Source organism: Bufo gargarizans, chromosome 6 (assembly GCF_014858855.1).
Source record: "Bufo gargarizans isolate SCDJY-AF-19 chromosome 6, ASM1485885v1, whole genome shotgun sequence".
NCBI lineage: Eukaryota > Metazoa > Chordata > Amphibia > Anura > Bufonidae > Bufo > Bufo gargarizans.
In genome coordinates, this window is record NC_058085.1 from 307,281,220 (window position 1) to 307,353,308 (window position 72,089).

Here is a 72,089-nt window from a genome sequence, read left to right on the forward strand (position 1 = left end):
CCAAGGTACACATGTGTGCGAGCATCTAAGGTACACAAGCGATATGTGTCCTAGGTGTGCGAGTGTCCAAGGTGCACGAGCGATATGTGTCCAAGGTGTGCGAGCGTCTAAGGTGCACAAGCGATATGTGTCCTAGGTGTGCGAGTGATATGTGTCCAAGGTGTGTGAGTGTCCCAGGTGCACGAGCAATGTGTCCTAGGTGTGCGAGCGTCCAAGGTGCATGTGCGATATGTGTCCTAGGCGTGCGATTGTCCAAGGTGTGCGAGCGTCCAAGGTGCACAGGCGATATGTGTCCTAGGTGTTCAAGTGTCCAAGGTGCACAAGCGATATGTGTCCAAGGTGTGCAAGTGTCAAAGGTGCATGAGCGATATGTGTCCAAGGTGTGCAAGTGTCCAAGGTGCATGAGCGATATGTGTCCAAGGTGTGCGAGTGTCCAAGGTGCATGAGCGATATGTGTCCAAGGTGTGCGAGTGTCCAAGGTGCATGAGCGATATGTGTCCAAGGTATGCGAGCGTCCAAGGTGCATGAGCGATATGCGTCCTAGGTGTGCGATTGTCCAAGGTGTGCGAGCGTCCAAGGTGCATGAGCGATATGTGTCCAAGGTGTGCGAGTGTCCAAGGTGCATGAGCGATATGTGTCCAAGGTGCACAAGCGATATGTGTCCAAGGTGTGCGAGCGTCCAAGGTGCATGAGCGATATGTGTCCAAGGTGCACAAGCAATATGTGTCCAAGGTGTGCGAGTGTCCAAGGTGCATGAGCGATATGTGTCCAAGGTGTGCGAGCGTCCAAGGTGCATGAGCGATATGTGTCCTAGGTGTGCGATTGTCCAAGGTGCATGAGCGATATGTGTCCAAGGTGCACGAGCGATGTGTCCAAGGTGCACGAGCGATATGTGTCCAAGGTGTGCGAGTGTCCAAGGTGCACGAGCGATATGTGTCCAAGGTGTGCGAGTGTCCAAGGTGCACGAGCGATATGTGTCCAAGGTGTGCGAGTGTCCAAGGTGCATGAGCGATATGTGTCCAAGGTGCACAAGCGATATGTGTCCAAGGTGTGCGAGCGTCCAAGGTGCATGAGCGATATGTGTCCAAGGTGCACAAGCAATATGTGTCCAAGGTGTGCGAGTGTCCAAGGTGCATGAGCGATATGTGTCCAAGGTGTGCGAGCGTCCAAGGTGCATGAGCGACATGTGTCCTAGGTGTGCGATTGTCCAAGGTGCATGAGCGATATGTGTCCAAGGTGCATGAGCGATATGTGTCCAAGGTGCACGAGCGATGTGTCCAAGGTGCACGAGCGATATGTGTCCAAGGTGTGCGAGTGTCCAAGGTGCACGAGCGATATGTGTCCAAGGTGTGCGAGTGTCCAAGGTGCACAGTCGGCATGTATCCAGTGGAGTGATAAATGTGCATTTAAAAAAAATAATCTCTCTGTGTAGGGGAAGAATATATCAGACTACCTGCACATGTTGTGTATTTCTATGTAGAAAATATGCAACAAAACAGCATAAAAAGCTGCACCTAATGCGTTTTTGTAATGCGGGTTTTATTGCTAATTTAATGGGGAGAAGCTCTACATATAAGGTGCGGAATTGCGCACACACTTGACATTCGGAGAATCGTAAAATCCACACGCCAATTTCTGCAGGTAAAAACCATGCAATGTGTACATGAGATTTGTTTAATCTAACTCACTTTGTTACGGTTTTTCTGCCTGAAAATGCGCATGGCGTGCAGATCACGGTCGTCTGCTTGAGCCCTGATCAGGAAAATCCTGCCGGGAAATGAATTCCAGCAATTAAACGGATATAGATATTTTGCTGATTAATTCATATATTTGTATCCTTTCATCTAAGGAGAAGCTAAATACTATAACGATCGATATAACTTTATAAAACAGATTCTCTCATTTTATGAGGTAAAAATGTACAACGACTGCAGAAGTATTTCACTTTTTACTTCCAGAAGAAATCTTTGCGGAAAGCCTCCCCCCCTCCCCCAAAGCTTAACAGAAAAAAAAGGCCTCTCACTTTTTTTTTTCTACATGCAAGAGGAAGAGAGGGAAATGAAGTGCAGAAAAAAAATGACATTTTGCAAAAGTTCCCCACTTATGGACCACGTGACTCCCCCTCCTCAAGGAAAAAGAAAATAGTCCCAGCGATTAAAACTACGAAAATATCCTTCCGCCGCAAACGTGGAATCCTTCCACTTTTACCAACGGAACCCTGGTCGTCCCATTTTTTTTTTTGTATTATGAAGGTACGATGGAGCCGCTGTGCGTTAATACCAGCCACGGCTGTCACCTTATGAGAACGGCTTGAGAAGGAAAAAAAATAAAAATAAAAAAAATCCGCTGACGGATGATGTGGCGCGGTGAACTATATCGTGCGAAGGCGGAGTGATTCGAGTAGCGGGCCGCGGAGGGATACGCGTCGTCGCTCGTTCGTTGACTCTCGCAGGGGAAGCCATGATGGGTGCTTGAGCGTGCAGCAGCAGCAGCAGCAGCGGTGGTGGAGACATGAGACGCGGCAGGCGGGCTCCTGCACCGACCACACCGGTCCATCTTGCACCGGCTGCGTGAACATCTGGAGAGCTGCTACGGGAATCGAGCGAGTAACGGAAATACGGCGCGGCGCACCGGACACCCAGCTTTCCCCTCTGGATCACGACACCGAGCCGGGCTAGGGTGGAGGGGAGAGCCGGGAAGGACTTGTGTACCCAGAACGGCCGGAGAGACTAGCAGGAGACCCCCGGGGCTTTATACTTGGAACCGCTGTGAGGAAGTAGGCCGCATCCCCCCTACGGTACTTGTCGTGCCGTCCCTCCGGCCATACTCTGGCCTCCCCCGGCAGCCCCCGGAGCAGCAGCAGGAGGAGGAGAAGGGGGCGGAGAGGGGACCTAAACGGCCGGGGAGAGGAGGCAGACCACGGAGCCGGGGCTGCTGCTGCCCCCCACCAGCAGCACCTCTCGGCCCCCCTCTCCTCCTTCTTCCCCACCCCCAGGCTCCCCGACATGACTGCCATCATCAAGGAGTTCGTCAGCAGGAACAAAAGGCGATACCAGGAGGATGGATTCGACTTGGACTTGACCTGTATCCATTTCACTACTACCCCCATCATCTCCATTCCTGGTCTGCACGCAGATGGGGGCATCTGGATGGAGGAGGGGTGGCATGATCGCTTTGCAGATGCTTTGTGGCTCCCACGATCATGGAGGGCCCTGGGAGAGTGCCCCCTTATTTCTGCAGAGTTGGAGGCCTTTGTGGCTGCGGTGTGTGTGGGGGGGTGTCATGCATGTGTGGAGATGGGTCACACAGTTTTTGGCACTGCCTCTCAGTCATCCCATTGAAGGTCCCTATGCTCGGCTGATAACGGGGGACACTAGCCGTGGGGACGGCGGCCCAGCTGTGATCACATCCATGTGCACTTATTCTAGCGCAGTTTTATTTCTTGCCGTGGTCAGTAATTGTGTAGTCCGGGGTGGTTTTGGACTACTTTGGTGCTGTGCTTTATATTGCCGTTTGCTGAGCCAGGAAGCTGCGGAACTATTATGAAAAAGACTCAGTTTGATTTGGGGAGGGAATGAAACCTTTAGAAACAGAAGCTGTGACGCCGGAGCGAGCACCGTGCCCCCTCGTAGGCTGCGCTCATTTGTGCTAAAGGCTGACAAGTTGTATCCATGTTAGGACTGTATGGTTGTCAGAGCGGGGGCAGGGGGTGTCAGAGGCTGACATGTTCATATGGTATTTGAATTTGGTAAATGACCTCAGAACAGTGATAATCGGACGTGTGACCGGTTGCCGCACGGCTGTTTTCACAACCGTTGCAGTCTATGGGTCTATTCACACAGTGTTTTAAAAAAAATTGGACATATCCTGTTGTCCGTTTTCACGCACCAGCAGCATCCATACAGTTCAAAGGGGTGGGTTTTTTTCATCCGTAAAAACAAAAACGAAACAGCAGTTAAAAATGGACCGTTTGTCTTTGTGCGTATATACCCTTCGCGTGTTGGTGGACGAAGAAGAGAATTGTAGGGTGTTGGGTCCGGGCGGCAGTCGGGTGTAGCTCTCTTGTAGCCTGCCAGTTGTGCCTAGGGATCGGGTGGCTTTAGGGACGTAGACTGGTAATGGGGTATATTGTATGTGTCGCAGTTTTGGTTAAGGCCTCGTACGCACAGCCGTATTTTTGTTCCGCTTGTTTATGCAGATCAGATGCGGACCTGCTCATTTCAATGTGCACCCGCTTCCATGTGTCTGTGACGTAGGCCATTTCTACAGAAGAGGGGAAATGGCGGCATCCGCACTGCCGACATCCATGTTTTGCGGACCGCATACGGTGTGCATGGGGCTTTACGTGTAGATTAGCGAGCTGGGATAGAGGGTGTTCTCCCTCCACAGCGGTCACGTGGGTTAGGACCCTTCGTCTTCTGCTTAGTGTCGAGTGCTTGACTGTTTCTTTGGCGGAGCGGTCCGAAGTCAGCCCCAGGCCTCCTCTACTTGTAATTGTATTTCAATTTGGAGTTTTGTTTGGAGACCCCATTCCTGCCCCGTTCAGACCCCTAACCTGAAGGTAGACATGCCTGTGGATATTTGCTAATAATCAGACAGGTGGGCAAATACTCTGTATTCTTCCTCATAATATAGAAAGCTTATGCTATGGACAGAACAACTTATTACGTTTCTTGCACATTTTGTAGTCGCCAAAATCATATTGCTTGCCTATGAAGTCTCGCCTATAAAGTTAAGCAGGTCGCATAGTTAACTATTTGATCGTCACCATAGATCATGGCCGACGCTGCTAAATCTGGGTGAGATTAGGGGACCTGGTGGAAGGGCCGGGTGCCCACGGTTATAGATTTAAGGCTACTTTCACACTCGCGTTTTGTGCTGATCTGTTATGGACGGATTCATTCAGATAATACAACCGTCTGTATCCGCTCAGAACGGATCCCTTTGTATTATCTGTAACATAGCCAAGACGGCTCCGTCTGGAACACCATTGAAAGTAAATAGAGGACGGATCCATTTTCTAATGTGTCAAAGAAAACGGATCCGTCCCCATTGACTTACATTGTGTGCCAGGACGGATCCGTTTTCTTTGACACATTAGAAAATGGATCCGTCCTCTATTTACTTTCAATGGTGTTCCAGACGTTTGGCTCAGTTTCGTCAGACGGACACCAAAACGCTTCAAGCAGTGTTCTGGTGTCCGCCTCCAAAGCGGATTAGAGACTGATCGGAAGCAAACTGATGCATTGTGAGCGGATCCTTTTCCAATCAGAATGCATTAGGGCAAAACTGATCCGTTTTGGACCGCTTGTGAGAGCCCTGAACGGATCTCGGAAACGAAAAACTAAAACGCCGGTGTGAAAGTAGCCTAAGACCTGTTGGCGGTGACAGATTTAATTCATTTTAACAAATGGGGCGTTTATGGCGAAGCTTGTCAGATTGATGTCTGTGGAGCATTGTATAGGGTCATCACATGGCAGATGGTCTGGGCATCTCACTCCATGCACTGGGTATGTGCAGATGTCTCTGGGGTCTCGCTATGGCAGGGACGACAGGCAGTGATCTGTGGGTTCCTCCTGGCACTTATAAGGCAGTTCTTTGGGGATTTCAGTGAATTTCACTCTCCCAGGGCCCTGTGGAATAAGCTGCAGGTTATTGGCTTTTCATGCTTCGTTTTGTAGAAATGAGTTTCTCCGAACTGTTCCTCCTCTGTCTCGCTCATCAGTTGCTTCCTCCAGATCGTTTAGAGACTGAGGATCATCCATTGTTGCCGAGGCCTGAGCTCAGTCACAGATCAGATTAAAATGAAGGTAGCACGTAGGATTGCATCAGACTCCTTGCAGCTAGCTGCTGTGGCTCTCATCATAAACCCTTTTATTTCTATGTTTCGGCATATATCGGCACTGCCTTTCTGCAGCGTGATTTCAGTCTGTTCTCCGCTGGTGGTACTTGTCAGGGAAGGAGCCGGGTGCAGATGTCTTGAGGTGACGTCATAGTATTTCTTCCAGTCGTCTTCCATTTGCATGTGATGCTGTTCTGCACAGGATGCAGAGGTGTATAGTCTGCTACCTCTGCTTTCATTTGCAACTCTACTCCACTGAATGTGGACAATAGGACCTTGAGGTCATGCATTTTTGCTTCTCTCTTGCTTGGAGGGTACTTTCTGTTTTGGATATGTTTCTGTTGTGGTACCATAAGCATGGACCGTTTTCTCTTGATGCACAATTACCCTTGATTGACTCCTGACGCTGCAGTAGGTAGTTATTACCAAGGCAAGAGCTTTGCAGTTTTGCAGAAGTGAAACTCTTGATGTGTGCACGTCTTGACATTAGGCTGCAGTCTTCAGATTTTTTTGATTGTCTAGTCGCAGTGATTGCTAACCTTCGGAACTCCAGCTGTGGTGAAACTACCACTCCCAGTATGCTCCATTCATTTCTGTGGAGTTCTGAGAACAGCCAGGGGCCATCTTGGGAGTCGTAATTTTACCATAGCTGGAGTGCCAGAGACTGTCAGGGCTTATTATTATTATTATTATTATTATAATATGGGTAAACATACATACATAATACAGACAATTGCACTAATCATAAACAAGACTAGTTACAAACTGGTACAGAAGGAGAGGGGCCTGTCCGTGAGGGCTTGCATTCTACATGGTATGGGAGAAGGACACAGTAGGTGAGGGTGAAGCTGGTCATGGCGGTATAGAGGCAGCAGGGTCACTGGTTGTCGGCTAGTCTGAAGAGGTGGGTTTTCAGGTTTCTTTTGAAGGATTCCACAGGGCATGATGGGAGTTGTAGTTTTACCATAGCTGGAGTGGCGGAGGCTACCCATCACAGGACTAGTGACATCACATTGTTTCTTTCAAGTGGTTGTAATACGGCCACAGAACCTGGATCCTCAATGCTTCTATGAAAGCCAGCTTAGGGTATGCTCACATCTGTGGCAGAGAACAGCCTGCCAGATCCGGCATTGCTGGATTATACCGTTTACCGCCAGATCCCCATTGAATATAATGGGGTCTAGTGGTGATCTGGTGTGAATGTAGCCTAATATGGCCCAAACTATGCACTGGCCGACGACTGGGAACAAGCAGTGCTAATTCTTGAGCGTTGGCCCATGTGCAGGTGATGCCATTTGCCTGCCCGTTTGTCAGGCGATTGCTCTTTCATGTTGCACCATAAAGCCTAGCTTGCTGGCAGAACAGTGTCCTATGTAAGCAGGGGACATGCTGGCAACAAATCATAACTGTGTGCGTGAACAGTCGTATTCCTGGTCCTTCGTCCTTCTATCCCCAATTGCTGCATGTAAATTGGCATTTAACGGGTAAAAAATCTGCCCATGCAAAGCCACCCTACATTCAGCTTAGTTTACATCCATGATTTCAGCACTTGCAGTCATATTATAGCCATCTGTAGCAGGCCTTGGGGTATGTTCAAAATGCAGCAGCTTCTGTACAGAAGTTGCTTGAACTGAAAATCTGCTCTATGTTGCATGGATTACAGCGAGCCCCGATCACTAAAATTTGGCAGGTGCTGAAGTCCATGGATGCATGCTGCAAAACTGAAGTATCCATGTTCCCACTGCATCGAAAGGTACTTTCACACTAGCGTTATTCTTTTCCGGTATTGAGTTCCGTTCTAGGGGCTCTATACCAGAAAAGAACTGATCAGTTTTATCCTAATGCATTCTGAATGGAGAGTATTCTGTTCAGGATGCATCAGTTCAGTTCCTACTACGTTTTTTGGCCAGAGAAAATACCGCCGCATGCTGCAGTTTTCTCTCTGGCCAAAAATCCTGAACACTTGCTGGAATACCGGATCCAGCATTAATTTCCATTGAAATGTATTAATGCCGGATTCAATACTAAGGACTGTTTCACACGAGCGAGTCCATTGCGGGAATTGCGCTCCACGTGTGTGATCCTCCGCTCTGGACTTGCAGGAGCGCACGGCGTTATCATGATTTATAATGCTATGTGTCTCTGCATGGTCTTTTTTCCACAGAATCATAGTGACATAAAGCTGTCAGTATGATTCTGTAGAAATAAGGTCAAGCAGAGACCACATAGCATTATAAATCATGATGATGCCTCGCGCTCCTGCAAGTCCAGAGCGGAGGATCACACTCGCACACTGAGCATGATTCCCGCAATGGACTCGCTCATGTGAAAAAGCCCTAAGTGTTCTGGAAAACTGTATCCGGTTTCCCGATATACGCAGACCTTTTAAAAATGAGGAAAAAAATAAATACCGGATGACAACTGGAAAGATGGATCCGGTATTGCAATGCATTTGTCAGTGCAGTATCGGCGGCTGAACTGCCTCCTGGAATCCTCTGCCGCAAGTGTGAAAGTACCCTAAAACAAGGCTAGTCAAAGTCCAGGAACCAAGTGATACAGTGATGTCTGTAGAATTTCTTTATGTCCAGCAACTAAGGCTTCTTTTGCATTAGCATTAGGCTGTATTAACACTTGCACTCGTGTGCTGCCGGAAGCACTGGCCGCATTCAATTTAGGCTTCTTTCACACTCGTGTTTTGGGCAGGATTGTCATGGATCTGCAAAAACGGATCCGTTACAATAATGCAACCTTATACATCCGTCATGAACGGATCCGTTTGTATTATGTCTTCTATAGCTATGACAGAAGTCATTGGGAGTTGGATCCGTTTTCTATTGTCAGAGAAAACGGATCTGTCCCCATTGACGTACATTGTGTGCCAGGACGGATCTGTTTGGCTCAGTTTCGTCAGACGGACACCATAACGCTGCAAAGCAGAATGGAGACTGAACTGATGCCTTCTGAGCGGATCCTTTTCCATTCAGAATGCATTATAATTAGGGGTGCACCGAAATGAAAATTCTGGTCCGAAACCGAAAATTCAGGATACCCCTTGACCGAAACCGAAACTGCCTTTTTGCCCAAATTCTTTTAAAATACTTTTTTTTTAAATGATTTTATTAATAATTCTTTTTCATGAATTTAATAAATCATATTACCCACCCACCCCATAACAGTGCCATCCACAGACCCCCACCCACCCCATAACAGTGCCATCCACAGACCCCCACCCACCCCATAACAGTGCCATCCACAGACCCCCACCCACCTCATAACAGTGCCATCCATAAAATGTGTACAATTAATAGAAAATAGCGGGGAGGGACTGGGAGGAGGAGCTGGGGGCCGGTGCGTTCACTGTGCTCCGGCCCCCAGCTCCAGTAGTTATAAAATGTGTACAATTAATAAGGATTCTATTCATGAGGCCCCCTCTGGAGTAGAACATTCAATATAGCCACATCATACTCACAGGGCTGTTATCTTAATGCTGGCTGGCCGGGCAGACGAGCGGCAGCGTCACGACTGACGTCACGTGCCTGCGCCGCCTCCTTCATTCAGAAAGTAGGCCGTGACGTCAGTCGTGACGCTGCCGCTCGTCTGCCCGGCCAGCCAGCATTAAGATAACAGCCCTGTGAGTATGATGTGGCTATATTGAATGTTCTACTCCAGAGGGGGCCTCATGAATAGAATCCTTATTAATAGAATCCCAGCTCCTCCTCCCAGTCCCTCCCTGCTATTTTCTGCCGATATGTATCAATATCGGCCGAAATGGATTAGGTGCATTTTCGGCCGCCGGAATTTCGGTGCACCCCTAATTATAATGCAAACTGATCCGTTTTGGACCGCTTGTGAGAGCCCTGAACGGATCTCAAACGGAAAGCCAAAACGCGAGTGTATGTGGGTGTCCCGACCACCCCTGGCGGCAGATATTGGGAGAGTAGGGTCAGGTGGATTTCAACATCCCTGAACCTTTAGTTTTCCATGGAGATATTCTGTAGCCAGAGGCAAACTCCCATCTAAACACTGATCGGACATGTGTAGCAGGTGGTTGAGAGGGATAGGTGCTGTCTGGGCAGCCATTTGGCCGACAGCTATTGAATGTGTGTGGGCAGCTTGTCTACAGCAATTGGGTAATCGGTGATGAGAATTATTTTGCCAACAGGAAAACCTACAGGTTTAAAATGTGCGCTTACCTTGGCTCTTGTATGGCAGAAATATGGGGCCCATGAGCTGTGGTTCACAGCAGCGGCCTGTTTGACATGCTGGTTCCTGGGTAGTCACCCAGTTATTCCCTCCTCTGAGGAACCACAGGTACCTAGGGGAGAATGAGATTTTTGCAGTTACACTTTAAAGAATAGTTTTAAAATTGTCTCATGCGTTGAAGGGGTTTTCTGGTAATGGCAAGTTATCCTCTGTCCAGAGGATAGTGGATAGGTATTCAGTTAGTGGGGTCCTACCACTGGGATCCCCACAAGCGTGAGAATTGGGGCCACCTACCTCTAAAATGATGTCAGGTCAAGCATTCATGCTTCATTGCCCCTGAAGCAGTGGTGTCAGGCAGAAGATTCCCTTTTTAGATTTGGTGTGACTGGAGTGCCGCCACATGGTCAGGTTTTCTTATGCTTTTTTCGAAGCCAAAACCAGGAGTAGATTTGAAAGAGAAGTCGTACCTGTCCTTTATACTTTTTCCCCTTTTATGATCCGCTTCCTATTTTGACTTCCAAAGCTGCATTAGGAAACCTGACTACGTTGCGGTACCCTGAATGTTGTACTTGTGTGGCCCCAGAATCGGTTGATGGGGTTTGATTGTTTACTTGAAGCAGTCGCCGTATGCAGAGCTGCTGCGTGGCCTCGAATGGGTGACAGCGCCTCTAATGCAGAAAGTGAGAATAATTCTGTATGGAATCCAATTCTTAGGGGTGTGCCCATGTACCCCTGTGTGACACTGCTATGTGTGGGAGGACTTCCATAGAGCGCATCAACTGCTTGACTTGGTATCCGCATGGCGTCCAGTTGCTTTGCATGATTCCTCACTCTTCAGGAACGTCTGTGCCCGTTCCGTGTTTTTTTTTTAAAATTTTTTTATTTATTTTTTTGTTTTGCCGGCCCATGTGCGGAACCATTTATTTCAATGGGCCGCAAAAAACGAAATGGATCCGTGTTCACTCCGTATGTCCGTAAGTCGGTTTCACAATAAATAGAACATGTCTAATTCTTGTCTGTTTTGGAGACTAGGACAGGCAATATTATCTATTTTTTTTTTGTGTGGAACCATTGTAACAATGCCGGTCTTAGTTCGCAGAACAGACAAGAATAGGACATGTTCTGTGTTTTTTTTTTTTTTTTTTGTGTGCAATTGCCAGCGGCCGGAGCCTCCATGGCTTTCCAGGAATACCTCCTGTATTTTTCACCACTCTTTGCTCTGCCCTACGCTGAGCAATCTGGCGAACGTATTGTAATACCTCCGCTTGTAAAGAAATATGGCCGGTTTCTTGTCCTGCAGATTTGGACGTCTGCGGACCGCTGTTACACTATGTAGCCTGTAGCGATGTCAATCTTTGGTGGTGACCACCTGTGGTTGCTGTTTGTAGGAGTAGCTGTCTGATGCATATTGGGAGACAGGTTGTAAAGGATCCTTGCTATGTGTGTGGGGTAGCTTTCTATTAGTGGCTGCTAACTGCAGGACACCTATGGTTTATGGTAAGGCCCTGTTCAGGAGGTCCAGCTGCCTAATCTGGCCGGTGAAGTACAGGATCCGCCAGGCTGCTCTGTGCCGAATCTACTTGACGGACATGTGAACGATTCCCAACAGATATACATGTAAAATTACGATGTATCTACGGCTTTGTTCACATTTCCCGATATTGTAAGGGAAGAGTAGTGCAGTGTGAAGAGCTATTCCTTCTGTCAAAATGACGGACACTTCAGTGGAACCCGATTATAAGTCCGGGGGTCTTCAGATGAGGCATCTGACGCTCCAGTATTCATGTTTCTACTCCTGCTGATCTAAGACAAACTGCCGCATACAGTTTGAATCCCTTTTGTACATGTTCTCGGCAGAAAGGCCTGGCAAGTTTATGTTGTGTGCAAGCCATTGGTATACCAAAAATGCCTCTGTATTCTGCTGCGTGCTTTAGTAGTTTTTATTCTACACTTTCCTGTTTGGATTCGCCTACTTGTGTATAAAGAACCATGCTCGGCCCGGGAAACATGGTGCATGTGTTGGTCGCATCTCCCCTGCTGACCATGCCCCTCCTGACCCGAACGGACGGTATCATAGTAATTTATGATACAACCGTCTCTATCTGATTGTGGAGCTATTACAGTGTACTCACATGATGATATCAGTATTCCGCAGTACCCCTGAGATCAGATACAAGCAGGCTATCATAAATGACTGATGCGCTCACTTCAGGTCAGGGGAGCCACAGTCGGCCAGGGAGTAGTTGCCGACACATGGGCCGTGTTTCCTGGGCCGATCACTGTCGGGTGCATGAGCCCTTGCCCATTAAAGCAATGCATAGAGGACAGAACCATAAGTGGCAGGTTCATTGCAATGTAAATATTAAAGGGGTTTTCCCCATCTCGGATAGTAGGGGGCAAATGGGACCTGAAACTACTCTGAGAACGGAGCCCCGGAAGTTGTGGAGGGTGCACTGTGCAGCCTCCCTCCATTCATTTCTAGGGGGCTGCCAAAAATGGCGCTGGCTCGGCTATTTCCTTCAAACCCATAGAAATGAATGGAAGCAGTGGCCGCACAAGCGAGGTGGGCTCCTATTCATGACTACTGGGAAAGCGCTTGGTGGTGGCCGGACCCAGGGGAACCTGGGGTCCTCCAGCCACCACCTTCCTCTCTCCATTCTCGTTGTAGGTGCAGGTCGCAGAGGTGGGATATGCTAGAACAGTGATGGTGAACCTTTTTTGAGACAGAGTGGCCAAACTGCAACCCAAAACCCACTTATTTATCGCAAAGTGCTAAGATGGCAATTTAACCTGAATACCAGTATAGTATATCTTCCATGTACTTTACCATTTAGCTATAATATCCTGCCTGCATTCAGAGCGCTGCCTGTGCTGTTCATAGTGCGCCCTGCGCTGATGAATGGCAGGAATAGTCTAGGGCATATTGGTACACTATAGACTTTTTTTCCGGGTGCGGGTGCCCACAGAGAGGGCTCTGAGTGCCGCCTCTGGCACCTGTGCCATAGGTTCTCCACCACTGTGCTAGGATATGCCCCCATAGTCTGATGGGTGCAGGTTCCACCTCTGGGACCCGCACCTACATAGAGAACGGAGCCCTGAAAGTTGTGGAGGATACACTGCACATGTGCTTCCTCCCTCTATTTGTTTCTATGGGACTGCCGAAAATAGCTGAGTGCTGGCTCAGCTATTTCCGTCTGCCCCATAGACATGAATGGGAGCAGTGACCGCGCCAGAGAAGAGCACTCCTATTCACTACTTTATAAGATATAGAAAATGGTACAGAATTTAAACAAAGGCTATATTAGTAAGTGCTATATAATCATCTCGCAAAAAGTGGCGAACCTCTGGTGAAATTAGGGTTCATCCATGAATTGGTGTTCATTTTGAGCAGTGAGTCTTGGTAATGTAGGGGTATTGTCTGGTGTGTGGATATTTTATATTATATAACCTTTACGTCACTGTCATTTTAGTAGTCATTGTGATAACTCGATCCTTTTAAAGGGAACGTGTCCTGAGGCTGTGGTGCGTGCGCATTAGATTGCTGCTTGTGGTGATGTACCCGGTCTGTGGGACGTCAGGCAGAAGATAAAACAATCGGCATTGAAAACCTTCACCATGATTAACAGTAACAGGTTAAGGCCTCTTGTACAGGACTATTTTTTTTCCCTCATCTGATTTGCATTTCCTGAAGGTTGGAGAGAACACGTCCTATTCTTCTCCGTTAGGCATTTTGATGATAAAAATTGAGGGATGCACACTGTTTTGTGGACTGCAAAATGCATACTGTTGTGCGTGGGAGGCCCAATTGCGGTTTGTGGGAGCTTGATCTTGAGGACGGGTTCCCTTTTAATGATTGGACTTTTATAAAGGGATTGTTCCATCCGGGGTGCACTCTTTAATCTGAAGTTTAAAGTGGATCTTTCATGTTTTATTTTTTAGTTTAGATAAATACCTTTCCTTGCTGGGTACCCCTGCTGATGCTGCCACCCTGCCCTATTTTTTCTTTTTTTTCTTTTCTTTTCTTCCAATATGCACCGCTGTGCCCCCCAGTAGTTTTCCCGCTCAGTATGTTAATACTGAGCATCGGTACAGGGAGGAGGAGTCCCCAGGGTTTCTCAGTGGGTGTCTCCTTCTCCCCAGCTGTAGGGCTGTCCAATCACAGCATTGTATGTTGTGGTAACAGGTCCTCTTAAGGGTCCATTCACACTTCCTTAAGTGTTTTGTGGATCCACAACAGTGCACATGGCCGGCACTGTTATAGAAAATTCCTATTCTTATCTGTCAGCATCTTTTCCAGCCCCATTGAAAATGAATGGTCCAGATCCGTTCCGCAATTATGTGGAACGGGTGCGGACCCATTCATACGGACGCCTGAATGGAGTCTTACCCTGGCCTTGCTGTAATGTAACTCACCTTCTCATTCTGTGTATGCACTGAGGCCAATCTGGATGAGGGGTGTAAGGCAGATTTCACACGAGCGAGGTACAGGCGTGTTTCAAAAGAGTAAAGCATTACAAATTGTGGAAAACGCTGAACTAAATAACACGTAAGTAGCTCGGCTCTACATGTGACGCTAACCCGTTGCGGTTTAGCAGTAGGCTGTCATGCTTCTATATTTCGGTATGTAATGTGAAGGCGCAGTACCATGCGGTTTCCTTTACCTGATCTGCTGCATTCTTTACACCGGACTAGACTGCAGTTTCGTGTAGCTGGCATTACAGGTTTTTCAGAATGTGTTGTTAGCAAGCATCGGAACATGACTTTCCATTTCAAGACTCTTAGGGGTCATGCATACAAGCCGCCTTTCTCACCTGGTGGCACAGAGAAGATCAGTGTGAGTGCTTCATGGTGGACCCTTACTCCTTCCTGTGAGATTGCACCCCCACTATATGTGCCGGTGGTGCCTGTAAGCTCTCCGCTAGATTTCTGGTTTGCTCGGAGAGGAATGCCTTTCATTGGTGTAGTTAGTTCATCGGCCAATGTCCTATGTGAACGGGCACAATTTTAATATTGGAGGTAGGTGGACTGTCTTTGGCAGCATTACGGGGCCAGTTATCGGAAGCACGTTCCTTCTGTCCGAGCAGCCGATGAATGATCAAAGGTTTGGGATAAAAGATGCCTGGAGATCAGCAGCACATCTCACTGCGTAATCGGGAGGAAGGACTGCGGTAGCAATCCTCCCTCCCACATCTGGCCTAAGTAATCAGGCCTGTGCAAACGAGCGCTGATGGATGTTATCATCCATCGGCATTTGCACAGCCCATATTATAATTTGACCGCTTTAAGCAAAGAATGGGCAGCTTGGAGGTTTAGGAGCTGGTTGGGGTAAGGCTTTGTTCACACTTTTGTCTTGGTTTCTGTTTAAAAGGGACACTACGGTGCATTGCCAGATTTGTCACTTGATGGCTTCTACCACTATGTGTTTTATTAAATCTGTCGTAGCTCAGCAGTGTGAACCCAAGTTGTCAGCAAGTTATCAGACTACCTGGCTCCTGATAAAGTATATTAAAGGGGTTGTGCAAAAATTTGGGACCCCCCCTTCCCCCCCCAAACACACACACACTTGTCTGGACCTGTAAAGGAAAGATGACTTGGCTGCTTCCTCCCTGTTCCTCCTCCTCACGGCCTGCAATGCTCCCGCGATGTTTGTTTGACATCGCTGCAGACTGCAGTCGATCACAGGCCGTGGCGGTCACCAGCTCCACTTCAGCCATGACAAATGGTATACATAGAAATGAATGGGCCCTTTTGCTGTATCTGCCAAAAATACGGGTTGGACGCAGATGGAAAATGTTTGTGTGCATGAGGCCTTACTGTTAGACAATATCACTTAGCGCTGCCATAAATGACGCCACTCTTCTGTAGGTGGCACAGTCGGGCATTGGCAGGCGTTTGTGACATTTTTGTGGCTTGGGAAACGTCTTTCAAAGGCTTCCGGGATCCTTGTGCTCAGTAGAAAATAACTCCTAAAGATAGGTGCCAGCAGCAGATTTCTAGGCACGTTGGCTACCTGGCTCCTGGGATTTCTCCAGGTAATGTAATCAGGAAAATGGCTCCAAAGGTCGAGCTGATTGTTTGCTTGTCATTACAGTGTATTACGAGATGAGGGTGAAATACCTGTCATTACACTCAAGATCAGCATGTTATCTATGAGCAGACCTGGTCGAGTATGGTAAGGGCTACCCGAGCATTGAAGATTGTAATGGTCTGATGCCATGGATGCCTTGTGGCTGCAAACAGTGTCAGGTCCAGGCCTCCTGGAAGCTGGAGAGCTCCTGGCACTTGCCCATCTCTGGACAGTAATGACTTCTCAGCATCAGGTTCACCCTTTTTCTTATTGCGCTTTAACAAAAGTAACATGGAACTTTCTTGATATTTTTAAGATACACTTTCAGAATAGTTGTCAGTACTACGTGTTCCTTTCATCATTTTATCTGGTGTGGCCTTCCTAGCAGCGAGGTTGACACATTTTTATAGATTTTCTGTTAATTGCATTAATCTTTTTGCAGTTTTTTTTTTTTTAACAAAATAAGGCTGCTTTCACACTAGCGTTCGGGTTTCCGTTCGTGAGCTCCGTTTGAAGGAGCTCACGAGCGGACCCGAACGCAGCCGTCCAGCCCTGATGCAGTCTGAATGGAGGCAGATCCGCTCAGACTGCATCAGTCTGGTGGCGTTCAGCCTCCGCTCCGCTCGCCTCCGCACGGACAGGCGGACAGCTGAACGCTGCTTGCAGCGTTCGGGTGTCCGCCTGGCCGTTCGGAGGCGTGCGGATCCGTGCGGATCCGTCCAGACTTTCAATGTAAGTCAATGGGGACGGATCCGTTTGAAGATGCCACAATGTGGCTCAATCTTCAAGCGGATCCGTCCCCCATTGACTTTACATTGAAAGTCTGGACGGATCCGTCCCAGGCTATTTTCACACTTAGCTTTTTTTAGCTAAAATAATGCAGACGGATCCGTTCTGAACGGAGCCTCCGTCTGCATTATTATGGGCGGATCCGTTCAGAACGGATCCGCCCGAACGCTAGTGTGAAAGTAGCCTTAGCTGTCGTTCAGGTGATGGGACTGGCACCTCTGTATCGTATGGGACTATTCAGAGGTTGCTAATGCTGTCATGTGGCTATGAAGATTCATTCATCTGAGGTTCTCTGGGGCTTGCATATTGATCACCTATCAGCAGCATACAGTAGGTCATTAGCATCTGACTGGTGGGGGATCCGATTTCTGACAACCCTGCTGATTAGCTGTTTTGATGCGCTGCAACCATTTCATAGTATATGAAGCAGTGCTGTATATTGTATGGCGACTGTGCTTGGTTTTGATGCTCAGAGCCATTCACTTGAATGAACCTGACCTGCAAAAAGGCCATGGGACTGATCCTTTGGACAAGACTTAAAGGGAACCTGTCACCGGGATTTTGTGTATAGAGCTGAGGACATGGGTTGCTAGATGGCCACTAGCACATCCGCAATACCCAGTCCCCATAGCTCTGTGTGCTTTTATTGTGGAAAAAAAAAATTTGATACATATGCAAATTAACCTGAGATGTGTCCTGTCCCTGACTCGTCTCACATACAGGACTCATCTCAGGTTAATTTGCATATGTAATAAATCGGTTTTATTACACAATAAAAGCACACAGAGCTATGGGGACTGGATATTGCCGATGTGCTAGCGGCTATTTAGCAACCCATGTCCTCAGCTCTATACACAAAATCCCGGTGACAGGTTCCCTTTAAAGGGCTTATCCAGGTTCAGAGCTGAACCCGGACATACCCTTATTTTCACCCCGGCAGCATCCCTGAGGCTAGCATCAGAGCATCTCGTGCTCCGATGCGCTCCCTTGCCCTGCGCTAGATCGCGCAGGGTAAGGGCTCTTTAGTTTATCATAAGCGATTTAGCGCAGGACAAAGGAGAGCATCGGAGCATGAACTGCTCCGATGCTGAAGTCAGGGGGGCTGTCTGGCTGAAAATGGAGGTATGTCCGGGTTCAGCTCTGAACCTGGACAACCCCTTTAAGAGGAAAAGGGCACAGCTCTCTCCTGAGCGCAGGTGTCCCTTCCAACAACTGATCTGCAGATCCCCCACTCAAATTATCCTGCGAAATAGGTCCTCAATATTTCACAGATCCTTTAAATACTTACCCTTTCAAGATCCTCGGATTTTCTGTTTTTGAGTTCATTTTTTCTTACTCACTGCCTTAACAGAGCCATAACTCCTATTTTTCAATTCACATAGCTGTATGATTTTTTTTTTTTTTTTTTGACAAGTTGCACTTTTTAATGGCATCATGATGTAGTGAGCTGGAAAATAATTCTAAATGGTGTGAAAACTACAGATCACCCCACAAGAAATGAGCGCACACAGCTCTGTAGGTGTAAATATAAAAAAGTTAAAGGGGGCCAGAATATGGTGTTGCACAGCAAAAATCATATTTTTTTCCCCAATGTTTTCCAAGTATTAAAACACAAGAAAACGGTATAAATGCCTTATCTCTGTATTTGTATAGTAAATGGTATAAAACTATAGTGGAATATTTTTATTTTATTTTTTTGTTATACCATTTTGCAGTGTTAGTTTTTGATCTTTATTATTATTATTTTTTCGCAGTGGAAAAAAAACTGCAAATCACCATTTTTATTATTTCTGTTATGGTGTTCAGCATACAAGATGATACATTTATTTTCTAATAGTTTTAATTGAATTTTAATGACCATTTTTTAAAAACATTGGCATCCTTAGGGGACCATGTGATCATTAGATCATAGACTGCAGTGAATTACCATAGCAGCTTTTGAGAGGTTCACTATGTTCCTATGGAGCCCTGCCACAGACAGGGCTGCATAGGAACTGTTGCTGTGGTAACCTGCAAGCCTTTAGAAGGCTCAAGGCTACCACGACGAATGAACAGCTCCCCCAGTCTTTGCACCCGGGGAAAGCCCAGTTTAAAGGTCTGCGATCGGCGATATTGCAGATCGCTGACAAAATCTCTCGGTGTCTGCTGTTGCATGTCTGTGCCATTTACCCACCTTTAACCGTTTGTTCCACCTACAGAAAGTGGAATAAGCGATTTTGTGGTTTACATGGGAATGTACTGAAAGTAAAATTGTAATGCGGCAGTTTACATAGTAAGGATGACGTACGTAGCTTTGATGGGGCAGTTGTAGTTGTGAATATGCAATTTGATATTTTTTTCCTGCTTTGAAAACGTGGGTCATTAATGCGTGCCGGCCAAGTGTCCAGAGGCTGAGAATGGACCATGGGTTGGAAGTTGAGTCTGTGAAATCCTCTGGTCTTATTCCACTGGATGATAAATTTGGTGCATGGCTAGACTTTATACCAACGATTGGTTGCTTGTCTTAGTTTGTGATAGTTTTATACCAGAATTGAGGCTCGATTTTGGTGCAAAATGTTGCATTTTAGGCCTTACCACATTTCTCGTTAAATGGGTTATACAGGAAATTATAATGACCTATCCTCGGGATGGGTCAGAGCCCTGACACCCCTGCCAATCGGTTGTTCCAGGGAGCCACTGCGCTCACTGGAGCTCTGGGGAGTGCTGCGGGCACAGCGCCCTACATAGTATAGTGGCTGTGCTTGGTATCGCAGCTCGTCCTCATTCACCTCAGGCCACGTGACTGATGTACGGTGAGGTCACATGGCCTAGGAAGAGACCTCAGCGCTCATGGAGCCGGCTGGCCTCTTACAGCTGATCGGCAGGGGTCTGGGGTGTTTGACCCCACCGATCTGATATTGATGACCTCTCCTGAGGATAGGTCATCAATATTATTTACTGGATAGCCCCCTTAAGCCATGTCTGGTTGCTTAGCTAGATGCATAGGACTTTTCCCAAAACCAGATGACTTAAATTGTGCCAAATGTTTGTGCAATTTGCGACGAGGTCTGGGTGGACTTGCATTAGCAAATCCAGGCCAGTGTTTTCTTCCTGGGTTGTGCAGAACTTTTGGTTCCACAAGATGGTGTTTTCCTGCATGGCTCACAGTGGGACCGTGCACTGGGTTAGCAGCCTTGGAGTGTCAATTTTAGGCTACTTTCACACTAGCGTTCGGGGCTCCGCTTGTGAGTTCCGTTTGAAGGCTCTCACAAGCGGCCCCGAATGCATCCGTCCAGCATAATGCATTCTGAGTGGATGCGGATCCGCTCAGAATGCATCAGTCTGGCAGCGTTTGGGATCTGCTCCGCTCAGCAGGCGGACACCTGAACGCAGCTTGCAGCGTTCGGATGTCCGCCTGGCCGTGCGGAGGCAAACGGATCCGTCCAGACTTACAATGGAAGTCAATGGGGGCGGATCCGTTTGAAGGTGACTCAATATGGTGCAATTTTCAAACGGATCCGTCCCCCATTGACTTTCAATGTAAAGTCTAAACGCATCCGTCTGCGGCTACTTTCACACTTAGAATTTATTTTACAATATAATGCTGAACGGATCCATCGTCTGCATTATATGAGCGGATCCGTCTCAGACGGATCCGCTCTGAACGCAAGTGTGAAAGTAGCCTTACCTGATAGTGCCATACATTTCAACAGCAAATCTATCACTGATCTAAACGGAGCTTGCAGAAGGCGTTCACGTGGAAGTTCCTGGCCACATACGTGTCTGCCACGGCTCTTCTGTGTGTGAATTCACCGTTTTGCAGCAGGAAGCTTTCACAGGCAGCGTTTCTATCAAGTAACCCAGGGCCTGGGATGCCAGTGCTTGCTTTAGTTTTGATTAGTTGGTCCATTTGTGGTGCAGTGTACTGGCAAATTCTTAATCCCTTTTCCTCGATCCACGAGTGCTCTCCACTATTCATGTTGGGAGAGTGAAACAGGCATTCTTCGAAGAACATCTCTAGGAGGGGCTGAAGCCAAAAAGGATTATTTCCTGCCCCAGGATTTGAAGTTTAGAATATAACAGTGCTGTTTTCAAGTACAGTCACTTCAGAAATGAACTTGGCAGACACCATGAATGTATCCCCTATGCTGAAAATACCAAAGGCGTTTTCCTTGGACTGGCTGTGGCAGTCAGAGCACAAAGTGCTTACTGTTGAAAGAGGAGATACTGCCGAGAGTCTGCACCAGAGCTGGGAACAGACATGGCTTTATTCCCTTGTACTGGGATTTTAACTCCTTTCTCTGCCGACCTGAGAGTTCACTACTGGTTCAGTGCCCAGATGCCCTTTTTGGCTTTTGATACTTCTCTCTAGTTTCCAAAGTGTAAAAATGCAGCATGTTGTGTTTCTGCTCTAATTTCTTTAGTAGTTTGGGTTCCTGCAGATGGGAGTCTTGCTCGAAACGGGTGCCAGTTTGGAAACAAGTGCGATGGGCAGGGATCATTCAGTTAATGTGAATATTCTTGGTTGCATCCAATGTTTTCAGTCCTTTCGGATTCTGCCCCTGAGCTTTGAGGCCAGCATTGCTCTATGGAAGGCTTGGCCTCCTGTCATCCAGGCCTGCTCGCCTTAGACACAGAACTGATTTGTGGCAAAAATTTGCAGCGATTTTGTTCAGAGCTGATCTATTTGATATACAAGGATAATTATTCAAAGGAAACCCATTAGCGTGAAAATGCAGTGCAAGCTGCATGTTATAGAGCAGGAGGAGCTGAGCAGATTGATATATAGCGTAATGAGAAAAGATTCAGTAAAACTTGTAAAGTAATTTATATTTATATCCCTGCTCATTCTGTTCTTTGAAGTCCTATCAGTGACTGACGGCCTTCCCTCTATCTCTGTGTATTCAGAGAGAGCGGTCAGTCACTGATGGGACCGTCTCCTGGACTTTAAAGAACAGAATAAGGGAGCTTTCACATGACCGTATAAATGGATCCGCATCCGTTCCGCAAATTTACGTAACTGGTGCGGACCCATTCATTTCAATGGGGCCGCAAAAGATGCAGACAGCACACTGTGTGCTGTCCGCATCCGTTGTTCCGTGGCCCCGCAAAAAAGATAGAGCATGGATGTCCTATTCTTGTTTGCGGTTGCGGAAAAGAATAGGCATTCTCTATATAGCGCCAACCATGTGCGGTCCGCAAAATGCGGAACGCACACGGCCGGTCTCTGTGTTTTGCAGACCACAAAACACTTGCGGTCGTGTGAATGCACCCTAAGTGGGAATTTAAATTAATTAAATACACATTATACTGAATCTTTTCCCTCAACACTAGATCAGGCATGCTCAACCGGCTGCCATCCAGCTGTTGCAAAACTACAACTCCCAGCATGGCTGGACAGCCTGCAACGATCAGCCTACAGCAGGGCCTTGTGGGAGTTATAGTTTTACAACAGCTGGAGGGCCGCAGGTTGAGCATGCCTGCTATAGATCAATCTGCTCAGCTCCTCCTGCTCTATAACACACCTGCAGATTATACCGCATTTTCACGGTGACAGGTTCCCTGAAAAAAAGGGCTGGTAAATCTATAGCTTTTATACGCTATTAAAGGGAACCTGTCACCAAGATTTTGTGTATAGAGCTGAGGTCATGGGCTGCTAGATGGCCGCTAGCACATCCGCAATACCCAGTCCCCATAGCTCTGTGTGCTTTTATTGTGTAAAAAAAAACCTGATTTGATACATATGCAAATGAACCTGAGATGATCATCTCGCGTACAGGACTCATCTCAGGTTAATTTGCATATGCATCAAATCAGTTTTTTTACACACTAAAAGCACACAGAGCTATGGGGACTAGGTATTGCAGATGTGCTAGTGGCCCTCTAGCAAACCCATGTCCTCTGTTCTATACACAATATCCCGGTGACAGGTTCCCTTTTAAAGGGCATCTGTCAGCAGTTCTGTACCTATGACACTGGCTGACCTGTTATGTGCGCTTGGCAGCTGAAGGCATCTGTGTTGGTCCCATATTCCTATGTGCCCACATTACTGAGAGAAATTGTTTTAAAGGGCTTCTTCAGGCTTTTAATATGGATGCAAAATGCAGAACGCACACTGTTTTGCAGATTTGCAATTGTGGCCATGTGAATGGACCCTTAAGGTGCCAACAGGTATGTTCTTGTACTGCACTTTTTTGTGCCTGACCAGTTTATCCAAATGGGCTTGCCAAAACTTAGAAAATATGGAAATTCTGTAACTTGGGAAGCATTTTCCCCATGCACATCATTCCAAGAGTTTACAGCTACCACCAATCTCATTCCCTTGCACAGATGAAGCTGTCTTGTGGTTTAAGATATGATCTTGGAAAAGTTTGAGGAAGGAAGAATATCTGGCGTCTCATTCTTGCCGCTGCTTGGTTATTGTTGTGGAAAATGCCTTGGCGAGGAGCTGCTGCAAATGAGAACGTGATGTCATTCACCACCTTGATGCTTCCATGAGTTTTCTGTCTGTGCTTCCGCATCGCGAAATAGTGCGGACCGTCTGATGCAGACCCCATTCACGTCAATGGGTCCACAGACAGTAGGCATGCAGTTGGTGCCCGTGCATTGAGGAATGCAATTTGGGGTCCGTCTGCAGCCCAGGCAACGCTGGCACACAGTCGTGTGCTGGAGGCCTAAATAGTAGGATATGGCGAAAAATGTGGTGGCATGGGTTGGTGCACCAGGAAGTCCCAGTACTGACCTGCCTGAGCTGTTTTTTGTGATGTGTCCTGTGAAATATTAGTATTGTTGTCCTTGGTGATCTTAATGCTTTCTTAGATTTAATAGTGGATTTAATTGTTTAGAATTTCATTGGGGTAATTTATATAGTGTAATTGCTGTAATGTCTTACATGGGGTAGCTGTTCGTTTTCCCAAGGACCTGGACCGTGTTGTAGGTTAGAAAAGTTGCACAGTACTTTGGATGGTAGCACAATTGGATTTTGGTCCAATACTGCGCCGGGCAAAATCTAGGTGTCGGGTAATCAGATGTAGGAGAAACTTAAAGGGAACCTGTCACCTTTACTATGAGCGTTTCTAAATGTTCATCGTGTTACCCTAAAGATATAAATTACACTTTTAATTTCATTTGCAGACGAATTCAATAAGTATTATGCATTTTTGTTCTTCCCACCTTTTATGCTAATTAAGTCCTATCTTGTGTGACCAGAGAAGTCATAATTTCAAGCTCTGACTTATCTCAGGTTAATTTGCATATGTATCAAATCGTTGTTTTAAACAATAGGTCATTTTCTGATGACCTATTATCAGCACACAGCGACCAATTTTCAAGATGCTGTGAAAATCTGGAATCTGGTTACCACAGCAAGCGACACCACTTTTTCTATAGTCGATAACTTCCTATAGTCGACTTTTTGGTAAAGACGAGGTATCTCGTAGTGCGAGGCCCCACATAACCACAACTCTGCTCCTATACAAGTAATAGAAAGCACATGCAGCAATGAGGGAGGTGTCAGAATGCGCCACAATTTTGGCATGGTTGGCAAAAAGAAACTCCCCTAAAACAAAATGGCTTTCATGCTTAACCCTGCACTTGAGTGTTTGACATATATTTTATTTTTGGCTCATGTGTAGAGGGGTGCGGTTGTGGTGCGAGAATGTGTGCCAAAAGTAAGCCAACTAATAGGTGGTGTAAACTAGGCTGCGTTAAGGTGCGCCAGATCACCCGGCATCTCTGTGTGAGAAATCTGGCATAGCTTTAGTCTGTCTAGTCCAAGTTTACATTGTGTAACTATTAGATGTTCATTTGGCAGCAGAGCTGCAGTAACCATCTCCGTCCACTGCACGACGGACGGCGCTGTGTAGTTCTGAAGCTACTGCTGATTGGCGGGGTTGGGGTGTTGGATAGTGATGGCATCTTCTCAGGATAGGCCTTTATTTGTAAAGGGTTGGACAATAATAGGTCTAAGTCCTTAGAAGAAATAAGACAACCTCCTGTCAGTGCTCCTTGGACCTTGTGCAATATTTTAATGTTCTCCGCTTCCTGGGGAAAGGGAGAAGAGACCCCCTAAAATGCTGAGTCGGGGTTAATGCAGGAGCGCAGATTGGAAATGGCTTTTCACGTTGCTGAGGGCTTGTCAGACTTGCTGAGTTCCTGCGTGACTGATGTGCAGAATCATTCTGCAGCAATTTACAGAAACCCGATCTACATGAGATTTCCCCACAGATTCCACCCTTTGCATCGGGGAGACAGATGCTGATTCATTGCATATTTGGTGCTGATTCACAGATGGATTCTTGGAGGAACTCCATGAAATAGCCCAGCCTTTTGGCATGTCTGATATCTATACAACTTGTGGTTTTTAGGGGAGCTGAAATGGTCAAGTTTGGCCCTGAAGTATGCCAACCTTTTCCTAATGTCTACAGTAATTTATCCATCTTTGCATTAATTTATTACTTTTTTTGTCTATTGACTTCATGCTGTGCCCATATCTTTGGCATGCCTTTATGATGTAATGTTCTCCACATGCAGGCTTGGCACACTTTGCTCAGGATCGGCCTTTATGAAGGTATTGAATAGCGTAGCCTGATGGCTCAAACTTGGCGTGACCTGACTGCCTCATTGGGTCTAGGTACTGCCCCCTGCTGTCTAATCTAGTGGGTGCTGCTAGTGCCCACTGACCACCATACCATGCTGCTTCCTTTCCTTAACATTCTGTTCTCAGATATTTATCCTAATATAATTGCCATGGGGTTTCCGGCAGAAAGACTTGAAGGTGTATACAGAAACAATATAGATGATGTTGTAAGGTAAGTGGTACAAAGTGAGTTTTTCCAATGTTTCTGTGAATGCATGGCTCCTCGGCAATGGATCAATTCCTCTCATCTGGCCTAGGGTGACCACGTTTTTACAAGTGTGCTCTACATCTTGGCGTGTTTCACGCGCTTGTTTTTAGTCTCGGTGTGTGTGATTTTATATATATTTTTTCATTTATTTTTTCTCCTGACCATCCAAATGGCTGCGAGTGAACTAGATGTGACCCAGATTGCATTGTCTAAACAGCTTCCTTCATTTTCTAACAGGATGTGTAGCTACACAAAGGCACCAAAATGCCCTCCATGGTAAATCGCGTCATTAGACTGGTGGTTCCTGTACGCCTTTGTTCTGCTTAGAATCAAATTAGGTCTCGCTTGAGGCAAGAGGTTACTATTGTAAATCTGTGTGGTCACGTTATACGGAAACCGTGGCTTATGAAAACCTTATGTATCTGGGTGGTGGAGCCTAACGTTTGGAAGCTGGAATCTTCTCGGTTCTCCTTTTATTCCAGTTAGGTCTCATTCAGACAGCCGTATGCTGTCCACAAAAATGCGGATCCGTTTTTTGTGGACAGTTCAGCATGTCTGCAAAAAAAATAAAAAATTGATTGCCTTCAGTCTTTTTGCTGATCCATAGACTTCAATAAGGCCATGTCCTGATTTTTACTGACAAGTATAGGACATGTTTAATTTTTTTTTTTTTTTTTTGCTGAGCTGTGCAATGGAAGAAAAGGGCCCCATAGAAGTGAATGAGACCGCATCTAATCCGCAAAAAAACGGATCCGCATTTTTGCGGACAGCATACGCCCGTCTGAATGAGCCCTTAGATACATTTAAGTGTGCTCAAAAATGGAATCTACTTTGTGGCCACTAAACCCAGACTTGAATGAGAAAAAGTGTAAGGAGTTTCCAAAGTTAAAAGGGCATGTCACAGTCTGGAATGGGAACCCTGTCCTCTGCCTCCAGCCCAAAGCTAAGCAGGTACCTGGCGCAGGAGGGGTGCCTAGCTGGCCTAGGATCCACTGCGGACTGGGGGGGGGTCGGGAACATTACTGCCCCAGCAAGAAAAAGATTTAGGTATTATGATCCCAAGAAATGGTGTAGTGATAGTGGCGTCCTTCACAATGAATAGTAACTCTGGTAAACTGGAGAAAGCGTTTCCAGATGCTGGCACCATGCGTTAGGACTTTTGCAACAAAATACTTTGATAGAAAATGTGGCCTTTTTAGCAGTACCCATGTGCTTGCCCATAGCAGTCAGATCACAGGGTTTACACTGCATAAAGCGATTCATCGGCTTTGTGCTAGTGGTGCAGCCCTCTTTTGGTCTCATCTGGCATAGGGTTGTCCGGGCTTTTAATGTTGACAACCTATCCTCAGGGCAGGTCATCAATATTAGATTGACGGGGGTCTGACACCCCTGCTCCCTGCTGCGGTCCCATAGAAATACAGAAGAGAGACGGCACAGGCGTACTGTGTGCGCAGTCTCCTCAAACAGCTGTTCAGCGGGGTTGCCAGGTGTCTGACCCCTGCTGATCTTATATTGATGACCCATCCTGAGGATAGGTCATCAATAGAAAAAGCCTGGACAACCCCTTAAAGGTAGCTCAATTTAGGTTTTGTCTAGGCTTGTAACAAGTAAACAGATTGCTGCTGTGCTGTGGCCACATGTAGAAGACGTTTGGTTTTGCCAGGCGGACTTCACATGGCCCTGTACAGTCTGTGAAATGTGGTCCCTGTTGCAGCCACATTTCCCAGACCAGCTGCAGCTTATGTGAGCTGAACTCGCTGCATCATAGTGATCTAAGATGCTGTGAGTTCCAGCCCATCCACTTCATTTACTGAAATGATGCTGAGAGTGCGGGACTAAACATGGATTAAAGCCTGGTTCACACCTGAGCGTTTTACAGCGCATACGAGGCAAGTTTCCTTTTTCCAAAAATGCGCTGTAATACGCCCCGAAAAGTCAGACAAAAGTGCGTAAACCGCGCATATCGAATACGCTCAAGTGTGAACCAGGTGTAAAGGGGGTTTTCTGAGCTTTTACTGCTGATCATGGGGGTCCGACACCCTGGACCCCCTCCGATCAGCTGTATGAGGAGACACCAGTGCCGCTGTCAGTGCGGCAGTCTTCTCAGATTTTCCTAGGTCATGCGACATCTCGTTCATCAGTCATGTGGCCTAGATGCTGTTCAACCCCATAGAAGTGAATGGGGCTGAGCTGCAGTACTAAGCACCGCCACTATACAATATACGGCACTGTGCTTGGTGAGCATGGAGAAGGTTGGGGGGTGCTTACAGAAGAGCCACTGCCTTCTCAAACAGCTGATCAGGGGGGTCCCGGCTGTTGGACCTCCACCGATCAGATACTGATGACGTATGCAGAGAATAGGTTATCAGTATTAAAGTCCTGGAAAACCCTTTAAAGGTTGGGCTGGAACTCACAGTATCATTAGATCACTCTGATGCAGTGTTTTCAGCGCACAAGAGCCGCAGTCAGTCCGGGAAATGTCTGTTGCTCAAACGGCACACAGCCATGTCAATGCAGCCTTAAAGGAGTTCTCCCACAATTGACATATATCCCCTATTCACAGCAGTTTCTGTTAGCCCCATTGAATGGTGCATGCTCGGCCGCAGCTCCATTCAAACTCCTCTTCATTGCAGGCATACAGTGTGAAGGGGGGGGGGGGGGCTCAGGATGCTGGTCCTAGATTGGTGGGGGTTCTAGATCTGTGACCCCCACTGATACAACATTTATAACTTAAGGGCTAGGCGTTAAATGTCTGTAGGGGGCAAGGCCCTTTAATCCTCCTGAATGCCCTGCCATTCTTTGTGGCCTGAACTCGCCTGCAGGGCAGTATTCATTCAGTTGGATTATGAGCTGTTACTCAAGGCCTCATTAAAACAATCTTATCTTTATCTGAAAGGTCTCTTGGTAAAGGGTTAACACTTGCCAGGCGAGTCTTTCAGGTGATGAGACACAACTGTAGCTGTTGATGGGCACAGGAATGTCTAGACGGGCGCGGGGGAGTGTGGAGATTTCTGCGTGCCTTCGCTCTGTCTGATGGGGAGGAAGTGAAGACCTTTTAAAGTCTTGTGAAATTAACCAGTGCCTGGTCATGGGAAACGAGCGCTCCTCGATCAGAAGCCAGAAAAAAGATATAGGCTAACCTACTTAATACGTGGGTTGCATGTGGTGCCAGGGAATAGGTTTGTTTGCATATCTGATTTTTTTATGTGGATTCCACCCCAAAAGCGCATGCAGACCTTCTCCATTGATTCAAATTGCGAATCTGCATTTGAAATCATACAGCACTTTTTTTTTTTTTTTTTTTTTAAACCACAACTGGGAAAAAAAAAAAAAACTGCAGTTGGAAAAAAGTGACCTGCCCAATTATCCGCATCCAGAGTTCCCATTTAAATGGACAGGATGGAAACCGCATTAAAGCTGCATCTAAAGCTGATTAACGGTGTAAGAATAAAAAACTGAGAAAAATCCAAACCAGATTTTCTTTAAGGACATAAAAAAAAAAAATCTGAACCTACCCTAAAAATAGTTTCATTGAGCTAAAAATAGCTAGAAGTGGATTCACAAGGAATGGGAAATATAAAGGAAAGCACATGGGGGGGGTCATTTACTAAGCTGAAATACACCTAAGTTGGGCATATTTCAGGCGCAGATGGTGGTGCAACGTTCACGCCAGGTTTAAGATTGTGGGCAGGGAATGGGACAGGATGGCAGGCCTGTCTCATTCATTTCTTACGCCTGTTTTAGGTGTAGAAATCGGTGTAAATGTTAAAAAGCTCAGAGGCTGATCCGGCGAAATTATGGAGAGGCCGCACCTCTGTTACTTCAGTGGAACCACCGCCAGGAATAGGGGTTATGAAGACCGCCATCTAAAACGCCAATAATAATGTGCGCCATAGATTTCTCCTTCCTGCTGAATCCACTTCTGGTTTGGCTGAAAAAAACTGGATAAAAAAAAAATATCTGAGTCTTATTTAAAAAAATTAAAATATAAAAATATCCCCCTTTCATATCATGGATTTCAGATCTTCTGCTTTCAGTTTTCCCTGGAGGTCCTGATCTGGGAACCCCCTCCAGGGCCTGCATGCTATGTGTCTCATACTTCCAGTGCCAGCAGCAATTGTGCCTCCTCATCTTTCAGACTTACCAGTATTAAGGCTTGGCAGCGGGCCAGGCCGTACAATGACAAATAAAGGTGTAACAGCGCTGGTTACCAGTTACACAAGGAGCACCCATACAGCGGAGATAAGAGGCCTCCTGATTGTGAGCTGTAGCTTTGATTTCTGGACGACCTATGAGGACCTTATTACAGCAGCTCGTTCTTTTTAGTTTGAAGAAGAAATTGTGGCATCCCGTTTGCCATTTCTGAAGGTTTATCCTGTATGGGTGCTGATTTTTGTGGTGGGTGACGCCTGTTGATCTCCATCCATTAAAGCCAGACCTTTCAGACATTTAGCTCTGCATTTAGCTCTAAATAGTGAAGTTAATGGATGAGTGAAAAAAAAGTTAAAAAAAAAAATCCTAATCTGTAAAAGGCAGGCCGCAGACCCCGACCGTCCTGCTGCAGCCTGTGCTTCCTGATGAAGCAGCGAGCGCCCAGAAAAGCCTGTTTCTGCAGACGGCACTGTCATGGAGCCAAATGGGAAGTTAAAACCAGATGCAATCCAGAGAGCTGGAGTGGAAAAATGCATGTTGATTCGGAGATCAAAGACCCCTCACCCATTTCTTGAGATCATTAAAATTTAAGTACAATGACTGTATTCAGTGTGTAGTTGCTGGGAAAACCCAAATCTCCACTACCAGTTGTGTGTGTAACCCATTAGTGGCCAGCTGTGATGGCACGCCGCTGGAGCTTTTCAGTCATGGGATCCATTCCTGTGCCAATAGGTTAGGGCTATGGCCGTCTCCGGAGCCCAACATGTGTGTAATTCATGTGCCAATGGAAATGTTCTTTATAGTTTCACACTCAGCCCAGGTCACTGACTATCACAGACTAGTCAAATGTACTGACGAAGCAGAGATTGTGTGTGGGCACCCGCAACGTTTTCCTGCCCCTGTCTCGCCCTAGCAGGGCAGTCTCATCATGGACATTAGCACTCGCAGCACACGGTGAGAACGCTCTGTGGGTGAGGGGGGCATCTGTTAGTAGATGTGGATGATGGGGTTTGTTCCATAAAGGGCATTGCTCACCTATACGCAGATAATGAAGGCCCTCCAGGGCTCCTCCTAATATATCACTTTCTTACTGACAGAATAATATCCTGGCCCTGTCCTGTATAATTTGTATGTGTGTATTCTAGAAGTGATCAGAGGGTTGCTTGTCAAAGCCCCCTTATGGTACGAATAAGTGGTAAAATGAATAACTAAGATTTTATTTAAAAGTAAAAAAAAAAAAAAAAAAAAAAAAACTTTTCCAAGAAAAAATGCTTTTCGATTGATAAGTTACTTCCACATATTTGGCGTTGCTGCAATCGGAACAACCAAAGCGATACCATTATCACGTAATATATACTGCATGGCGAATGCCATGGAAAAAAGCTCCACCATACCAGAATTGCTGCTTTAGCTTATCTGCCACCAAAAGACATAGAAATTTTATAAAAAAAACATCACATGTAAGCTACAAGCTGTCCTGTAAAAATTTGACCCTCAGACAGCTTGTTAGAAAGAAAATGGGATGCAGTGATTTGAATAAGAGTTTTTATTGTGCAGCAGTAGTAGAACTTAGACTATGTATTTGGCCATACTTACCCAAATAGTAAAGTTATAATGTTGTTTATGCTGCTAAGTGAATGTCGCAAAACTGACCGCATAAAAAGGCAATTTTTAAAGAGTTTAAAAGGGGTTTTCCAAGACTTTAATACTGATGACTTATCCTCTGGGTAGGTCATCAGTATCTGATGCGTGGGGGTCCGATCCCCAGGATCCCCACTGATCAGCTGTTTGAGAAGGCAGTGGTTCTCCTGTGAGCGCCGTGGCCTTCTCCGTGCTCGCCCCGTACATTGTATAGTGTCTATGCTTGGTATCGTGCTCGGCCTCATTCACTTCTATGGGCAGCTACTCCTAGGTCATGTGACCGATGAACGTGTCCTCACTGGCCTAGGAAAAGCTGAGGGAAGGCCGTGGTGCTACTGCGAGCACCGGTGCCTTCTCAAGACGATAATAGGCGGGGATTTTGTGTGTCAAACCCCCTTGGATCAGATATGGATTACCTTTCCCGAGGATAGGTAATTGGTAAAGAAAAAACATCTTGGAAAGCCCCTTTTAATAAGCTAATCAGGGATGTACACTTTCCCCCACCAGCCAATCGGCTGTTTGGAGGAAGTGGCGCTCCATGCAAACCCTGCTTCCTCTTCATTACACTGTCCGTCGTCTCAGAAGTGCGGTGTAGTTACAAGTACTCTCTACGTCGCCACCGCAAGGGAGACTATGTATAGTGTAATGAAGAGGAAGCAGGGCTCGCGTGGAGCACCACCTTCTCTTGAAACACCCGATCAGGGGCGCCAGATGTCGTACCCCCGCTAATCAGATGATTATGAAGATTGGTCAATAATGTATGCAGCCTGCACAACCACTTTTATCACTCGTGTAGCTACATCGAACAGAAAAGTAAAATAGTTATAACTCTTGGAAGGCGATAATAAAAAAGAATTGCTTGGCCCAAAATGCACACAGAGGAAGGGGTTAGTGCTGCTTTTACATGCCATGGTACAAAAAATGTGAGGTGTTTTATAGCTTCCTGCTGGTTAACATGTAACATCTGGCCGCTGTGTGTTTTCCTGCAAAAAACAAAAACCAAAAAAAACCACCTACATGCACAACCCCCCTAAGGGTTTACCTTAAAGGAAATCGATTTTGGACCATTATCTACAGTAACCGGTGTGGACTCCTACTGCACCCCCTGGGGACAGTAGGGGGAAAAAAATGGTGATCTACACTCCTAATCTTTAGTACTACTCCTGTGTTACTTTAAATCAAGCATGCGCAACCTGCGGCCCTCCAGCTGTTGCAAAACTACAACTCCCACAATGCCCTGCTGTAGGCTGTTCGGGCATGCTGGGAGTTGTAGTTTTGCAACAGCTGGAGGGGCCGCAGGTTGCGCAAGCCTGCTTTAAATAGTCTAAAATTAGACTGACGCATTCCCTTTAAATCTGACATGGGAATTATTTATAAAACATTTGCTGAATTGAATCTTGTGTGTTTGATAATGCATTTTGTGGAATTGTGTATATTATTCTGCCTGGTGCCTGTTAAAGGGGCTCTCAAAATTTTTAGATTGTTGGCCTCTCATTTTGAATAGGTAAACAATGTTATTGGTAGGACTTGGATTTCTCTTCCTAAGGATAGGCCATCAGTATAAAAATCCCACAAAAACAGGTACTTACAGTTCGCCCCCCCCTACTGAAACGCTCATGCATGCTCCATGCCACTCTGTGTTCCTATGCATACTCCTGTACCGCGATCTTCTGGTCTGGGATTGGTTTTCTTCCTCCCCGGTTTGGTCACCTGATCCTCCTCAGCCATCCTCAGTGATGTTTCCACAAGAGATGCGTCACTGCTGAACCAGTGCTTGGCTGAAGAGGATCAGATGACTAGAAGGAAGAAGGCAAACCCTGGAAGGCAAGATGGAGGTGCAGGAAAGTATGGCCCTTTCAGTGGGGGAGTTTGGCTGTTAGAAATTGTGTATTCCTGGAAAACCCCTTTTAAGAAGGGTAAACATAAGAAGTATATTTGATAATGTTAGGAAGGAGCTTTCATCAGTTTATAATTTCTGAAATCAATACCTGGCACTGTAGGCCAAGATTAGATGTCATATCACTATTTTTTTTCTCATATTCTCCTCCGTTGGGGCGCTGTGCCCCCTTCTGTTTTGACGTCTTGTATGCTAATGAATAGCATCGGTACAGGGAGGAGGAGACTGCTGCGTTTCTCAGGGGGGCGTCCCCTTCTCCCTGGCTGTGGCGCGGTCCAGTTGCAGCGGAGTAAAGGTGAGCTGTTTTTGCAAATCGCTGTGATGCAGTTGGCGGTTATTGGACATCGCCACAGCCAGGGAGAAAGACGCCCCCTGAGAAACGCGCCAGTCTCCTCCTCCCTGTACCGATGCTATTCATCAGCGTACAGGACTGCAAAACAGAAGGGGGCACAGCGCCCCAACGGAGCAATGTATGAGGGAAAAAAAGTAGCGATACCACATGTCCTAATCTTGGCCTACTGTGCCAGTACTGTATTTTAGAAAGTATAAACGGATGAAAGGTCCTCTAAGGGTAAAACTGCTAAAAAATGAATATAAAAACCTTTTAGATGTTTTACTGTCTTCCTCTGCTGCATACAGTAGTTTAGACGCGTGGTCTCTAAGATCGGCTTTTTCTGCTACTTACAGTGCTTTTCTCTGAATTATTTTCAAGGTTTTTGGACTCCAAGCATAAAAACCATTACAAGATCTACAATCTGTAAGTATACTCTGCTGTTGCCTTGAGTTGAAATGATAGCATTTTGGTTAAAAGTTTCTGCCTGTAGATTTCCGCAGACCCAGAGGTTGGGTATTGTTTTACAGACTTGCATGCCTGAAACAATTAGTTAGAGGGGCCTAATGGAGAGTTGTGTCGCGGTGGTGGAGTGATGAGGTTAGATGGAATTTTGGCAGGCTTTCATGTTACATGATCTACTTTTAAACGACTTGGATGCTTGCCCACTCCATGGCCTGTGACCACGTGTTGAATTGGGAATAAAATATATAGCCAGTGCCTCTCGGCTTGTTGACTTGGGAAGCAGTCTTGTGAGCCACAAGGATGAGCCACCACCGCTTTAGTGCTGGTATAGATTTGGCATAGTCTGTACTTTAGGGTGGGTGTGCATCAGTAAATACCAATTCTGGTGTTTGACACACCCCAAATCTCTAAGGGTCCATCCACATGGGCCATAAATGATTTGTATGACGCATATCTTCAAATTTTTTATTTATTTATTTTTAAATCCGACTTGCATTGTAAATTTTTAATCCATAGCAAGTCTAGTTTATGCTCCAGGTTTCACTCGCGGCTCTCTACCTTTGCAATGCAAATGTTGAAAGCAGCTGCTTCTCCGTAGCAATGCCACCACAACCTGCCCATTTTGGCGCCAGTATTCAGAGAAACGCACTGTTGGATTTCCCTAACGGGAAGTTCTGCACCATAGTTGATCGTTGTAAATGTACCCAAGGATATTAGAGGACTGGGTACAAAAAAATAAACATGGCATCACTGATTTGAGTTGCTTCGTCTGTAGCTGTGGTAGAAGCAACTTTTCAAAGCTTGGATGCCTGCAAGGATTTAAAGGGACACTGACAGGCCCAATAAGCATATTTAGGTATGTATATGACAGTACAGGCCAGCCTCTCCTGAACTGCCGTTTTGAAGCGCCGCCCAGCTCATCAATATTCACTTCGCTGGGCGGCTACTACTGTCCCCGACTTCACAAAATCCGGCGCATGCCCAATACAATCCTATGGGCATCGGCCTCCATCTCATCTTCAGCGCATGCGCCCGGCACCCTCACTGGCCGGGATCACATCGCGCCTGCGTACAGTCTGCATCTTAGAGGCCGCTTCAGCCTCTGCATTATGCGCATGCACCTGGCACTGTTCAGCGCATCGCTTCAGAGCGGGGACAGCAGAAGCCGCCCAGCAAAGTGAATATTGATGAGCTGGGCGGCGCTTCAAACCGGCAGTTGGGGCGAGGCTGGCTGGGCGCAAGTGGAGATGAAACGCCGCCCCTTGAGCAGATTGAAGACAATTCAAGCAGGTTATAAAACTTCAGTTTACTGTATTTATAAGGTGGACAGGGGGGATACTTAGATGATGTTAATACACTTTAGAAGACCTTTACTGTATATATATATATATATATATGTATATATATATATATATATATATATATATGCCTAAATATGCTTATTGGGCCTGTCAGTGTCCCTTTAAAGGGAATGTCTAACTTTTTTATGTTTTTATTTAAAAGGGTTTTTGGTACTTGGATATTAATGGCCTATTCTTGAGAGGTCATCAATATTAGACTGGTGGGGGGAGGGGTACGACATCTGGCATCCCTACTCATCAGCTGCCGGTGGCAGAAGCTATACAGCGGGCAGATCTGGGACCTCAAGCGTCCATCCATTGTGCTGCTACTGTATCGATTACTGCAGCTCAGCTTCCATTTAAGTGAATAGGAATTGAGCTGCAGCACACCATAAACTATACAGTGGATGGAGCCTTCTATCCACTGTATTACTTCCGTCACCAATGCCTGTCTTAAGCAGCTGATAGTCGGGGGATGATATTGATGACCTATCCTGATAAGCCATTAAAGGGGTTATCCAAGATTATTAAAGGCCCCTCACAATAAATATACTTACCTGACTTCATGCTCTCTGCGCCGCTCCTGGTCCCCGCACTGCTGCTCCCCTTGTGCAGATGAAAACATCCGGCGTCAGGGAGCAGCCAGTGACGGGGACAAGCCTCCCTAATGTCACCCGCGATGCTAGGGAGGCTCATCCCCGCCTGCCATTGACTGCTTCAACCCAGACCCCCCCCCCTCCCAGCCATAGGGATAAGCGTCGATACAGGGACCAGGAGCAACGTGCATGCAGTACTTCTGATCCGTCTGCCTCTCGCCATGCGCTACCGTGCAGCTGCCAGAACTTCGCCCCATCATAGTCAATGGGGATGGAGCGGAATTCCAGGGGCACGCGTGAACTAGCGGCAGGACGGATCAGACAAGCTGTTTACCTGCTGGAGTCCCCTGCCACTAATGTGAAAGTACCCTAAGTATATTCATTGTAAAGGGCCCGGGCATATGGAGCATTTAATAATCTTGGATAACCCCCTTTAATATCTAAGTACCAGGAAACCACTTTGTCAGTAGTAGAGAATTGATGCTGGTTCAGGCATGTTAAAGACGTTATCCCGTGATTAATGTAAAAAATTAAAATTGGACATCATATAGTACATGACAATCTCTTTCTGAAAAGCTAGAACCAGCTCTGTACCTCACATGGATCCAGAGATCTCCCTATTCATTTCTCCAATTGCTCTGCTAGATTTATTCCAAGCTGACAGCTCAGGGAGCGTGGCCATTCTGCTGCCGCTCTCTCCCTCTGACAGCTCAGTTGAAGGATGAAACGGAGCATGTGCGACCCTCTCAGTGAGCCGAACAAAGAAATGAGGGGGAAAAACAAACAGCAGGTGGCTCTATACAGATACATTTTATTTAATAACTAAGATCCAGGTGCTGGTTTGAAAAATGTAGAATATTTTTTTGTGAGACAATCCTTTTAAATTTAAAGAGTACTTTTCACCAGTTTTTACTTTATAAAAGCAATACTTCACACTGTGGCCCATGTTCCCTAGATGTCATATCGCTAATTTTTTTCATGATATGCTCCTCCGTTGCGCCCCTCGTTCTGTTTAGGCGCCCTGTATGCTAATTAATAACATTGGAACAGGGAGGAGGAGACATCAGCTTTTCTCAGTGGGCGTCTCTTCTCCCTGGCTGTGGTGCTGTCCAATCACAGCGGAGCACGTCACAGGGAGAAAAAACAGCTCCCCTTCTCCCTGTGGGGTGCTCCGCTGTGATTGGACAGCACCACAGCCAGGGAGAAGAGACGCCCACTGAGAAAAGCTGATGTCTCCTCCTCCCTGTTCCAATGCTATTAATTAGCATACAGGGCGCCTAAACAGAACGAGGGGCGCAACGGAGGAGCATATCATGAAGAAAATTAGCGATATGACATCTAGGGAACATGGGCCACAGTGTGAAGTACTGCTTTTATAAAGTAAAAACTGGTGAAAAGTCCTCTTTAAACGGCCACACCTTATTTATTTTTTATTTTTTTCTTTCTTAGGGAAGCTAAGGTATCTGGCAATGGCTTCCCCTGTTCTCCCCATTAGGAACAAATTCACACACAGCTGAGTACACGTTGGGAGGGATAGCTGTCGGCTGAATGAACTTTTGGCTGACATCTATTGAAAGTGAAGGAGCCTTTACTATTTTGGTCTCCAGCAGTACAGTAGAGCTGTAATTAACTTGACTGGTGTCTAAAGATAATGAGATGACTGCTCATTTTGTCCCAGTCTATACAGCAAAGCTGTCAAGTGAGCAATGAGCCGCTGTCTGTGTCTGATATAGATTTTATAATATATCCCAATTTTTAAATGTAATTTTCAGGTACATCCCCTGGATGCAGAAGTGTTTTAGCTTTGTGCTAGGTTTAGCGATGATTAGAATTAGTTATGCTTTCTTTGTCATGAATGAGACTTTCCCCTTTAACTAGGCTTCGTCTTGAGGTGTCTGAACTCCACTTTAAGACATTATCTAACAATGGGCAGACATGTCGTCCACAGTCCATTTCCCAAAGCCGTCAGTCTGGAGTGTATTGTCCTCTTAAGGAGCTTTGCCAATAATGACATCACAAGGCTTTTGCACTCTGAGAGCTGTCCAAGATCAATGGCTGAGGTCTTAATTGCATATCTCTTTAAATAATGCAGAATAATGTGCTCGACATGAGCAGGCTTCAAATAGGAATTGGAAATAATTAGACATTCTTTTGTTACGAAGTAGATTTAGTTTGAGTTACAGATTGAGAAATCTTGCTGAAATGGAGCCTTATTGGATTTTGATGATTGTTTGCTGGTATTGGTAGAGACGGGCATGTCCACTGTATGGGGATCTGACATCTTAAAATGTAAATGTCCTTGGCTCTAACCTGTATCTGCTTCACTTGTAGATGTGCTGAAAGACATTATGATACCAACAAATTTAGCTGCAGAGGTAAGTGACCTTGTGACAAAATGGTTTATACATTAGTCACACTCTTCATTGATTGGACAGCTTTTCCTTTTCTGCGTTCTCAACCAGGAATCTGATGCAATGGCTCATTGCACATTGATACCGTTTGCCTTCAGAGAAATCTGATTGACTAAAGTTTTCATTAATGGAACCATTTTTCACTAATGTTTCCCTTTAAAAAAGAAGGTAACAAAATAATGTAGCGAAAAGCAGAGTGAGAACAGAGCCGTACTACATAGCCCCCCTTCATACTGCAAGGTCTGGCTTTACAGACTGAATATCAATAAACATGCTCTAGAGATCTTCAAGGGTTTTTTCTGCTATCCCCATATTGATGATATATCCTCAGGATAAGGCCTCATGCACACAACCGTACCGCAAAACACGGATACTGGTTGTTTGCAGAACGGAAGGTCTACGAGAATAGGACATCTTCTATATTTTTTAAATTTTTGTTTTAATTATTTTCCCACATGACAGCAGAACCGAGGTACGGATGTGGACAGCACACGTCTCTTCCTCGTCTTTTTTGGCCCCATTAAAGTGAATACCATAGGTCTGCATCCCAGCCGCTAAAATATGCAGCTCTGAAGCCGACCCAAACAACGTTTGTGTGCATGAGGCCTAAGTCATCAATATCAGATTGTCTGAGGTCCAACTTTCGGCATCCCTGCCGATCAGCTGTATGAAGAGAATGCAGCTTCTGTTCCTTCTCTTAACTGTTTACCTGCTGACAGTTGACATTGTAGCAGTGTAATTACAACTCCGCTTTCCCATTCACTTGGATGGGACAGAGTGTAACTACACCTGCTACTTTGCATCTAGGTGTCGGACTCTGCTGTTCTGATATTGATTACCTATCCTTAGGATCAGCACCATGCCAATCAGCTGTATGAAGAGAACGCAGCGCTCTGTAATTACACCTGCTTACTGCTGAGATGTAGACTGGGCAGGTAATCGGCGCTGCACGAGCGATGCTTTCTCTTCACACAGCTGACTTGCAGGGTTGTCTGACTCCACTGATCTGATATTCATGACCTGCCCTGAGCATAGGCCAGAAATATGGGGAAAACCCAAAAATCCTTTCTACCAAAGCTAATGGAAGACATTTTGGAGTTCTGTGCAATCTCTTTGGGCAGGATTAACACACAATGACCACATTTACTAATATGAGTGTGCCCAGATATTGTCGTAAATTGCACCAAATTTTAAGGCATCTAGTTTTAGAAAATACATTGCACCTAGCTTGTCCAGGGGCATAGCTTAGTGAAAAAGGGGTTTGGCTGTGGCCTAAGATGCAACATTTTGCTATGCAATTCTTGTGTAAAATTCTGTTTCAAATTGAGCCAACTGATAGTTGGTATCAAGTGAGACAAAATTATTTAACCATACACCAAATTTTAAAGCCTCAGCTCGTGTAATACATTTGGTGCATGACTAGGTAGCCTGTCCAAGGTTATGCTATCCATGGGATTAGTAAGTCTACCTCGGTGTAGATCGTCCTCCCCTCCTTTGTAGCACATCTTCATCGCAGGATGGAGAACATTATAGTGAGTGTAGCTGTGAATCCAGTATTGGGGTGAGACAGTGGAATCGGCTGCGTCTCTGTTCCTCTCTCACTGCAGCTGCTTCCTCCTCCTAACCCTCTTCTCTCTGACTTCTATATGGAACATATGAAACCTGATCTCTCAGGGAGACTGATGAGATACATTGCATGGTTTGTCTTTTAATTTATGCCTTGAAAATTAGCGCCCTTTTAGACATGTTTCCAGTTTCAGAAATCTGAGCAGTGCTGTAATGGTTTGAATGTTCTGCAGATCCGTTTCTTTCTGGAAATCTGTGTGGGGCCAATGTCAGTCTTCACCCATGACAGCTCTTCACATGTACCATTTTATCAGATTTGACATATATAGTGAAGATATTTCTACGTGTAATTAGTTTACCTGCATGCCTTTTGTTATTTTTATTTTTAATTGCAGTTGCACAGTATCCTTTTGAAGACCACAATCCACCACAGTTAGAACTAATCAAACCATTTTGTGAAGATCTTGACCAATGGCTAAGTGAAAATGACAATGTAGCAGCAATCCACTGTAAAGCTGGCAAAGGACGTACAGGAGTTATGATCTGTGCTTATTTGCTACATCGAGGCAAGTTTATCAAGGCACAAGAAGCATTAGATTTTTACGGAGAAGTACGGACCCGGGACAAAAAGGTGAGTGGAATTGTGCTGGTCCAGCCGCCTAAATCCACGTGGATGACAGATCCCAATCTTTATAAAATAACATCTGTTAGGTGCCAATGTTAGACTGAAAAAGCTTGGGGGGGGGGGGGGGGGGGAGGTTCATGTGGCCCCTTTTTGACAAATTGCCTGCAGTATACCTGTGTGTGGACATATCTGAGGTAAGAATATTAAGCTGTGATTTGACTAGTAAAAGAAACCAGCCAAGCACAAAAGAATGAAAAGCCTGCTGTGCACATTGTCTGTACCTTTACTGACTGTGAATGCGCGCTCAAATGTGTTAAAATCGTCCTTCTCTATATTTAGGGTGTGACAATTCCCAGCCAAAGGCGCTATGTCTATTACTACAGCTACTTGTTAAAAAAAAATTTGGATTATCGACCAGTGGCCCTGCTGTTTCACAAGATGATGTTTGAAACGATTCCAATGTTCAGTGGAGGCACTTGCAGTAAGTATGACCGTTTGTCTCATTGCTTGCGTTGCACAATGCCCTTTTTCTGGTAGTGGTGGAGCATCTCATGATATTTCTGGGCACAGTGCTGTGGCAGAGGTTCCTCACAGGGACTTGATGCTTGTTTGGTCGCCCATCGTGTTACTGAGTGGAAGCAAATTTGACGTTTGTCAGAAAACGCTGCAAGAAAATTCAAGAGTTTGTATAGTGAGGTCACAGGGTTAGGATATGCATACAGGATGCAGAAGTTACAGGTTTTCCTGTGTAAAATTGTACTATGCAATGAGCAATGCATTTCAAGGGGAGTATCGTAATGTACATGCAATATATATATTACTTTTGAAAAAATATAAATCTTTTACGTTTTCCTCTTTAGGGTTTATTTTTATTTTTTTTCCACCACTTGATGCATTCAGTAATGGACAGATATGCTCAGTAGTGTCCCCACTCCCTTCCTTCCCCACTGTGTGTTATCGTAGTGATCTTATAATGTGCCTGCCCCAGGGGTGGACTGGCCATGAACCCTACTGGGAAATTTCCTGGTGGGCTCCCCGGGCCTTCCTCACAGCTGCCGATTGTGTACTTACTATCTGATGCTCTCAGCATTAATTAATGCTAGGAGCATCAGGTACTTATACCCCTCCTCATGACAGTGATATTGCCACATGTGTCATTACATACCATATGTATCTGAGGGACTGTTTTCTATGCAAGTGAGGGCTTAACGAGAGCAGAGCATTCTGGGAGATGCAGGTGCTAAAGTTGCTGCCCACCAACAGAAAGGAAAGAGTCTTCCAGATAATGAGTAAGGCCTCCTGCACACGAACGTGTGCTTCCCGTTGCCATATTGCAGATCCTCACTACATAGGCACCGTTCCGTGTGCATTCCGCATCATGGATGGGGACCCATTCACTTCAACGGGTCCACCAATCAGGATAGGCGCAATGGTGTGGGGCGAAAGCAGGGAACGGAACTCTACAGAAGCACCACGGAGTGCTTTCGTCCCGTACTTCCATTCCGCAAAAAGATGGAACATGTCCTATCTTTTTGCGGACTGGCAGATCACGGACCTATTAAAGTAAATGGGTCAGCGATCCGCTGTGGCTGCCCCACGGTCAGTGTTCGTGCATTGCAGCCAGCAACTTGCAGGCCGCAGCACGGCCACGGGGCGCGCATATTCGTGTGCAGGAGTCCTAAAAAGGAGTTTTACATTTATGGCATGGAAGATTGTTAAATGAAACTAATTGCAAATCTGTTTTATTTCCAAGTGTATACATAATGACATAAGTAGGTGTCCAGCGGTAACCTACCTGTCTCTTAGGGTTCACGCACACAGCCATTGCCCAGCCGTTCCCGTATTGTGGCCCACAAACAGCAGTGTGCACACTGTATCATGAATGCAGGCCTATTCACTTGAATGGGTCCGCAATCTGGTAGGTGTGGTGCGGAACAGAGTCAATATGGAGTGCTTCCGTGGGTTTACTATCCGTGCCTCGGACACTAAAGTGAATGGCTCCTGCGTCCGCATATAACAGCCCCACGGTCAGTGCCTGTGCATTGCGGGCCGCAGCATAGGCCCAGCTGGCACACGTTTCTGTGCATGAGCCCTTATGGTGTTGCAGAGTAGTGAAATGTGTGAAAGGCTTTGTTCATTAGAGATTGTTGTAGAAAAACCCTTTATTTCTTGTTGGTTGAAGGCTTACAGACCAGTTCTGTAATATTGTCCCAATTTTGCACACCTCTGAGGTGTGTTTTTTTTTTTTTTTTCTTCTGGGTTTTACTGTGCTGTGGGTTTTCTGCCTCCACCCTTCCTGTTCTGAATATCTGAGGCATTTTGGTTTTGTGCACCTGAATGGTGTGACTTCCCCCAGCCCTGAAGGTTTCTGAATATTTATGTGCTGATTAAGTGGAGTTCCTACGTTAACTTCTGATAATTAAGGAAGCCCTCGTGAATCATAAGCTGTTTAGAGAGGGTTAAAGTTATATTATTACTTTTTTTTTTTTATATATGAAGTTCTGATAGTTGGAGTGTTGGGTTAATCAAAAATAGGTCTCCATTAGGATAGTTCCACACCTATGGTAAAGTTATCCAAAAGGCTGTTTCGTCAGATTTGACAGTATCTGGACTATAATGGGATCTGCCCAAATTCAGTCATGAGTGCTGGAAACGGGTCGAATCCCCGCCGGAACCCATGCAATATATATCCAGGTAGGCCAGATACAGTGAACTCCAGCCAGCTGTTCCTCTGCCGGATAGCTTTGCTGCAGGTGTGGGACTAGCCTGACCCAGCTGTTCGGTGACACTTCCATGCTATTTCCACTTGGGTTGCTTTAGGTCAGTCAACACTTTGTGGGACCCACCCTTTAAACAGTTATCGCCATATTATAAAATGTATACGCATTGATTCATCCTATAAGGGTACTTTCACACTTGCGTTTTTCTTTTCCGGCATAGAGTTCCAGAAAACGACTGATCAGTTTTATCCTAATGCGTTCTGAATGGAGAGCAATCTGTTCAGGATGTCTTCAGTTTAGTCTTTTTTGACTGATCAGGCAAAAGATAAAACCGCAGCATGCTACGGTTTTATCTCCGGCCCAAAAAACGGAAGACTTGCTTGAATGCTGGAGCCGTCATTTTTTTTCCATTTCAAAATACTGGAATGCTGGATCCAGACTGCGCATGCGCAGACTGAAAAAAATAAATAAATGCCGGGTCCGTTTTTACGGATGACGCCAGAAAGACGGATCCGGCATTTCAATGCATTTTTCAGACTGACCAGGATCCTGATCAGTTCTACAAACACCATCAGTTTGCATACGTTCTGGCGACGGAACTGCTTGCCGGATCACTCTGACGCAAGTGTGAAAGTAGCCTTAGAAGAGGAACCATACTGATGTAAAACAATGCTTGCTTTAAATCAGTATCTTGAAGTATCCCCTCGATGCTGTGCTCCACCTCACCATAGGCTGGTGATTTTTCCCATAATCTGGAAGCACGGCCACAGCTGCTGGATTGCAGGGTGGTCACAACCATGGAAACGAACAGTGTATATTGTGATGGAAAAAAGAATCCAGCCAGCAATGGAAGCAATATGGACACTGTCTAGAGCAGGGGTGCACAACCTGCGGCCCGGGGGCCACATGCGGCCCTCAATACCATTCTGTGCGGCCCTCAACCATCTGGTAACAGACATGTATGTGTATGTCTTGTGACTGCTCAAATGTATCTTTCATGTATTTTCCCATTAGATGGGAGTCCTGGAAGTGTAACTAGACATTTATGATACATACTGTATGTTCAATATGCCATAAAAATAGTATTTCAGTTGGTAATACCCCTTTAAGTTTTATTTTAGGCCCTTGGAATTGGTTCAGGCTCACAACGTGGCCCCCAATGTTTGTGGCTTAGTATGGCATTGACAAGACATGATTGTTACTTACCGTATGTGTTTTTTTTTATTTTTTTTTATTGCCTTTTAGATCCCCAGTTTGTCATCTATCAGCTGAAGGTTAAGATCTTTACATCCTCCACAGGACCCACAAGGCGCGAGGAGAAGTACATGTATTTTGATTTCCCACAGCCTCTTCCTGTTTGTGGGGACATAAAGGTTGAGTTTTTCCACAAACAGAACAAGATGATGAAAAAGGTTTGTGAATTGTCTTTCAGCTTCTCTCCAGTGTAAGATGACTTCTACCATTTATTTTCATCTGCCCTATCTCCACCCCCTTCTGACGTGTTGGAGAAACTTCTATAGCTCAATAAGCCTTCCTGACCGTACACTTCTGCCCTGTGTAATGAGATTTCTGTCTCCAACCCAATTTCTTTGTTGCTCTTTAGTACACATTTTTTAGTCCAATGCAGTCCAAGGCCATGTAAATGGGGACTGTATTTGAAGCCGGGTCCCCCAGGCTGCTTGCTCCTATGGAATTACTTTGCATTCTCTGGCCATATGTGCAGAAACTTCCTGGAAGTGGGCCTATGAGAACGGCGGGAAGCTACTGTGTAGAGGCCATACTGGTAAACATTGGTGAGGCCGAGGCAAAACCCTTTGGCCAAAATCTTTAGTATTGGTGGCTTTTTCTCAGGAAAACTATCAGTCGGTGGGGGTCCGAAACCCCTCGCTCTGGCTGATTAGCTGTTTATAGTTGTAGCTCCAGCCCCAGAAATCCACAGCTCTATCCACTGTGTTGTGGATGGAGCTGATAACTGCAGTGCCGCTCCCATTCACTTCAGTTGGAGCAGTGCTGCAGTAACCAGCTCCGTTTACTACACAGCTGAACGGCAGGGGTGCGGGTCTCTGACCCCCCACTGACTAATACTGATCTAATCTAGGACTACCCCTTTGAAGTGTTGTTCTAAAAACGTCTGCTTGCCCCTGACTATATGGAAACCTTAAAATCATGGGGGCTCCTAATATATGATCATTTACTGAAATACAAATCAAAGCTGTCAAGTGTTTGTGGTCCATATGTGACTTGCATCATTGATTTTGTAGTAGTCAGCATTTGGTGTGTGGTTGATCTGAGAAATTAGTCACGTTTCACCTGATTTACCATTTTGTATGTCTCTAGCAGCGGTCTGCATCCTCTGGCTCGCTAGCTGTTGAGAAACTACAACTCCCAGCGTTCCCTGACTGCCTGCGACAGTTTCCAACAGCTGGAAAGCCACAGGTCCACACATTTAGCATGCGAGTTCTCTTCTTTTTGTTTGGTCATATAATGTGAATCAAGCCACCTGTAGCCCTAATTGATGGTGTAAATTACATTTGCTTATCAGTTATATTTGGTCCTCCACAGCCCGGTCCTGGATTAAATATTGACATACCACCTGCTTACAGGCACATGCTGCAAAATGGATCCATGCCCTAGTTTAAGGGTTCCCTCCGACTCGTGACTAAATTCCTCTGCTGGTGACCTGTAGTCTCCAGGTCATATCAAACCACGTTAATAGCGTCATGTGCATGAATTAAGATCTAAAACCACACATGACCGTCTTTACCCTACAATGTGCCGGATTATATAGATCTGGTCACCGAGGTGTATGTGTGTGTGTGTGTGTATGTATGTATGTATGTGTGTATATATATATATATATATGTATGTGTATATGTGTATGTATGTATGTATATGTAATGGAGCATGCTTACATATGGATACCAAAGGGGATAGGGCTCCGACCTGACGAAAGCTTTAATCCATATAGAGATTTAAGAAACAAGTGTCTCCAATATTGGAGTATGGGAGAGCGCTCTGAGTTTGATCATCTACATTCTCCTTTTGCCTGCAGCACTCTCTCTGCGCTCTTAGCCGTCTCCCACATATTACCACAATGAAAACAAACCCTCTGACTCCCCGGCTGCCGCTAAATGACTAATTCCCTTTCATTAGCTTCAGAAAGGGAAATTCTCGTTTACACTGTACAGCTTTGATCATAATTTTATTATTCCATTGCATGAATTGTTAAATATTTTAAACAGTTTTAACTTCTGCAGCTTTCTTGTATTCAACTATATAGCAAGATGCTGAATCTGTCAGACGAGCTTTCTGAATGCCTCACTCTTTTTCTCCTGAGCAGTCCTCTAGCTGAATCATACTTTGGTCTTTGGAAAATTTTAGCTGGTAGGTTGGAAATAAAGGGCTTATCTACTTGGGTATGGCTTAAAGCAGATAAGTTTACCTCATGAGCTACTGTATGTAAAGCTACAAGTAGTCCGAAAAATCAAAACTCTGTCCATCGTTTTACCCTTGGTGGAAGCTGTAGTCACTGCCGCATGAGAGATTGTGATAGTTTAATAGTCTCACTGAATCCTCCAGACTGGGAGACATTGCTCCACTTCTCTATTTCCAGCTTTTTCCACATTCTCCCTTCATTCACTTTTGCGTTGTGATTGCTTGTTTGCAAGGCCCAGTAGTTACAGAGTTTGACATGCTCACTCTTTTCATGTAGTATGCATGTGTTGTGCTTAACATTGTTGGTCCATAGCTTAGTTCACTATGGCATCATAGTATAGATGTGTATAGGATGTGAAATACCCCCAAAAAGTTGCTGAACATGCGAACACATAAAAAATAATAATAATCACTTCACACCAAGGAAACTTGTCCTGTTTCGAGTCGAGCAAGTCCATTTATTCCAACGATTTTTATTTTTTGTAAATTCAGGAGACCCATTGAGGTCATGTGTTGGCAAATTCTCGGACTGCTTTCCACAGTGTGGAAAGGGTCCATCACCACATTTCTCCCCGGTAACAGACTCAGCCACGACACTTATGCTTAATCTGTTTCCAAAAACCCCATTTGGGTAAGAAAGAAGCTGCAGACTGCAATATTTTTACCAGTGTGAGCCCGACTTTTCTATATGCCACAGACATGGATGGCTCCTAGCCTTCGCACTTGGGGTACCTGCCACACATCACCCTGTGAAACTGCAGCTGACGTCTCGAGGGCCTAAGTGAAGACTCATATGTGGCTTTGCTGCCTCTTACACCGGAACATTTGAATGCAGATTTGAAGGCCTTTTTGCGGCAGTCTCTCAACTGATTTCCTGTTCCGCAAAGCATGTACATTTTGATAGATCCATGGCAGAATAACATGCCACATGTGAATCTCCCCCTCTTCTAGAATTGCACCAGGTTTGCCCAGTTGCAGACATTGTTCATTTTTGTATGTAATTGCATAGTTTTCTTCTCTCTTTTAGGAAAAGATGTTTCATTTTTGGGTAAACACCTTCTTTGTACCCGGTCCGGATGAACATTCAGAAAAAGTAGAGAATGGATCATTACTTGGCGAACAAGAACTTGATGGTATATATAGTACGGAACGTTCAGACAATGACAAGGAATATCTTACCCTCACATTAACGAAAAACGACCTAGATAAAGCTAACAAAGACAAGGCCAACAGATACTTCTCACCAAACTTCAAAGTAAGTCTGTGCAAGTTGTCTTATTGGGTTTTTATTTTTCTCTTACTCAAATTGAGAAATTCACAAAGTACAGCCCTAGCCAGATGATTGAAGCCAACAAAATAATTTGCCCATATCAATATACACCAATCATAATTAATCTTGCATTTTTAGAAATGCAACAGCAAAGCCGTGCTTTGGTTGGTTTAGTTAAAGGGCATCTGTCAGCAGTTTTGTACCTATGACACTGGCTGACCTGTTACATGTGCACTTGGCAGCTGAAGACATCTGTTGGTCCTATGTTCATATGTGTCCGCATTGCTGAGAAAAATTTAATTTTAATATATGTAAATGAACCCTTAGGACCAATGGGGGTGTTGCCATTATTCCTAGAGGCTGCGCTCTCTTTGGAACTGCCGTGCCCTCTGTACTTTGGCAGGGCCAGGTGTGATGACTTTTTCGCTACCTGGTCTTGTCGATCACAGTATAGAGGGAGAGTTTAGCCTCTAGTTGCAACGGCGAACGCCCCTGTTGCTTCTAGAGGCTCATTTTGCATTAAAACATAATTTTTCTCAGCAATGTGGGCATATAGGAACATGGGACCAACACAGATGCCTTCACCTGCCAAGCACACATGCCACAGGTCAGACCGTTTCATAGCTACAAATCTGCTGACAGATGCCATTTAACAGTCTTCATGAATTTCCCTAATATCTTTTACAGGAGTTGTCGCAAGGTAACCCCTCTCTGTATGCCTGATTAAGGAAAACCTAGAAGGGGCTTTCCTGCACAAGGCCTCCCCCAGAATAGCCAAAGTGCTCTTTAAGATCCATCCTCTTGGCGACTGGGAAATGCCTGGTGGCCGAGACTTCCCCCAGTGATGTCAGCTGTTTGCTGGGGTTGTCTGGTGCTAAGCTGGAGCAATTAGGGGGCCACATTTTGAGAGGGGTCATCTCTGAGAACCTATTTAGGATATTAGAATGCGGTTCTCAGTGTTCACTTTTTTTAATCTTTTTTTTTTATTATTTCAGGTGAAGCTATTTTTCACAAAAACAGTAGAAGAATCTTCAAATTCAGAGGCTAGCAGCTCCACTTCTGTGACACCGGATGTTAGTGACAATGAACCTGATCATTACCGATATTCTGACACCACTGACTCTGACCCAGAGAATGAACCTTTTGATGAAGATCAGATTACACAGATTACAAAAGTCTGAATATTTTCCTTAATTTTTCCTTTTTTTTTTTTTTGTTTTTTTTTTGTTTTTTTATCGAGGGAATTAAAACCACAGAAAAGACAAACTTGAATAAACTGAAAAGGACCTTTTTAAATGGCATTGTCAGCCTAACATAGGAGCAATTTATTTTCTTTCCTTGACCAATATTGTTTTGCCCCACCGGGTTTTTGGCACTGCTGTCCAGTGAAATAAAAAAGAAAAAGAAAAGAGGAAAAAAAAAACTGTAAAATTGAAGAAAAGGTTACGTAGCATTGTTATGTAAATATCCTTTTCGTGTCAAAACGACATTTAAATCTTAAAATTAGGATAAATAAAGATGGCACTTTCCCATTTTATTCCAGCTTTTTTTTTCTTTGTTTTCCCCCCTTCCTCCTCCCTTTTTTTTTTTTTTTTTTCTTTAAGTGGAGCTGTGTATGTGTAGTTTTCTTCCCTTTTTTATTTTCTTTCCCTCTCACCAACTGAAGTTACTTGTGTGCTTTGTGAAATACAAGGTTCACCTCCTGCCTCTCCACAGTCATTGTGGTAACAGATTACTTTTTTTATTCGGCCAAGAGATGTTCGAGGGTTATTTTGTTGTACGTATGTATTATATGCGGTGGATAGTGAATATTGAAAACTGAATCTACTTCCAGCTTGATTCATGGACCATCTCAAACTATCACATGCTCCTTTTGTTTAGCATGCTGCAGTAAATCCTGAACATATAAGGAATTTTTCACTGTCGCTGCTTATTGTTTGTGCTTTAAAAAATATAAAAAAAAATGTAAGCATAATGGTGCTAGAAAAGGCAGCTATAGGGAGCAGTTCTTTAAAGAGGTACAGGACTGAACCATCCAAATTTTTTTATTTTATATATACAAGCGGGCCTGCACAGTTCTAAAGCCAACAGGGTCATATAGAGAAGTCGAAAGAGCCTCAAAGTTTCATCCAGGTGTATAGACTAGTCGTCCGTAGTGAAGTGTAATTGACAATTTAAGGCAGGGATGCTCAACTTGCGGCCCTCTAGCTGTTGTAAAACTACAGCTCCCATCGTGCCCTGATAGCTGTAGGCTGTCCAAGCATGCTGGGAGTTGTAGTTTTGCAACAGCAGGATGGGCATCCCTGACTTCAGCCTGCTATGTTGATGGTTTTCACCCCCTTGTGTTTATGAAGGGCATTGATGTGATCTTGGATATTAGGCATCTGGGTGCCACGAGGATGCCTGTGCAGTGGATAAATTTGCTTGAGGGTCAATCATGATTAAACCCGTTCAGTTAAAGGGGTTGGCCCATCTCTGACTTTAAGGGCACATCGCTAGGCTATGCCATCAATATCAGATATTTAGGGGGGAAAAAATGAGATCTGTACACCCTCTAGTGGTGGGTGCTCATAGAGGACAAAAGTCAATCCAATATAGAGAGGAATATCTATGGCACACCAAAAGATTTTTTTTTTATTTTTTTTTTCAAGCTATGCTTTAATACATATTTGTGCAATTACATCAGAGAAAAACACTCCTCATATGGGCCAAGATGCCTTGATAAAGGTAACTTTTGACCGAAACGTTGGGCCTTCTCTTTACGGCCCCTTGTATTGTTACATACTTTGGATGAAAATTAAACCTAAAATGATGTTGATGTACATGCACAAATATGTATTAAAGCATCGCTTGAAAAAATAATCTTTTGGTGTGCCATAGATATTCCTCTCTATATCAATATCAGATAGTCTTTGGGTCCCATCTCAGGGAACTTCTATCTCCGGGCCACCAAAGTGAAGCAGAGCAGCCCCGCATGCATGGTGTGCTCTCCATTTACTTCTATGGGAGTTCTGACAATAGCCGAGTGAGTACACTCTATTTTCGGAAGTCCCATAGCGAACAGTGAATTCAGTCACCTTCACCTCTCCATTAAGCGCTATGGGACTGCTGGAAACGGCCAAGGCCGTGACTAACTATTTATTTTCAAACCTCCCGTATCTTTTAAACGGACGGTGGCCATGCATGCTTGACTGCTCTCCCTTTGCTTTGAGGGGCGTGTTATAGAGAGAGGTGCAGGTCCCAGAGATAGGACTCGCACCTATCTAACATTGATGGCATATCCTAGCGATATGCCATCAATGAGATGGGGATACCTCTTTAATTTCCAAATATATGCCCGCTTTTCAAAGCTTCAAGTGCTGCCTGCAAGCCTCTGTTTTACATTTCCCCATGCCCTCGTCGAATATAAACTATTATAACAGTACAGGAAGTCTGTGTATAATTCTAACCGATCTTTCTAAAAAAGAAGGAACAAAAGGAAATTACGCATCATTGAAATTGCCTAGGTGTCAGCTTGATCCACCTTTTTGACCTTACACATTCTATTACAATGAGTTTTGCAGTTTTGCACACTTTTAATGTCATTAACTGTTAGGGAATTTTACTTGAAGAATGTTAGTAGCTTCAATGTTTAGTTTTTTTTTTTTAAATATATATATATTCATATACATATATATTTTTGTTTTTTTTACGTTACACATGGTTATGAAGTCAGTGTTGCTTTAAAAGTTTCAACACGGCACAGATATAAAAAAAAAAAAAGTATATCTAAAATATAAAGTGTCCCAAATATTCTATGTAGTTTGCTATTAAAAAAAATATTAGATTTCTCAACTGGCAGTGTTCAATAGTTCACATATATGGCAAATCTAGCCTGGTACTCCATTTATTAGGGTACATTCACACGTCCGTATGTGTTTTGTGGATCAGCAAAACACCAGCAATGTGCGTTCCACAGTTTGCAGACCGCACATCGTAGAAAATGCCTTTTCTTGTCCAATTGTGGACAAGAATAGGACATGTTCTATTTTTTTGCGGAACGGAAGTGCAGATCCGCGGATGCGGACTGCACATTCCGTCCCCAATACAAATGAATGGGTCCACACCTGTTTCGCAAAATTGCGGATCGGATGAGACCCATTTTGCGGACTTGTGAATGGACCCATAATGTGGCTTTGTTTTTCTTTTTTTAAAATATTTTTTGGGGGGCATGCCAGGCTACAGAATATTTAAGCTTACCACCGCTGCTGTTTTTATTTTATTTTTATTTTATTATTTTTTTTGCAAGCTTTAAATCTACAAATGTTGATATTTTACTAAAAGAAAGTATGTTTTACGGCCGTGTAAAATCCCATTTTATCCTGTTTCATTAAATGTTCTTTGTCCCAGTTAACAATGGAAGCTGTTTCAATTTTAAGTATTTGGAAATAGTTATTTAATCAAATGGTATGCCAGCAATCGATGTGAAACTGGCATTTAGAAGTGAGAAGTAGGTTGTGTACCTCGACCTGGTTTAGAATATTTTTTTTTTTTTCATATTGGGCATTTATTAGCGTGAACAGATACTGGCTTTTGATTTTTTTTAAATCCTATCACAACAGAGCATTCCCGTATGTCTGCCTGCTCTTGACTCTAGCAGCGGCTGTGATCCTTGTACCTCCACGTGATTAGGTTATCTTAATTTGAGTCTCCTTTCGTAATTTCAGTAAGGAGTATTTTTTATTTTATTTTTTTATACTACACGGGGAAAAGAATAATGGACTCCTTACTGAAATTATGACGTTGGTTTTATTTCAGTTTAGAGGTCAGGTATCGATCAATGTTGGAAAAAACTTCCAAGCCACTTTCACTTGGGTAAATTTGGTGTGCTGTAAGACTGGGTGGAGCAATTTCATGTGTTTAGTTACGCCTCTCGCCTGTTCTGACACAGAGGAAAGTATGGAGTTTTAGGAGAACCTCATCCAGTTTTCAATTTATTCACTAGTAATGGAAATTTGTATTAGGAAATTTGTACCAGATATGTCCTGTGCCTCATCAACAGCCCTCATTGACTTTGAGGCCGAAGTATTACTGAAGTGTTTTTATTCTACTTTTATTTCTAATTTAATGGTCAGGAACTACACAGCTTTCGTATGACCGTTGTTAATGCACATGGCATGTCTTTGGCTATGTTCACACTTGTGTTATGCTCTTTCCCTACCAATTGGTATTTTGTTGGTGTGAAAAATACAGGAACCCCATTGGAAACCTGACCTTTTAAAGGCTAGGTTCTGACTGGCTTTGACGCAAATGTGAACACAGCCTTAAAGCTGTATTGTATGTATTTGAACCCCGTTAGTTTCAGCCGTTGGGCAGCACATGGGTAACCTGTCCTTGCCTGCCAGTCATTTGTGTGGTCAATTCATTTGGCAATGAAAAGTCAACATGTAGAAGAGCACCACAACCTAAGCAAGCATGTCCTGAAACTGTTTGGCACCCTGTCTATTCAGTCTGTCTGCCGTATGCCAGGAGAGATGTTTGCCACCCTCGCTGCCTATATAATGCATTTTGGTAACAAATTGCTAGGTTTGTCTTTTGACAGCATTTTAGCATATGTGTGCTTAGGTTTGATCCTGGTTTGGCGATGTGCCATCATTACAACCTATTCATTAGTACCCATGTGGGCATAAAATGCTTTACCCTGCTTTCACACCTGAGCGTTTCTCAAACGCGCGTTTTACGTGTGTTTTTGTCGCGCATTTTTATGCGCGTTTTTTGTAATAGTAAACGCGCGTTTGTGTGATTGACTGCAGTGTCCTATGGCCACAAACGCGCGTCAAAACGCCCCAAAGAAGCTCAAGAACTTGATTATGCGTCGGGCGTTTTACAGCGCGATCGTACGCGCTGTAAAATGCCCAGGTGAGAACAATTCCCATAGGGAAGCATTGGTTTTCATGTGTTGAGCGTTTTACAGCGCGTTTGAACGCTCAGGTGTGAACTTAGGGTTAAAGTTGAGCATCGTTTTCTGCTTCTGCCATTCTGAATTCCTGTTTCGATTAGGTGTTGCTCATTTGTTGCCTTAACGACATTGCCAGGGGTGAAGACTTGGTATGGCCAAACAGATTGCACTAAGATGAGGAGTTACCAATTGTGCAGGCCTGGACTCCTCCTCCTCCTCCTCCTCCCTATGTGATGCATACCTGCTGCTACTATGTATAGTCGTGACTAGGTCCAAAAAAATGTAGAATTGGGGCTAAAGTGGTGCAGCATTGGAAAATAAAAGTTTTTTTTATTGAATAGTGCATTTAATAAATTGAATCATCCTTGGTTCAGGGATATGCTAAACTTAAAAAATATATATATAATCTGCCAACCTCTGAGTTTAGGCTCCGAATTTAAAGCTAGATTTTTAGAAACTGTCACATTATGCTTTTATTTGAATGAAGATCATACAGATAAACCCTAAACTATGGGATTTTGCACTTTTTCCCCTGATCCCTTCTCAGCCCCCTTAAATTAGATTGTTTTTAAGGCTTTCGATATCCTCAAAACCTCCCTAATGTTTTATGGTGTAGTCATCTGGAGTGTGACCCATGGCATTACATTAAATATAAAGTATATGATGTATAAATCTACTTTTTTTTTTTTCCATAGATTTGCCAAGAATTCTTGTGACCGAATGATTTGTTCTATTCCTAAATTTAATTTATTGCAGTATTTTGTTGGCCTCCCCTGGAAATGACTGATGTGTTGTACATAGCAGTCATAGTCCTGGGACAGTATGGCCTGTAGGCATTGATGCTGGTTAACTATGCATAAAGGCAACACGTTGGCTGCAAGTTTTTGTGCAGCTGGTGTAACACCCTTAGTTTGTAATTGATTCCTAGATTTTAGCCTTTACCATGTATGTGTCCTGAATGACCAACCTGCTTAAAGCTTATCCTGTAGAAAGAAGAATACTTAAAGGAGCACTCCCACAAAAGTTTTATTCTCTGGCCTGGTGTGCTGTAAATTGTAGTGAAGGTAATCTTATATCAACTCCCTTCTGTTCCTCTGTCTTGTGACTGACACTTCCACACTCCAACTGACCCGTGTGGGTAGGAACTCATTTTCTGTTTATTCCTATGGGAGTCTCAATGTTAGTTTAAGGCCTCATGCACACAACCATGTTTTGTATCGGTTTCCAATCCGCATTTTTTGCAGATTGCTCATTGACCCATTAATTTCTATGGGTCTGCCTAAAAAACATCCATGACTGTCCGTTCCGCAAATTATAGAACATGTACTATTGTCCGTATTGCAGACAAGAATAGGAATTTCTTGTAATAGGAGTGGAAAAAAATGCAGATTACATGTGGAAGGTTGCAGTGGTTTGCGAACCGCAATACGGAAAAGTAGTGCAGGGATGGCCAACCTGTGGCTCTTCAGCTGTTGTAAAACTAAAACTCCCACCATGCCTTGCTGTAGGCTGATGGCTGTGGGAATGCTGGGAGTTGTAGTTTTGCAACAACTGGAGAGCCTCAGGTTTGCCATCCCTGGCCTAGTGCATGAGGCCTAATAGGAATGAATAGAGAAAGTGACTTTCTATAGTGTCAGTCACATGACACAGCTGAGGATCAGAAGGAAGTGGATAACTCCTAACTACAGCCGCCCGTAAGAACATTATCTTCACTACATTTTGGATCATGCATCTTTCTAACAGGCCAGAGGATAAAAAAAAAACTGGGTGTGGTTCATTAAGAAAAGATGCACAAGGCTGTCATCTTCCAACAAGTGGAACAGGTGAGGGGTGTGCAGTGTGGGTCTTTTTTTAATTTTCTAATTTGGCCATCTTGCAGTCCAAATCGAAATTTTTCCTATTAAATGACATTCACTAAGATGAGGATGGACGGCCACCAAAAAGCCCACAGGCAGAGCTATAGTCCCAGTGAAAACTTTTTTTTTTTTATATTGCAGAAAGTTAGTTTGTGTACATGACTCCTTTGTGAATGGGCCACAGATTTTAGGTGAAGTTTGCAGGCAGTGTGTATACAAGCAGAAGTAGAAATTTGTGCAATATGTCTAACGATGCCTGTGGTTGCCACAAAGTGCCTCGTTTCCCTTTTTTTTTTTTTTTTTTTTTTTGTTTTCCCAAACCCTTTTTTTTTTTTTTTTTTTTTTAATAAATACTGTTAAACTTGTCATGCATGCAAATGGAATGGGTGGAACTGTGCACTATTAGGAGGCTTCAACTGGAGATAATGTTTGGCCCCTATAATTCTGCTCCCAAATTTGAGGAATTCCTTGAAGGTATATATATTTTTTTTTTAAAATGTATTTTATTTTTTTCCCCTTTTTTTTTTTTTTTTTTTTTTTTTTTTTTTTTTTTTTTTTTTTCTCCCCTCCGGTTCAGGCTCTTCAAATATTATTGTGGCTCTGTGTGTAATGCTATGCACTGAGAATATACAACAATTACATGTACAGGATAATGCCTCATTCAAATCACATGTCCATTTGTTATTGTATGTGTTAACATCCCTTTATCTTAGTGTTATAAACTCCACTTAAAAACCAATTAAAGTCTCATTCTTGTCACTGTGTGGGTGTTTTATTGGAGAGATGTATACCCAAAATACAAAAATTTACCAGTGTATTATAGTGCTAAATCTGTTTACAGGGCACAGTGTCCCAAGTTCTTACTCCAGTTTCAAGTGTTTTTGTTGTGGTCTTAGCGGAAAAAAATTAAAGATGTATAATAAAAATATATACAAAATAAAACGTATATTTAAAAACAGCCAGTCCATACAACCAATGGTTGACTTGTCAGTGTGTCTTTGTTTGAAATTTGAACATGTTTGCTTCTTACAATACTTACAAATATCTTATCCTTTCCTTGTGTCATGAAATATAGAAAATTTAGTTTTTATGAAAAAGTAGTTCTTGCCCATGTTCTTAACACTGTAGTTGGTCCATGGTAGATGTTTATGAAGGCTATATATAGTATTTTCATAACTGGCATTCGTGAAGGAAGAAACAGTTTCTATAGTACTAGCTATTGGATATCAGTACCCTATTGAGAGCTATGCAAGACAGGCTTCTCACCAGCCAACCAGTACCCTGCCCCGTAATGCATGAACCCCCCTGAAATGGCAGATAGGTTTCTGTTTTGGTGTCTATCCTTAAGGGTGTATTTAGACACCTAGATGCTACTAGCGATTTTCAAGAGGAAAACGTTCCCTCATGGCAATCGGCAGATGGCTAATGGAGGACACTGCTGCTATTACATGCAGTGATGTCCTCCACACCATCGGTAGGAGCAATAGTTATGTAGAACAGCGGGGTGCCTGCGGCAGATTGCGATTAGACTATGCGATCTGCCGCCAACAAATCTAGACTGCCCAATGAACAAGCATTTGCTAGTTCATTGGGCATTTAGAGGCAGTATTAAAAATTAAAATTATAAATCGTTTAGCACACAAAATACTGCAAATATAGTCAATTATTTTACTTCTGCCGGGGAGCTGGTGTAGATTTTTGCTAAAATCTGTCACTTTCTTAGCATAGATTATAATACATGTGATAGGCTGCCTAAACCGCCCCCACACCACTCGCTACTTTAAAAAGTGGCAAGTGTAGTCTAAGACCCCCCAATTTAGTAAAAGTTCAGCTTGCGCCACACTTTGACTTTTTGGTGACAGTTCTCTAAATGACCGTCCCCTTCAATTGAGTGGTGCCTGATCCAGAGGGGCTCTGGTGCAGGATACAAAAAGCTGACTTATCTGCAGCTTCTTCATTCTTGAAGGCTGGAAGCTGTCCTGGCTTCTACCACGCCGATACATCTATTCTGGCAACTCGCTGTTCGATGTCTTTGTTGGAGAAACCTTTAATAAACTTTTTTTCTTTTGAGAAGGTTATGAAATCTTGACTCCAGCTTGAGCTATGATAGTCACATAACTTTAATTTTAAGGTGGCCACAGTCTGAAAAAATATTCTAACATGCCAGAATGTGTGTCCCTGGAGGAGAATATGATGTTGACCATTAAAGAGATGGAAAGATGGTATTTTGGATCTGAAACGCAATACATTTCACAGATCTATTTGACTATACCAATGATCAAGTTTATGAATCCCCACCATACTGTCAAATCTATAAAAAAAAAACACATCAATTAAAACAAACTGCGGAATAAAACACCAAAGTCTAAATTGGCATGTAAAGTCAGTTTTACATCAACGGACTTAGAGCACTCAGGGATGACTAGTGACTCTCAGGAGTCTCTCAGGAGACACCATTGACTTTCATATTTCAAAAAGACAAAGACAGATATGGTGACCCCCACAAAAAACTAACAAGGCGCGGTGGACATAAACACTAAAAAAAAAAAAAACTCGCCAGATTCCACGAGAAATAGGTGCCTCTGTTCCACTTGACAAATCATTGGACGTTATTAATCTAGCGGATACTGTATTGACGGATGATGAAATGGAGGTCCTATCACTGGGCTTAACCCCCTTCAGGACCAGGCTATTTTTTGCAAATCTGACCTGTCACTTTGTGTGAATAACTTTAAAACTCTTTTACTTATCCAAGCCATTCTGAGATTGTTTTCTCTTCACATATTGTACATCATGACAGTGGTAAAATTGAGTAAAAAAAATATTTTTATTTATAAAAAAAAATGTAAAATTTACCAAAAATTTTGAAAAATTTCCAAATTTCAATTTATCTACTTTTATAATAGATAGTAATACCTCCAAAAATAGTTATTACCCATATGTCTACTTCATGTTTGGATCATTTTGATATTGCAATTTTATTTTTTGGGGACGTTAGGCTTAGAAGTTTAGAAGCAAATCTTGAAATTTTTCAGAAAATTTTCAAAACCCACTTTTTCAGGACCAGTTCAGGTCTGAAGTCACTCTGTAAGGCTTACATAATAGAAACCACCCAAGAATGACCCCATTTTAGAAACTACACCCCTCGAGGTATACAAAACAGATTTTTACAAACTTTGTTAACCCTTTAGGTGTTCCACGAGACCTAATGGAAAATAGAGATGACATTTTAGAATTTCACTTTTTTGGGCAGATTTTACATTTTAATCAATTTTTTTCCCAGTTACTAAGCAAGGGTTAACAGCCAGCCAAACAAAACTCAATATTTATAGCCCTGATTCTGTAGTTTACAAAAACACCCCATATGTGGTCGTAAACTGCTGTACTGGCACACTGCATTGCGCAGAAGGAAATGAACGCCTACCGTTTTTTGGAAGGACAGATTTTGCTGGACTGGTTTGGCACCATGTTCCACTTAAAGCCCCCCCTCTGATGCACCCCTAGAGTAGAAACTCCAAAAAAGTGACCCCATTTTGGAAACTACGGAATAAGGTGGCAGTTTTGTTGGTACTATATTAGGGTACATATGATTTTTGGTTGCTCTATATTATGCTTTTTGTGAGTCAAGGTAACAAGAAATAGCTGTTTTCGAACAGTTTTTATCTTTGTTATTTACGACATTCATCTGACAGGTTAGATCATGTGGTATTTTTATAGAGCAGTTACGGACGCGACAATACCAAATGACCTTTTTTTTGGTTGTTTTGTTTCAGTTTTACATAACAAAGATTTTGAGGAGAGCCTGTGCGATCCAGGGGCCTGGATCTCACAGGCTCTCCCCTGGAAAGCAGCCCCGATTCCTAAGGAAGGCATCACACTGCCTTTCATGCCATTGGGTCCCCATCACAGCAGCATGGGGACCCGATGGCATCTCCGATACCTGCGAGGACATCGCATGTGCTGACCGTGGCACATCAAGGGTTAATATGCAGGCATCAGTGATTTCATTAAATGCCGGTGCATACAGCAGTGGTCTGGCTATCAGTGACTTCTGGTCTCCTGCCGCGGATCGGGCGGGCGCATCTCCTGCACCCGCCCGATCACAGCGCCGTACCTGTACTGCGCTGGTCCTTAAGTCACGGGTCCTCTACGGGTTAAACTGTGCTCCCTCTAATGACTGATTTGTTTATTACTAGTCTAGATGTTAACAAATTTATCAGGAATTTGACCCTGTGAAGACATTTCTCTGATATGACTCCTGTACAGAGCACTACACAGATGGAACCTCCCAATATAGAGAATTAATTTGCTGATTTTGTCTTTTTGTGAACAGGTTTCCCTAGTCAAGTTGATAGATTTGCAAACAACTAGTAAGAGTCCCGAGGGAATTATTCAACAGACATGAATATAAAATCAGAAATCCAAAATATTATCCAGTACAGTCACACACACGTAGTATGGATACCTTTTAAGGAAACTCTAGAAAGGGAGCTTATATATATCTACGCGAGCAATAGAAATAGTTCCAATAAATATAAACACCATAAATATAAAACAATGTAAGGCTCTGAAACATTTAAGTGAATGTTCCAACCTCACTATTAAAATGGCAGATAAGGGAGGTTCGGTGGTAATTATGGAGAAAGATGCCTATAGCCAGCAAATGTGTGACATGTTATCTGACGACTCCACCTACAGGAAACTTGATGAAAACCCTGTACCAAAATTTTATTTAAAAAAATATATGTCTATTATAGACAAAGGTAAAGACAGGGGTTTCTTCAGTGGAGCAGGAGCATGGTTTTCTGTGTGTGGGGTCGCCAGTGACACCTACTATACATGCGCTACCCAAAATTCATAAAAACCTAAACCCACCTCCACTACGTCCCATTGTCACCGGTATTGGGTCCCTGAAGGAGCGACTGGGAGAGTGGCTTGATTCGCTTCTCGAGCCCTTTGTCAGGAGACTCCCGGGGTTTATTAGGGACACCACAGATGTATTGAGGGCGTTCTACAATAATAAAAAAAAAGGATAAAGAATATTCCTGACTCACTTTGATGTAGTCTCGCTCTATCCCTCTATTCCACACCAGGTGGCTATTTGGGCTCTTGAGTATCACCTCCAAATATACACCAGTTATACATCTGATTTTGTGGACAATGTCTCTGAAGTTACTGCGATCCTCATGACACATAATTATTTTTAGTCTGATAAGAAATTTATCTTGCAAATTAAAGGTGTATCGATGAGGCTAAATACTCACCTTCCCTTGCGAACCTTGTGATGGCGTGCTAGAATGAGTGTTATATCTTCTCTGCTGAAAATCTGTTTGCTGGGGGGGTGTTTTGGTGAGGCAGATACATCGACGATTTGCTCCGCCGATGTATCTTCCATACCTGACTTTTTTTTATACGTTAATGATAACCCATACAATCTCAGGTTCAAATACCACACAGATCCCCATACCATCTCTTTCCTTGACCTCAGATTAATACAGGGTTCAGATATCTGCACAAAAACATTTCGTAAAGAAGCATCAGAAAATACCATATTCAAGGCCTCTAGTCACCATCCTTTACATACCATTAAGGCAATTCCAGAACTGCAGCACCGAAGTTGCGTTTTTTTTCCGGAATGCATGAACATCTGGAGCCACCTTAAAACTAGGGTCTATTCTACCTGGATGTTAAAGAAAGCCCTTAATATTGCTAGTAATGAAGACGGGGGACCTATTATTTAGTAAGATTAAAAGTAACACCAAACACGATGATATTGTTATTAATAATCATAACAAAAATTATAAAAAACTAAGAAAAAATTGAAGGCAAAGAAACTTATATACGCATTTTAGTACTGACATATAGTCGCCAGTTTTCTGAAATTCAGCAGACGATTAAAAGATGCCTTCCAATACTGTATGATGACAACATCCTGTTCGACACTTTGAAACATGGCTGTCGAGTAGTGCCCAGGAGCAGGGCTGCCATCAGAAATTTTGGGGCCCCTTACACAGCTCAAGGCTTGGGCCCCCCAACCCCCACCCCAGGCAAAAGCTAATTTTACCGCTCCCCGTGACTCAGCCCATTAACCACACCCTTTAACCCACCCCTTTTTGTCGGCCACCTATTTAATGATTGTTTCAAGCAACGTTTTACTTGACCAGCTAATTTTAGATATTCTAGATATTCTTGGTAGTCATCTGTGCCATTTTGGCCTCAAAATATTACTTGGCCCCCTACACTACATTACATTATTGTAAGTGTTTACCTTGACTGGTGGTGGCCTAGGTGTGTTTATCAGCAGGTATGCTCCAGTCACTGTTAGGGGGGGATCTGTGGATGACACACTGTTATGGGGGGGGGGGGGGAGAATCTGTGGATGACACACTGTTAGGGGGGGGGGAATCTGTGGATGACACTGTTATGGGGGGGGATCTGTGAATGACACTGTTATGGGGGGATCTGTGAATGACACTGTTATGGGGGGATCTGTGGATGACACACACACTGTTATGGGGGATCTGTGGATGACACACTGTTATGGGGGGGAATCTGTGGATAACACTGTCATGGGGGATCTGTGGATGACACACACACTGTTATGGGGGATTTGTGGATGACACACTGTTATGGGGGATTTGTGGATGACACGCTGTTATGGGGGATCTGTGGATGGCACTGTTATGGAGGAGGATCTGTGGATGACACACTGTTATGGGGGATCTGTGGATGACACATACCGTATATAGCATCTTATGCTATGTGTCATCCACAGATCTCCCTCCTTAACAGTGTCATCCACAGATCCCCCCATAACAGTGTCATCCACGGATCCCCCTCCCTATAACAGTGCCGTCATCCATAGATCCCCCTCCCCGCCGCTCACAGTAGTATATATTTATAAACTGTAATCAGTATCCTGCAGACAGTAACTTTAACTTTAAAGGGACACTGTCAGGCCCAATAAGCATTTTTAGCTATATATATGCAGGCATTGGTCTTTTAATGTGTATTAAAAACATATAAGTATACCCCCTCACTTCGCTGGGCGCTTCTGCTGTCCCCCGACGCAGGCGCTTTTTCACACATATCTGCAGCAAGACATGTAGTGGCTGTGATCACAAAGCCAGCGCAGGCGCAGCTGAAGCCGCCTCAGCGATGTTTATGGGACGCAGGCGCAGTATCATTGTGGCCACTGGGAGTGTTGGGCAAGGTATCCCGCGCATGCCCAGAAGCTGTAAGTGAGGCCGATGCCCATAGCTTTCTATTGGGCATGCGCGGGATCTCAGAGCGTCGGGGACAGCAGAAGCCGCCCAGCGAAGTGAATATTGATGAGCTGGGCGGCGCTTGAAAACGCAAAGTTAACACACTGACACAAAAAAAAATATATATGGTTCGGGACTGGCCAGGCCCCTTACTGGGGTATTGTCTTTACCCCCCTGATGGCGGCCCTGACCAGGAGATCTAAAGTATTGGCTAATATTCTGCCCCCTTCATTCTTTACTCGTGCTTCTACGATACATAGAGATACTTGGCTTAAAGGGAACCTGTCACCTCTACGATGCTACCCTCACTGAGCGTTTCTAAATGTTCATTGTGTTACCCTAAACATATAAATTACACTTTTAATTTCATTTGCAGATGAATTCAATAAGTATTATGCATTTTTGTACTTCACGCCTTTTATGCAAATTAACATAAGAGTCATATCTTACTTGTGGGACCAGAGAAGAGTCATAGTTTCAAGCTCTGACTCATCTCAGGTTAATTTGCATATGGATTAAATCTTTTTTTTTTTAAAAACAATAAAAGCACACAGAGCTATGGGGACTGGGTATTGCGGATGTGCTAGCAGCCATCTAGCAGCCCATGGCCTCAGCTCTATACCCAAAATCCCGGTGATAGGTTCCCTTTAAGTTCATTGGCTTCACCAAATGCGGGGGCTACCCTTGCAAAACCTGTAAATTTGCAGTGCAAACAACTGGGTTCAATAATTCTTCCCCTACTGATACTTTTTCCAGGAGTTAATGCACTTTTATTGATGCTGTGGAACATATTTACATTTCTAAATTGATAGATTTCTATATTGTGAAACATTGTTGTTGTCTGTTTCGTTTTGGGGGATTGGATAACACGTGTGAGAGCTTTGTTCTCTTTCCTTTCTTTTTTCCCTCCCATCAGTACGTTTGTTTTTTTTCCTTCTCTTTTATGTTTAGTTGGTCATTCTACTGGATCACATACACACTGTTCGTTTTATATTGTTTCCAGCCTGGTGTCCTATAACACAGTCTGGGTGTTGGGTTTGAGTAACACACGCACAGAGTTGTTCTTTTTTGTATGGCCTCAAGTGTTTTTAATTGCGCAATGAGATTACTGTGTGATGGTGATTTTACTTTATTTTTAATTGGGAACTGCCTGGCCTCGGGCTTTCTTGGTTTCCACCTCCTCTCACCTGTGTCCCTTCCCATTCCGGTTTTCTTCCCCCTCCCTACACCCCCCTTTCCTTGAGTACCTGATTAGTTGTGGATTTCCATAAGGGTGCTCGAACCCAGGCAGTCATCAGATAATGAGTAAGAACCGCACGGTTCGAAACATGTTGATCTGTCAGGAGGTTTTGTCCACTGCACTTTAATCACAATGACTGTTACGGAATAAAGGCGACGCAACGTTTTAACTTACTATGTGCTGGAAGTTCCTTTCCTTCACAGTCATCAACTTGATACTGCTGTCACTGATGGCAGCATAAAATAGTGACAGACACACAGATTTCAATTGTCACTCTTATGCTAAAATTAAGTGGTTTGTAAGAACCAGTATTTTGATCAGAGCCCAGGTCTGGAAAAGAGTCACGTCAGCCTGAGAAGAGTCATGGTTATTCATGAATTCCTGCCCAGCTATTGATTGACAGTTTTCTTAGTTTTATCCCCAGGATAAAACTGTCAATCGTCAGCAGGGAGGGGGAAACTCATGAATAACCATGACTCTTTTCAGTCAGCTGTGACTCTTTCCCAGACCTGGTCTCTGATGATTACAATGCTGGCTCATGAGTGACACGCCATTGAAATCAGTGTGTCTGTCACCACCTAATTCTGACGTCTGTTGATGACAGGTTTACAGCCAATAGAAGGCTGTGATAGTGACCTGCCCTCTTGCATCATTCGTGACGTCACTTGTGATGCAACGGGAGCAGGTGAGCAGCGCTGCCAGCTATTGGCTGCACCCCCCATCACCGGATGCTGTGATCTGAACTACGAGGAGATGCAGCAATGGCCGTGTAGGGATGCAGAAGGACACAGGCTTCAGGGATCAGGTAAGTATTCTCTTTATGAGAGGCCCGAGCATTGTGTGGGAGGGCGGGTTTACAGGTTTGGTTAACCCATTTAAGGAGGTCGTACACATGATGCTTGAAGATCCTTTGAATGAATAAGCATCGATCATCGCAACTAGATTTTAAGGTCCGTCAGACATTTTATCCATATTGCCTGTTACAGTAGTTCAGACTGGCCATGCGTTTCACAGGCACTGGGAGAAGAAAGAACCGTCTTCCTGGGAACTTTGTCTGAAATTTCTGGTGATTGACGAACATAAAATTTCCAATGTGTATAGGGTGGTATTTTATTTCTGGTCCTGTTTAACTTCCGCCTTTGTTTTGATTTTTAGCACAGCAAACGTCCTTGCATGGCTTTCTCGGACTATTACTGCGACTAGAGAGGGAGCGTGGATGAGTGCTCTTCTGTGAGCATCTTTATCTAGGCCTATCAAGAAAACGACACAACTGTTGTACTGTCATCCCAATTCTACATCTACTATTAATGATTAGGGATGAGCGAACCCGAACTGTATAGTTCGGGTTCGTACCGAATTTTGGCGTGTCCGTGACATGGACCTGAACCCGGACATTTTCGTAAAAGTCTGGGTTCGGGTTCGGTGTTCGTCGCTTTCTTGGCGCTTTTTGAAAGGCTGCAAAGCAGCTAATCAACAAGCGTCATACTACTTGCCCCAAGAGGCCGTCACAGCCATGCCTACTATTGGCATGGCTGTGATTGGCCAGAGCACCATGTGACCCAGTCTCTATTTAAGCTGGAGTCACATAGCGCCGCCCGTCACTCTGCTCTGATCAGCATAGGGAGAGGTTGCAGCTGTGACGTTAGGGCGAGATTAGGCAGTGATTAACTCCTCCAAAAGACTTCATTCAGAGATCGATCTGCAGTTGTGGATGATTGAACTGCTGCTATTGAATTGCTCACTGTTTTTAGGCTGCCCAGAGCGTTTTTCAGTCACTTTTTTCTGGGGTGATCGGCGGCCATTTTGTGTCTTGTGGTGTGCCAGCACAAGCTGCCACCAAGTGCATTTAACCCTCAATGGTGTGGTTGTTTTTTGGCTAAATCCTACATCAGGGTCAAGCTGTCACACCAAGTGCATTTAACCAGCAATAGTGTGGTTATTTTTTGGCCATATACTACATCAGGGGCAAGCTGAGCCTGTCACCAAGTGCATTTACCCTCAATGGTGTGGTTGTTTTTTGGCTAAATCCTACATCAGGGTCAAGCTGTCACACCAAGTGCATTTAACCAGCAATAGTGTGGTTATTTTTTGGCCATATACTACATCAGGGGCAAGCTGAGCCTGTCACCAAGTGCATTTAACCCTCAATGGTGTGGTTGTTTTTTGGCTAAATCCTACATCAGGGTCAAGCTGTCACACCAAGTGCATTTAACCATCAATAGTCTGGTTATTTTGTGGCCATATACTACATCAGGGGCAAGCTGAGCCTGTCACCAAGTGCATTTAACCCTCAATAGTGTGGTTGGTTAAGCTGTCACACCAAGTGCATTTAACCATCAATAGTGTGGTTATTTTTTGGCCATATCCCAGTCTAATTCTGTCAGTAAACGTATACCTGTCACCCAGCGCCTAAATAATAGGCCTCAAATTTATATCCAGCTAAATCTGTCGTTACTGCTGTGGCTGGTCAAGTTATTTAGTGTCCGTCAAAGCACAGTTTTTGTTCTGGGTTGAAATACAATTCCCAATTTAGCAATTTCCAAATTTAGTGGTTTCTGCTGTATCAGAGCTATTTTAAATCTATCCCTAAAAGGGTATATAAGATTCAAGGTGCACATAGGGTCATTCTGAATAACTTCACACACACGCTACTGTGCATTTCCAAGTCTAATTCTGTCAGTAAACCTATACCTGTCACCCAGTGCCTAAATACTAGGCCTCAAATTTATATCCAGCTAAATCTGTCGTTACTGCTGTGGCTGGTCAAGTTATTTAGTGTCCGTCAAAGCACATTTTTTGTTCTGGGTTGAAATACAATTCCCAATTTAGCAATTTCCTAATTTAGTGGTTTCTGCTGTATCAGAGCTATTTTAAATCTATCCCTAAAAGGGTATATAAGATTCAAGGTGCACATAGGGTCATTCTGAATAACTTCACACACACGCTACTGTGCATTTCCAAGTCTAATTCTGTCAGTAAACCTATACCTGTCACCCAGCGCCTAAATACTAGGCCTCAAATTTATATCCAGCTAAATCTGTCGTTACTGCTGTACTGCTGTGGCTGGTCAAGTTATTTAGTGTCCGTCAAAGCACATTTTTTGTTCTGGGTTGAAATACAATTCCCAATTTAGCAATTTCCTAATTTAGTGGTTTCTGCTGTATCAGAGCTATTTTAAATCTATCCCATAAAGGGTATATAAGATTCAAGGTGCACATAGGGTCATTCTGAACAACTTCACACACACGCTACTGTGCATTTCCAAGTCTAATTCTGTCAGTAAACCTATACCTGTCACCCAGTGCCTAAATACTAGGCCTCAAATTTATATCAAGCTAAATCTGTCGTTACTGCTGTGGCTGGTCAAGTTATTTAGTGTCCAACAAAGCACATTTTTTGTTCTGGGTTGAAATACAATTCCCAATTTAGCAATTTCCTAATTTAGTGGTTCCTGCTGTATCAGAGCTATTTTAAATCTATCCCTAAAAGGGTATATAAGATTCAAGGTGCACATAGGGTCATTTTGAATAACTTCACACACACGCTACTGTGCATTTCCAAGTCTAATTCTGTCAGTAAACCTATACCTGTCACCCAGCGCCTAAATACTAGGCCTCAAATTTATATCCAGCTAAATCTGTCGTTACTGCTGTGCCTGTATTAGTGTAATACGGTACCTAAATAGATAGCCAGATAGTGTTAGGTGTCTGTAAAAAAAGGCCTGAATTTGAATTCAATAAATTGGGCCAAATAATATTTTTCTTATTGTGGTGAACGGTAACAATGAGGAAAACATCTAGTAAGGGACACGCACGCGGACATGGTCGTGGTGGTGTTAGTGGACCCTCTGGTGCTGGGAGAGGACGTGGCCATTCTGCCACAGCCACACGTCCTAGTGTACCAACTACCTCAGGTCCCAGTAGCCGCCATAATTTACAGCGATATTTGGTGGGGCCCAATGCCGTTCTAAGGATGGTAAGGCCTGAGCAGGTACAGGCATTAGTCAATTGGGTGGCCGACAGTGGATCCAGCAAGTTCACATTATCTCCCACCCAGTCTTCTGCAGAAAGCGCACAGATGGCGCCTGAAAACCAAGCCCATCAGTCTGTCACATCACCCCCATGCATACCAGGGAAACTGTCTGAGCCGCAAGTTATGCAGCAGTCTCTTATGCTGTTTGAAGACTCCGCTGGCAGGGTTTCCCAAGGGCATCCACCTAGCCCTTCCCCAGCGGTGGAAGACATAGAATGCACTGACGCACAACCACTTATGTTTCCTGATGATGAGGACATGGGAATACCACCTCAGCATGTCTCTGATGATGACGAAACACAGGTGCCAACTGCTGCGTCTTTCTGCAGTGTGCAGACTGAACAGGAGGTCAGGGATCAAGACTGGGTGGAAGACGATGCAGGGGACGATGAGGTCCTAGACCCCACATGGAATGAAGGTCGTGCCACTGACTTTCACAGTTCGGAGGAAGAGGCAGTGGTGAGACCGAGCCAACAGCGTAGCAAAAGAGGGAGCAGTGGGCAAAATCAGAACACCCGCCGCCAAGAGACTCCGCCTGCTACTGACTGCCGCCATCTGGGACCGAGAACCCCAAAGGCAGCTTCAAGGAGTTCCCTGGCATGGCACTTCTTCAAACAATGTGCTGACGACAATACCCGAGTGGTTTGCATGCTGTGCCATCAGAGCCTGAAGCGAGGCATTAACGTTCTGAACCTTAGCACAACCTGCATGACCAGGCACCTGCATGCAAAGCATGAACTGCAGTGGAGTAAACACCTTAAAAACAAGGAAGTCGCTCAGGCTCCCCCTGCTACCTCTTCTGCTGCTGCTGCCGCCTCGGCCTCTTCTGCTGCTGCCGCCTCGGCCTCTTCTGCTGCTGCCGCCTCGGCCTCTTCTGCTGCTGCCGCCTCGGCCTCTTCCTCCGCCTCTGGAGGAACGTTGGCACCTGCCGCCCAGCAAACAGGGGATGTACCACCAACACCACCACCTCCGTCACCAAGCATCTCAACCATGTCACACAGCAGCGTTCAGCCCTCCATCTCACAAACATTTGAGAGAAAGCGTAAATTCCCACCTAGCCACCCTCGATCCCTGGCCCTGAATGCCAGCATTTCTAAACTACTGGCCTATGAAATGCTGTCATTTAGGCTGGTGGACACAGACAGCTTCAAACAGCTCATGTCGCTTGCTGTCCCACAGTATGATGTTCCTAGCCGGCACTACTTCTCCAAGAGAGCCGTGCCTTCCCTGCACAACCAAGTATCCGATAAAATCAAGTGTGCACTGCGCAACGCCATCTGTGGCAAGGTCCACCTAACCACAGATACGTGGACCAGTAAGCACGGCCAGGGACGCTATATCTCCCTAACTGCACACTGGGTAAATGTAGTGGCAGCTGGGCCCCAGGCGGAGAGCTGTTTGGCGCACGTCCTTCCGCCACCAAGGATCGCAGGGCAAGATTCTTTGCCTCCTGTTGCCACCTCCTCCTACTCAGCTTCCTCCTCCTCTTCTTCCACCTGCTCATCCAGTCAGCCACACACCTTCACCACCAACTTCAGCACAGCCCGGGGTAAACGTCAGCAGGCCATTCTGAAACTCATATGTTTGGGGGACAGGCCCAACAGACCGACGAGTGGTTGCTGCCGGTGAGCCTCAAGCCCGGCCTGGTGGTGTGCGATAATGGGTGAAATCTCGTTGCAGCTCTGGGACGCACATCCCTTGCTTGGCGCATGTGCTGAATTTGGTGGTGCAGACGTTCATTCACAACTACCCCGACATGTCAGAGCTGCTGCATAAAGTGAGGGCCGTCTGTTTGCGCTTCCGGCGTTCACATCCTGCCGCTGCTCGCCTGTCTGCGCTACAGCGTAACTTCGGCCTTCCCACTCACCGCCTCATATGCGACGTGCCCACCAGGTGGAACTCCACCTTGCACATGCTGGACAGACTGTGCGAGCAGCAGCAGGCCATAGTGGAGTTTCATATGCAGCACACACGGGTCAGTCGCACTACGGAACAGCACCACTTCACCACCAATGACTGGGCCTCCATGCGAGACCTGTGTGCCCTGTTGCGCTGTTTCGAGTACTCCACCAACATGGCCAGTGGCGATGATGCCGTTATCAGCGTTACAATACCACTTCTATGTCTCCTTGAGAAAACACTTAGGGCGATGATGGAAGAGGAGGTGGCCCAGGAGGAGGAGGAGGAGGAGGAGGAGGAGGAGGAGGAAGAGGGGTCATTTTTAGCACTTTCAGGCCAGTCTCTTCGAAGTGACTCAGAGGGAGGTTTTTTGCAACAGCAGAGGCCAGGTACGAATGTGGCCAGCCAGGGCCCACTACTGGAGGACGAGGAGGACGAGGATGAGGAGGAGGTGGAGGAGGACGAGGATGAAGCATGGTCACAGCGGGGTGGCACCCAACGCAGCTCGGGCCCATCACTGGTGCGTGGCTGGGGGGAAAGGCAGGATGATGACGATACGCCTCCCACAGAGGACAGCTTGTCCTTACCCCTGGGCAGCCTGGCACACATGAGCGACTACATGCTGCAGTGCCTGCGCAACGACAGCAGAGTTGCCCACATTTTAACGTGTGCGGACTACTGGGTTGCCACCCTGCTGGATCCACGGTACAAAGACAATGTGCTTATCTTACTTCCTGCACTGGAGCGTGATAGGAAGATGCACGAGTACAAGCGCAAGTTGGTAGACGCGCTACTGAGAGCATTCCCAAAGTTCACAGGGGAACAAGTGGAAGCCCAAGGCCAAGGCAGAGGAGGAGCAAGAGGTCGCCAAGGCAGCTGTGTCACGGCTAGCTCCTCTGAGGGCAGGGTTAGCATGGCAGAGATGTGGAAAAGTTTTGTCAACACGCCACAGCTAACTGCACCATCACCTGATACGCAACGTGTTAGCAGGAGGCAACATTTCACTAACATGGTGGAACAGTACGTGTGCATACCCCTCCACGTACTGACTGATGGTTCGGCCCCATTCAACTTCTGGGTCTCTAAATTGTCCACGTGGCCAGAGCTAGCCTTTTATGCCTTGGAGGTGCTGGCCTGCCCGGCGGCCAGCGTTTTGTCTGAACGTGTATTCAGCACGGCAGGGGGCGTCATTACAGACAAACGCAGCCGCCTGTCTACAGCCAATGTGGACAAGCTGACGTTCATAAAAATGAACCAGGCATGGATCCCACAGGACCTGTCCATCCCTTGTGCAGATTAGACATTAACTACCTCCCCTTAAAGGGGTTGTCCAGGTTCAGAGCTGAACCTGGACAGCCCTCCATTTTCACCCAGGCAGCCCCCCTGACATGAGCATCGGAGCAGTTCATGCTCCGATGCTCTCCTTTGCCCTGCGCTAAATTGCACAGGGCAAAGGCATTTTTCTGAGTTCCGGTGATGTACCGGGGTTCTCTATGGGGCTGACAGGAACCCCAGGTGACGTCACCGGCACTGATGGGCGGGATTTGGCTCTGCCCTAGCCAGTAAAACGGCTAGGGCAGAGCTAAAGCCCGCCCCTCAGAGCCGGTGACGTCACCGAACACACCGCTGGGCCCTGCGCGATCTAGCGCAGGGCACTGGAGCGCATCCGAGCATGAGATGCTCC

At 44.9% G+C, this 72,089-nt stretch overlaps 1 protein-coding gene across 1 annotated transcript; it reads left to right on the forward strand.

Moving 5' to 3' along the window:
• The first annotated feature begins 2,249 nt into the window (after positions 1–2,249).
• PTEN (phosphatase and tensin homolog) lies at positions 2,250–49,712 on the forward strand. The gene is made up of 9 exons (XM_044298409.1): positions 2,250–3,084; positions 25,606–25,690; positions 34,129–34,173; positions 38,480–38,523; positions 40,521–40,756; positions 41,090–41,231; positions 44,716–44,882; positions 47,933–48,160; positions 49,171–49,712. Exons 1-9 carry the CDS (start codon positions 3,006–3,008, stop codon positions 49,354–49,356), a joined length of 1,212 nt encoding a protein of 403 aa, XP_044154344.1. The 5' UTR covers positions 2,250–3,005; the 3' UTR covers positions 49,357–49,712.
• The last annotated feature ends 22,377 nt before the right edge of the window (positions 49,713–72,089 follow it).

What these genes read in the sequence shown, in the direction of transcription:
- PTEN (XM_044298409.1), top strand. Translation starts at nt 3,006, where the DNA reads ATGACTGCCATCATCAAGGAGTTCGTCAGCAGGAACAAAAGGCGATAC. An exon ending in AGAACAAGATGATGAAAAAG is followed by an intron (nt 44,883 to 47,932) that starts GTTTGTGAATTG and finishes TCTCTCTTTTAG; the next exon opens with GAAAAGATGTTTCATTTTTG. An exon ending in ACTTCTCACCAAACTTCAAA is followed by an intron (nt 48,161 to 49,170) that starts GTAAGTCTGTGC and finishes TTATTATTTCAG; the next exon opens with GTGAAGCTATTTTTCACAAA.